Consider the following 72,089-nt stretch of genomic DNA (forward strand, 5'->3'; position numbering starts at 1 on the left):
TTGAACACCAGAGCAATTTTCACCTTTCAGTGCTCCTTCCATTCATTCGTCTATAAATTTATTATTACTTATCACAATGAAATGAACTATACCTTGTTTTTTTCGCCACCAATTAGGCTTTCTTTAGGTGGGACATTATGTTAAGAATTATTTTATTCTAAATGTGTTTTAATGGGAAAATAGGAAAAAATGTGGGAAAAAATTATTATTTTTCAGTTTTCGGCCATTATAGTTTTTAAATAATGCATGCTACTGTAATTAAAACCCATGAAATGTATTTGCCCATTTGTCCCGGTTATAAAACCGTTTAAAATATGTCCCTATCACAATGTTTGGCGCCAATATTTTATTTGAAAATAAAGGTGCATTTTTTTCAGTTTTGCGTCCATCCCTAATTACAAGCCCATAGTTTATATATATATATATATATTTTTTTTTTTTTAATTACAAAAATAAATAAATTGGGGAGTGTGGGAGGTAATGAGTTAATTTATTGTGGAAAACTAATGTATTTGTATGTGTAAAATGCTTTAGGGTGTAGTTTTACTATTTGGCCACAAGATGGCCACAGTGAGTTTGTTTACATGCGACCTGTAAGCGTCCGGAAGGACGCTTACAGGAAGCAGTACGAGGCTGGGAACATCACAATGATCGCACTGTTTCTAATAGAAGCAGCGGATCATTACGGGGGCTTAGATCAACGAACGGGAATGGATTTTCCCGTTCATTGATCTCAGGGCGAGCGGGCGGCGGCCTGCACGAGCGGCGGGAGCGCGCGCACGAGCGGCGGGAACGCGGACAGCGGCGGTAGCGCGGAAGGTACGGATTTCTCCGTCCCTTGGTTTTTTAGGGGGGAAAAAAGGGACGGAGAAATTCGTACCGTGGGGGGTAAAGTGGTTAAAGAAGGAAAATACAATATTTAATTCCCCAATAAAAGTGCCTGTGGCCATTTTTATTCCAAGAAGTTGTCTGAGGGGGTCATTTTAGGATTGGCAAATTATAATTATGTATGATGGTATTTTATGCTCCTGCCCTCCCATGATAATAAATTACTTCATGAGAGGTTACTTACAGTGAAAAGTGCATGTTTACATTTTCAGCAGATCCAGAAATTGGAGCATATGTAAGCAGATCTGAAAATAAACTGAGCCAAACTTCTAAGCCTACATGTTGGTGGGTGCAAAAATACATCCCATTGAAATATCAATAGCAAGGCTTCTAAGGTCAAAGCAATCTTTCTCCTGACACTGGGTGACTTCCTCCTGACACTCATCTGTACTGCTCTTGGGTTTAGCTCTGGAATACAAAAATCAGTTTGTCATGACATTTTCAATGTAGATAAGTAGATTGTGTATGCTATCAAATTTATATTGCCCAAGTTTTTTTTTATGCAAGGTCACTTTAAAGCAAATCCAATCTGAGTCAAAAGGAGAACAATTGTTATTTCAAAATACTTTTTCTTTGTACTTTTGTGAACTGAGCCAAAAGCTGTGATAAAGCCTCTTGTGGGCTTTCTGGGATTTTACTTGGGAAACCTTTTAATGCGGTATGTTTTGCTAATGCAATACAGTGGTACGGGGCCAGCATTAGACACAGTGGAATACGCTAAGAGTTTTGGCCCTCGCCAATGTCATGCAGGCTTATGCAAAGATGCAAAGGCATCATGAAGACTGCAGCAATACATAGCAACCATTTACAATTCATCATCTCTTAGATTTTCTTTCATAATGAAAAACCTGGTTGCTATAGGTTACGGTACTTAACTTTTTTTTTTGCTATTTTTTCCATTGCTTTATTGAATGAAACAGTTGCTGTCTCTTTCTGTCACAGACAACGCAAACAGATCTTAGAGCCTCAGATATGTCTTTGTTCTCTATCAGTTGCATACATTTCTGATGTCTTCCCAATAGTATAGATACATGCCTCCCCTTCCCTCCCCTCTGTCAGACTGAAAATGACATTTCCTTAGTGCTTGGCACCTGATAACACAGTGTTACTGTGTTTCACTTTCCCTATTCCCAAGTGCTATAAATATACTGCAGCTAACTGCTGTGTTCACAAGTAGCCCACTTCCTGAAAATAACAAACACATCCACACACACATCCGCACAAACACACATCCACACACACACACCATCCACTCATACGCCAGCACCGAGCATGACTACGCACCCGCTTTATTATTAAAACATTACTAGCTCCTGGCTCTGAATACAGCTGCCATGTCTCACTAGCTGCACCTAATATTTTTCAATGATCCTTACAAGGAAGAATTCCATGGCTGGTTATTAATATAGGTTACAGGTGAGCAAACATGGAAAGCCAGACAACAGCTTGAGACCGATGTTATCTTGAGCCTTGCAGAGCCGCCTATTCAATTGCCAAAGGTAGCCCAGAATCCCCCTGACATACTAAATGCATCTCTAATAGCTGAAAATTAGCAGCATTCATTCTGTTGCCGTGCTAATGCCTAAATCATGAAGCATTTGCTTTTTTTTCAGCGCTGGAATACTGTTTAGCTGCCCTGTTGTTCCAAGTCAGCCCATCGAGCTAAATGGTGATAGCGTTTTTACGGTGTGGTTTCATTGGCTTTATTCATGGAAGGAATCTCATTTGTGTATTTTTGTTCATTTCAGGTCCTATTAGGAAGGTAATATATTAAAGCGTGGTGTCTCCGATAAAGGGAAGGGGAGGGCGGCTGCTGTGGGATAAACTGACAAGGGGAGAGAAGTCAGATGGAGGCTCGAGTGTTCAGCTGGCTCCAAGTGCTGAATGTCAGAGAAGAGGCTGAACAAGTGAAAACACAAGATCTCTTGGCAGGCACAGAGCACCTGAGAGAGACGCACAGAAAGCCGGCGATAAGAAGGATGGGAAAATAGGCAGAAAAAAAAAGAAAGAAGAAGAAGCTGGAGGAGATACAAAACCAAGGGCAGATAAATATTTTATAAAGAATTGCTTTGAGAAAAATTCAATTTAATTTCTGCTGCAGATGGAAGTTTAATTTTTATTTGTCTTCACTCTCTCTCTTCCTCTCTCTGTCTGAGAGGTGCGGAAATTGTTAAGGCCTCTATTGTACTCAATCTTTTTAGAATGAGTGTGATTTAGGAAAGCAATACGTTAAATCTGAATATGTTTGTAATGGGGGGGGAGCAGCATAATTGATACGGTTATAAAATATAGATGTGTGACAAAGCTGAAGCTGTCATTGTGTATACTGCTGGGCTATATTTCAAGTTCTCCCCGTCACAGCTGGCTCCACTGCAATCAGGCAATGACATTTTCTCCCTTTCCACTTTATCAGTTCTAATATTCAGCCTGTCCTCACACTTATTTCCTTCCTTTCTTCCTGCATTTATTTTACATTCCAGCCTTCTACCCTGGCACAATACATTGTAATCGCAGACAGACTTGAATGATGAGATTCATTCTGTGCAATCAAGAATCTGTAGAAGCTTATTGTTTTCTTCAAGCAGTGACCTGGCTGACTTTCACCCCTTCGTTTTCCCATTACTAGGTGCCTAAAAACATGCCTGTGCACATGAGAAGGGGATTGGAGGGCTTGACAACCAATTGTTCTCTGTAAAGCATGTTTATGCACTGAACAGGCCCCTCCAGCACCACCTTTATCTCAAGAGAATAAAATCCAGCCTAAATGATTGATTATTCCCTCGAGATTGGACAGCCAAGAGGTGCCTGAGTAGGCTGGAGACCCCATAAGCATGTGATGAGAGCAGGAGCGAAACTAATGGTGTATAAGGCTCGGTTCCCACTTGCACAGAAAACAATCTGCTTGGTATGTTTTCTGCAGCGCAGCAAACAGATTCAATGTAAAATGCCTGGTATGCTTCCACTTACATTTAAAAATGGATCAGTTAACTGCGTTGCAGTAAACGAAACGCAAAGTCACAACCTCCAGTGTTTTTTTTTACAAGTGGATGCGTTTGCCATAGAAAGCTATGGTGGAAACGCATTCGCTTCTGCATGAACAATGCAGAAAAGAGGTCAAGTGCATGCAGCAAACATTAGCAAGTCTAATTAACTTCTTTACACTAAGGTACTTGGGTCTACAAACTTGGCTTTGCACGGTTGTGTTTTATTAATCAGAATTCACCCAACACAATCACACCACTGGTGTAATTACAATTCATGGGGCCCCCAGTGAAACTTTGATGGGGCCCGCCAATGTTCCCTTGCCTCCCCTTGGTGCCCTTGGGGCCCATCTCACAAGGGTCATAAAACAAGGGTGGTATCATGATCTTCACACCAATAACAGGTTTAGCAATAAAAACACTTGATCTGAAGTATAATCCCCTGTATTGGAGGGAAGTTTAGTAGATGGGGCCTCCCACAGCTCTGGGCTCCCCTGCGATCTCAGGGGCTGCTCCCCTCTAGTTATGCCCCTGATCACACCTGAGTGAGGTTGAAGTGAATCACCAATCAAGAGGGAGGGTCTACTCAATGTTAACTAGGCACTTTAATATAAATAACTGATCAACAGCATAAGAGCCAGAGACAGAAAAACAACCTTTATGCTGGGTTACAACAGGCAGTCGTATTATAAACAGTCAGCGCAAGTGGACAGTGTAGTGTCCGCTCCGATGGTGCATTGTGCTCTGGCTGTAGCCAGAGGTTGACACCTTTTCAACCATAGGCTATGTAAGAAATGCATCCGCCTGTCCTGGCAAATCACAGATCGCAATGGAGCATCATTAAAATGACAATTGCTATATTGCCCCGGAAATTGCTTGGGCTCAGTCTGGCATTTCCAGTAGGCAGATGGCCCTTTGCAGTTTTAGCTGGGAATGCCCATTTGCAGTAAAGCTGGTCAGCACTGGCACCGCAGGGGGCTGTTCATAGGCTGGTGTTGATTCAGGTACTTACAGAAAAAGCCAGCGTGTCTAAGTTTTCCGCCTTCTATAACAGAATGTTGTTGACCTTTATTTACTGAAAGTCGGAGTAAAGGGAGTCAGGGCATCATCAGCTTCACAACAAATGGAAGAAAAGACTGTTGTGTTATTCATTTTACAAGTTATTCCCTTTTCAAACATAATACTTGGAGTTTTATGTGTTTTACTGCTAAAACACATAAAGTCCAAAGTATTCAGTTTGCTAAAAGAATAACTTGTAAAATTGCATATGATCACAGTCTGTTTCTTCCATTTGTTGTGAAGCTGATGATGCTTCGACTCCCTTTACTCCGACTTCCAGTAAATAAAGGTCAGCACCACCACAGTACAAAAAAGGCAGAGACCTTACACAAGCTTTTTTCTAGGAAATATGAATAGAGATGAGCTTTTTTATTCAAATAAATCATATTTTTTTCTTTCTACGGGAAATGGAATATGTGGAGTCGGAAACCAGAAATTTACATGGGTCTAATCAAATTCCGGAGCTCCTGATTAACTAACCAACAGCTTGATTAATTAGCTGTGGGTTAATTAATTAGCAGGTCTTAAAGCTTAGTTCACACCGCAAAACACAACTGGAATCATTTTGCGATTTTACAAAGCGAGTTCAAGCTGAATTGCTAAAAAAAATGCTACATGCAGCACGTTTGCAGTTTTATCCAAATCCCAATGCTGCTGTGGGCACACCCTCATAGGATTGCCAGCAATCGGCAAGCATATTTCAATCACCATGGTGTGAACCAGCCCTTAAAGTGAACCTGAGACAACTTTGTCTCAGGGTTTATACTTGCCTGGGGTTTCCTCCAGCCCCCTTGAGGCCGCTCGGTCCCTTGCCGTCTCCTCAGGCTTCTCCTGTCCCCCACTCGATGGCCCAGTACTCTGTCTGTGGCTGCGAGCATTCTGCCCCTGTGCAGTAGTTACGTCACATGCATGATGAAGCACTTCTGGGACAGAGTTCTGGGCCATCCAGTGGGGCACAGGAGTGGCCCAGGGGGATGGCGAGGGACTAAGTGGCCTTAAGAGGGCTGGAGGAAGCCCCAGGTGAGTACAAAACCTGAGACATCTTTCCTCTCAGGTGCACTTTAATCTAATTAGCTTTGTGCAGAGTTACAGTTTATTTCTCCTTAGTTAGAAATATTAAGGTTTGGAATAAAAAACTGGGGTTAGCAATTAGTTAGGAGACTTGGGGTTGCTAGAGCTGTGGAAATTACACCCTTCCACCATTTGCAGACCTCAGATTGAGGAATGCTAAGCTGCTAAACACTTTACATTTTAGAAGCATGAAGAGGTCCTGTGCGCACATCTGGATACTGCCACAAAAAGGATTTTCTTGACCTGCTGAGATTGTTTGGGGTTTTTACTGCATTGCTTCATGCTGCCAGATATTAAACATATTCCTGAGATCCATTACATTATTTTAACATTGTCAGGATTATTGGTAGAATTCCTCAGTCCTAATTAAAATCTAAAAATTACACCCTGTGTGTGTGCGGAGGTGCGCATAGGCTTACTGCACCACCTGTGGCCCGTTCACCCGCTATTCTTTCTCATGGACCTAATCAGAGCAGTCAGCGCCCTTTGAAATGCACATCCGGTGCTGTGCATGCGCTGTATGTCCTCTTGTGAGCGCCAGGTATATCATCGCGTGGGTGCGTTTGCATACAGCACTCTAGGTTCCCCGGTGAGTGCAGTCACAAGCCGCCCAAAAGGACATACTGCCTGCGCATGTGCAGCGCAGTATGTCTGGGTCAAAGGGTGCCGACTGCTCCGGCCAGGACCATGAGAACTGGAGGAATAGCGGGGGAACCGAGGCAGATGCCAAGCCAAGGTATTTGCTGAAATGGCGGTAAGACTATGTGTACGTCCTCACACACACAGTGCGTCATTTTTGGATTTTAATTAGGACTAATGTATCTTTTAAGGTATGATACAGAACCGGATCACAACTGTTCAAAAGTCAATGTTTACAACTTAACCACTACAGGACCACCAGTAGTATTAAAACATCCAATTGGTCCCTGTTAATGGATCAATGGAAGTTTTAAAATGTATGGTGTTTAAAACGCTCGTGCACCTGCACTTGCACGCGCATCCGCACGCGCAAACTAATGTGCACTAATGTGCACTTTAAAAGGGACAACCTGGTGTTTCCTCCAGCCCCTGGCCGCCTATCTGTCCCTTGCCGCAGCTCTGGCGTCCCTGGATCCCCTCCGATGCAGATGCCGACCTGGCCAGGTACAAGCGAAGGAACAGAATTTGGGGTGTTTGAGATCTTTTTTTAAGCTTCAAACTGAATAAGAAGCAATATAATTGTTATGTTCATATACTTTGTACCAAAATAAAACACTTGTAAAAAAACAACAAGTGACAGAATTGAAAAGAGAATACATAAATAGTTACTTTAGGGCCTCAATTTTTTAAATGTGTATGCCTTGAGTGTGTATTATTCTTATTTTTGCTAATAAGGGTTTATAATCATTGGTAGTGTGCAATGAGAAAACAAAAACCACAACAGAGAAAAAATACACCTTTATTTCCAAATAATATATTGTCAATATACTTTGTACTAGGGACATAATTCAAATCTTGTGATTACCAGGACAAATAGACAGATAAAACGTGTGGATGTTATGTATGGTAGCATTGTTTATTTTAAAACTATAGGGGATGGAATTGGAGAAATGGTGTTTTTTTTCTCCTTTGTTTCCTTATTTTTGCCTTGCATAGAAGGTAAATTAATTACTGAAAACAAATATCACTCCCCAAAAAGCCTAATTTGTGGTGAAAAAAAAAGGTATAGATCATTTTGTTGGGATAAGTATTGAAAAAGTTATTGGCAAATGAAAGGGAAGAGTGTTAACAGGTGAAAATTGCTCTGGTCCATTAGGGTAAAAACCCTTGGGGGTGAAGTGGTTAAGAGAGATCCAAAATACATAGAATGCGACAACGACAAGTAGGATCCTATGGCAGGCAGCGACAAACCTGTATGTGCTGGATTTTTTTAAACCATTAAGGGTATTCAGATTAATTTTTAGATGGGGCTTCAGGTTTACAGTGTGGCTGGTATGGGGGTGTCATCAACAATCCACTCAGAAGACCAACAGTAAAAACATCACACACATATTATCTAGTACACAAAAAGGGAGATTATGTCCTTTGTTAAAGGATACACGAGGTGACATGTGACATGATATAGATAGTAGACATGTGTGTATGCACAGTGCCAAGCACACAAATAACTATGCTGTGTTCCTATTTTTCTTTCTCTCCCTGAAAAGAGTTAAACCCTCACTGATAAGGAATTACAAGCATACTCTCCTACTAGCCACTAACCCCCATTACTACCATCTCATACACAGCTTTCCTTTACCTACTGTTCTATATTGTTTGGTCAGGGCTCGCTTCACCTTTTGTCTCACAATGATGTGCAATGCGTTTACATAGCTCCCACCCCTGTGTAAAAATCTGTAGTTGATTTGTTAACTGCATCAGCGGTAATCCACCATTGTCTTGTATTAACTGTTGTATTGATTATTTTGTATTGTTATACCCTGTATGTTGTTGTACAGTGCCACACAAGATGCTGGCACTATAATCATAAAAATAAATCAATAATAATAAATACCATAAAACACTTTCTTAGCAGAAAATGGCTTCTGACAGTAGGAAAAAATAAAAAGGGTCAGCAGTTCATAGATTTTTGCTCTGGCGTACTTTAAATGAGTTATCAGCCAAAATATGCTGCCCCATGATATACTTACCTGGGGCTTCCTCCGGCCCCTTTCAGCCGACATGTTTCTCCCTCGCAGTATCTTCGATCACTGAAGTCGGCCCGGGGACCCCAATGGTGCAGAGGCTAACCTCCTCTACTGTCCCTGCATGAGCACCGTTGTCAATCAAGTCCACATTGTCCGCAGTGTACTGTGCAAGCACAATAGTTCTGCACCTGCACAGTACACTGCGGAAAACATGGACTTGATTGACAGCGGCACTTGCGCCGGCGCTGTGAGGACGAACTCGAGATCAGCCTCTGCACCGGCGGGGACCCCGGGCTGGTGACAGCGAGTGGAGATGCTGCGAGGGACCTGTCGGCTGCAAGGGGCTGGAGGAAGCCCCGGGTAAGTATATAATTGGGCAGCATATTTTGTCTGATAACTCCTTTTATGAATGGGTCATTGAACAAAGACAATGGAATAGTAAAAACTTACAAAAGTAGATTTAAATATTAAATAAAATTGTGGGATATCTAAAACGGGCATTTTTAGGAGAAGGAGGTTAGATACAATTGTCAATCTAATCAGTTTATTTTCACCTCATGTTTCCTTAACCTCCCTGGCGGTAAGCCCGAGCTGAGCTCGGGCTATGCCGCGCAGGGGGAGATCTCAGCCCCTGGTGGGGCGATTTTCATTTTGTAAATTGCTGTGCGCGCAGCCAGCACTTTGCTAGCCGCGCGCACAGCTTGATCGCCGCCGCTCTGCGGCGATCGGCCGCACGCAGCGGCTGAAGAGGGCCCCCCCCCGCCAGAGCCCTGCGCTGCCCGGATCAATGAGTTCCGGGCAGCGCTATGGGCTGGATCGTGTGTCCCTGACGTCAGGACGTCGGCTGACGTCCATGACGTCATCCCGATCGTCGCCATGGCGACAGGAGAAGCCAAACAGGGGAATGCGTTATATACGCGTTCCCCTGTTTGCTATAGATGCCGGCGACGATCGGTCTAGAGGGCCACATGCGCCCTCTAGTGGTGTTTCATGTAGCTACCACTCTGGTAGCTTTACATGAAACATTGAAAAAAAAATAAAAAAAAATTGGAATTCTGCAATTTTTGCAGAAAAAATTAACCGCCAAGGAGGTTAAAGGAAGAGGAAATAGGCTTCCATTTTGAGTTGCTGTAATCTACAGATATGTACCTTTACCACTTACCAATTCTCCTGAAAATAAAAGCAGCAGACAACAACAGCACTTATGCAAACCAAGCAATAGCCTGTCTTTGTGCTTTCCTGTAATTGTTTTTTTTTCTCATGTGTTTATCCTGGCAGCCATATTGGTCTGGCATCTCAAGCCATTAACACCCATGATTAAATGACTGCCTTTCTGGAATCCGTGGGGCTAGAATGGCAAGGTTTGGTTTTAAAGGATTCGACGGTAAGAATCCTGTTACAAAGAAGATCAATAGGGGAAGAGATAAAACACAAATAGTAGGGGGTAATGCTGTTTTATTGATTTAGCTATAAAGCCGCTGTGCTCAACAGCTATGCCTCTGAATCCTAAACTACAGATTCTTAGGACTACAGAGAGCGTGGACGTATCTGACGAAAACAACCAGGGAGGCCTTAAATTATATTGGAAGCCTGATTCAGGTCATGGGTGGGTTGTTCCTGTTTTTTCTACTATTTGATAAAAGCGATGTAGATCATAAAGCTGGCAACAATCATTATTCATTACAGATTTGAAGGCATGGATAAAAGCTCCATGCAGCCAGAAACTAGGTCATTTTTATGTTACCCGGCAGCATAAACTAGGCCTGGCAATCAATTCAGTTCTATTGCATGTCAAGTGTCTGCCTTCCTCACTACAGAATGTGATCTGATCACTAGCGCAGCCTCATTACTATGACAGTGCCATACTCTTACCGCTGATTGATTTAGCCATCATTTGCCGTCCTTTCTTTTCCCCTATATGCTAGTGTCACTAGTCAGTCATCACATTTTTGAAGAAGTTTTAATCTGCAACTATTGTTTCATGTAAAGTGTAGTCTTCGATCACATCATTCCTTGGCGCTGAGCGGAGAGAGTGCCACCTGCCTACGGCAAACTCACAGAGAGACAAGAGAAAAGGGCATTGATTTTCCTGCGCTGCACTAAAGTTTTTCCTTGTCAATTAGCTATCAGATTAATTGTGAAGTTTGGTTAAAAATTCATTAATGCATTGTAAGCATGAGAAGCATGAATGAGCAGAGACAGCAGCAGATTTCATAATGCCGAGTAGGTCACACGCAGAAAAACTTTTTAACATCCGCGGGCATGACGAAAATCCCCCAGGTTTCTGTACGGAATATCAAGTGATCACATAATATTTTTATAATGCGCATCATACTCCCATGTGTCCCTCATCCGGTCCAACAGATTGATGAGGATTAATGACATTGTTTGAATTGGAGCACATCAACCTCTGACAGCCAGGTAAAAAAATAACAATCTCATAAAAAGGAACTTAAGCAAAAAGGAGAAAAAAAATCAATACATTGCTAAGTGAGAAGTTAATCGATGAGAGATCAAGAAGTGATTGATATTTGCCATGTAAATTGTTCATGTTGTTTGATCCACAATCAGCCTGCATGTCATCATATTTGCTACTGGCAGACATGAAAAAAAACAGAAAGCACCAACTGCCATTATTGATAACCACACCTACTAACAATGCGATAGGCTAAAAGGTTCGAAGCAGGTCACCTAGTTTTTGAAAGAGGAGAAAGCACTTGAGGTGTAATGGTGTAATGAGAGAGACCTGATGATAGACTATGAGGGAGTAAAGTTATAAAACTACCTTATGAAATGTGTATGGGAGTAAGAGGGGACCAGTAGGTTTGCCCAGTATGGGGCCCAGAACTTTCTGATGGCGGCCCTGGTAAGCAGACATACAGAGAAGATAAAAGAGATCCCCAACTCACAGCATATGAAACCATGGAACAGGTGACACCTACCCCATAAGCAGAGATGTGTCAGTTGTACATATAGACATATGAAAAGAATGATAACAAGCTTCCAGGTAAATCTGATGCAAGGGTTCCTATGCTATTGGTGGAAGATTGGAAGTTTGCTGGAAAACTTCATAAAAACATTTTGACTTGATAAGAAATTCAGCTGGCAAACTATTAAAATATATATAATAAAACTCATGCGCCTGTGCATACAAATCAATGCACCATTTATTAAAACACATATAAGGTTATATTTTGCATATACAGTGTACAGCCAGTTCAGTTTCCCAGGTCTAGACCCAGACGTCAAAAAAATCTCAGGAATAGCTACCTAGACTACTCTGTCGGCTATTAACACATACATGCATGTATATATGAACCAGTAAAAAATCAATAAAAAATAGGTAAAAACTCAAAAACAGTATTCTTGTTTCATTTGCTCATATCAATCTCTATATTCGCTCCACAGCACACTTCAGAGTTAAGTATTGATCACAACTTTCCACAATATTGATTCAGCGCATATGCGTGTAGGTGTACAAGCGTAGTTGTATACAATCTTCCGCTATTGCAATAGCTCACTCACGGTTTGAAGTTAGCTTTACGCTTAATGCTTGACCAGTCTCTTCAAAGAGAGGAGGGGCAGAAAGGGTCCACAGTCCTTTAGATGTCTTCAGGTAACGGAATCGCTTGAGTCCCGGCCGGCAACTCACTGTAGGATTCCCACGTTACAGGCTTCTCACGGACTTCCGGGTCAGAGGATCTTACAACACACGGAGTCCGGGGGTGACATCACCACACTCTTAGCCAATAGCCAACGCGTTTCGGTAGGTTCCGCCTACCTTCTTCAGGGCGTGTTCCTATTGGCTGTGTATCCTCTTTATACCATGTAACTCCGCCCTCCTCTCTCCGCAATCTATCAGCTGTATCTCTAGTATACATAGTGGTTAGAATGCATAGATTTCAATGTCCGAGTTTAAACCAAGTGGAACTCCGCTATTCATAGTGTATATCCACTCCGTCTCTTTACGTGACATCTTGTCTATATAGTTCCCGCCCCTCCAATCTTTCTTAGGTTTAGGCACCATCAGGGGGTCTTAGGGTTAAGCACCACCAGGGGGGTCTTAGGGTTAAGCACCACCAGGGGGGGTCTAAGGGTTAGGGATAGGTAGCGGGAGAGGTCTGTGTGAGAGTAGGGTAATGTTTAGTTGTAGTAAAATGTTAGTAATATTTACTAATATGTGTTATACACAATATTATACAATTATAATAATTATACATATATTATTGTTTCTTAACAAATGTAATTATGTTTCAATTTCAAAACGGAAGATTATCGTATTCACAATTTGCGATTTCATAGACATTATCAAAGGTTTTCTATTTGTAAAACATTATTGTAAACGAAATACAACAGAATATTTTTTATAAAAGTTATTGCCACTTATCGTTTACCGCCCGCACCCTTTTTTACCGATGCCCTTTTTGCATGTACACACAGAAGGGATAGACAATGCTCAACCTCACTGACCCAGTAAGGTGGGATTAGTTCACCTACAACAGAAGATGATCTGTGCTGCACCTGAGCTTTCGAACTGTATATTTTGGTCGTACTTAAAACTTAGAAGCCAACTCTTCTTTGACTGACTGCAAACCCAAACCCTTATTACATACGTGCTCATGTCTGTGTGATTAGACTTAAAACTCTTTGCAAACTTAAACACAGGAATGTTTCTTCCAGAATGTGGACTAATAATACAGAATCAAAACGGGATGCAAAGAAAAATGACCTGGAGGGTTAGAAATTGTCAAATGACTCCTGCATGAAATTGGGAGGTTGTGTATTATGGAAAGACGTTTCCATGGAAAGACGTTTCCATTATATATTTCCATTATGTATAGTTGACTATAAGTCTTGAAATGTACAGTAGGTCAGACTCACTAAATCAAAGTATAGGGGTTGACTTATATATACACAAGTCACAAGCAATACTAAGCACACTGAGTAATGTGTGTGCTATTAGTGATATCCAGTGGTAAGTGATACTTGATAAAGGAAATGCATAGAAAGCACTGGTCTGAAAGTCCTGACCACAACAAAATAACAAGAAAAGTGACAGGGATTAAAATATTGGGCTGAAGGAAGGGGGTGAATAATGGCTGCACTTGGGGGCCTGGACGAGTTATTGGCTACCCTTAAGGGACTGGGGGGGGGGGGGGGTTGGGGGTAATGGATGCAATACTGTATGCAGTGCAGTCATTAACCCCTTCTGCTCCCCAAGTGCAGCTGTTAATTTCTCCTGGTACCCAAGTGTAGCCATTAACTGTGCTGGGTATACTTATACTTGAAGCAATAAAAAATCCAGCTTAAAGAGAACCCGAGGTGGGAATTACTTTTACTATTGGGGCACAGAGGCTGGTTGTGCGCACTAAGACCAGCCTCTGTTGCCCCATCGTGTGCCTCCATGTCCCCCCTGCTCGCCGCTATACCCCCCGCATTGCTGGCTGTGTCGCCAGCTCAATGTTTACCTTGCGCTGTCAGTCAGCGCCGCTCCCCCGCCTCCTCCGCATCGGCGCCACCCGCCGCGTCACTTCCCTCCTATCAGCCGGAGGGAAGGGACACGGGCGGGTGCGCCAATGCGGAGGAGGCAGGGGAGCAGCGCTGACTGACAGCGCAAGGTAAACATTGAGCTGGCGACACGCTGCGTGTCGCCAGCAATGCGGGGGGTATAGCGGCGAGCAGGGGGGACATGGAGACACACGATGGGGCAACAGAGGCTGGTCTTAGTGCGCACAACCAGCCTCTGTGCCCCAATAGTAAAAGTAATTCCCACCTCGGGTTCTCTTTAAGAGGGTCAAATATTGAATGAAGATGACTTAAATGCAAGGTCAACTTATATTCAAGGATATACAGGTACATGTATATATACTGTACTTGCTATAAATGAAGCCAATAAATCTAAAAAAAATCAGACATTTTTTTTCCAAGTAAAAAGTGTAGGCAGATGTGACTTGTATAGTAATCACACAGAGAAAGCTTAGCTCATCAGCCTTGTAGGAAATGCTCAATCTCACATAGCGGTCAGCGGAAGAACAAACTAGAAATCACAATATAGTAGAGTGCTACAACAGCACTTAACACTGGACACTCACATTAAAAAAATGCATATTTCAATCTTGTGGCTAGAGATGGCCCAAACGGTTCGCATTCGAACGCGAACACGCGAACTTCGGTGATTCGCGTTTGCAGTGAACCGCGAACTATATGCGAGTTCGACCCGCCCCCTATACTACATCATTAGGCTCAACTTTGACTCTCTACATCACAGTCAGCAGACACATGGTAGCCAATCAGGCTGCACTCCCTCCTGGAGCGCCCCCCCCCCCTTTATAAAAGGCAGGCAGCATCAGCCATTTCACTCACTCGTGTGGCTGCAGTAATTAGAGAAGGGAGAGGAACCTGCTGTAGACATAGGGAAAGCTTAGTTAGGCTCTTGTTAGGCTTGCTAGCTTGCTCCTTGCTGATACTTATTGCTAAAAAGCACCCCTCAACAGCTCTTTTGAGAGCTAATGTTGTTCTTGGGATCTATTTTTTTTTGTGTGTGTCCCACTGACACTTACATATACAGCCCTGTCAGTCAGTCGCAGCTGGCCCTTGGCCCCCTAATGTGCCACTGCCAGGCCCAGCACATTCAGTGACTACCTGTTCACGGTACCTGTGTGTGACAGCTGCACATTTGTAATACCAATCACTGCATACCTGTTCAGTGCACCTACCTTCGTGACCGCACACAGTGTTATATTATATACCAGTCACTGCATACCTGTTCACGGTGCCGGTGTGTGTGACAGCTGCACATTTGTAATACTAGGCAATACATACCTGTTCAAGGTACTTGTGTGAGTGACAGCTGCACATTTGTAATACCAGTCACTGCATACCTATTTACTGCATCTGTGTGACTGAACGCTGTTTTATATACCAGTCCGTGCATACCTGTTCACTGCACCTGTGTAACCGCACATTGTTGTACCAGCAATCACTGCAACCTTTTCACTGCACCTGTGTAACCGCACATTGTTGTACCAGCTGTCACTGCAACCTGTTCACTGCACCTGTGTAACCACAGATTGTTTTACCAGCAGTCACTGCAACTTTTTCACTGCACCTGTGTAACCGCACATTGTATTAGTCAAGTCAGTGCATACCTTTCACTTCATCCCCCCAATATGGACAAAACAAGAGGCAGAGCCAGAGGATGGCCACCTGGCAGGTCTGTTTGAGGTCGCAATGTTGTGATTTTGTGCGGCCCTCGACCAAAGTACAGTGTTAGTGTTCAGAAGAAGGCACGTGCCATCAACCCCCAATATTGTCAGGACGTAGTTGACTATTTAACACAGAACACCTCATCTTCCTCAGCTTCCGCACAGAAGTGTGACATATCTTCCTCCTCCTGCTCTGATTCTGACACCCCACTTAACACTCCATCGGCAGCCATCACCAAAGTGCCATCATCACATGGCTCAGCGGTGTGGAAATTTTTCTTGTGTGTCTGCCTCAGATGAGAGCAATGCCTTCTGTACTCTCTGCCACTGAAAATTGAGCCGTGAAAAATCCAAGACCCTCGTAGGGACAACTACCTTACGAAGGCACATGATTACAAAGCACAAACTGCAATGGGATGACCACCTGAGGAAAAGCAGCACACAAAAGCAAAGCCACACACCACAGTGGAAGATACCAGGCCGCAATTATTTCTCAAAAAAGGCGATACCCAAACTGTACTGTGATGTTGAAAGGCAAGTAGTGACATCTCTGGCACACAGCGTTGGGTCAAGGGTTCATCTGACCACGGATGTCTGGTCTGCAAAGCACGGTCAGGCCTGCCCGAAGACTAAGTCAGTCCCCACAGACAGCATCTCTGCCTGCACGCTGTGTGACTGCCTGCCCGAAGACTAAGTCGCTCCCCACACAGCATCTCTGCCTGCAGGCCGCGTGACTGCCTTCTCCGCCACCACCAACAGTGTCCAGGACTCCAGGTGGATTCCTGAATTTTTAAGGCCGCTGCTAGCAGCTGCCGCTATAATAATTTTTCTGGTGCATGTACATGCCTGCCTAATTTTTCTGGCTGCACTGTGGCTGCAACAACAAAGCAAAAGGCATGTACATGTGTCAATTCCCCTTCGTGATCATTACCTTGCCGCGGTGAAGGGGCTTGTGTATCACAATGAAGCAACGACTGGCTAAATGAGTGTGTTGGGGTTGGGGGGCACACCTGACCCAAGAAGATAAATAATAAGGTTGTTGCTTCATTGCGGACAGACCAAATTCGATCAGCTGGACACTCAGTCACTGTTGTTCTGTCATTCAGCTACCACAGCCCGACCATATGGGCTTGAAAACCGTCATCGCCTGCACTCTCGCCATGGTGCGCACCAGTCCAGCCCGGCCGTCACTACACAAACAGCTGTTTGCGGTGCGTTACACAGTGAGTTTGGTCTGTCCGTGTGAAGCAGTACACTAATTACACTACCTGATTGATGTATACACATGCATGATGTTTTAAAGCACTTTAGGCCTCTAATTTAGCATGCAATGTGATTTCTGCCCTTAAAACGCTGCTGTGCGTCAAATCCTGATTCTTCCCCAGGACTTTTACCGTGCATCCCACTCCACCATGCCCTTGAAACATCTTTTCCATCACTTTTGTGGCCATCATAAATGTTTCTAGTTTTCAAAGTTCGCCTGCCCATTGAAGTCTATTGCGGTTCGCGAAAGTTCGCGCGAACCAAGCTTTTGCGGAAGTTCGCGTTCGAGGTTCGCGGCCCTAAAATCGGAGGTTCGAGCCATCTCTACTTGTGGCTATTTTAGTATATACACAGTGTAAGCATAAAAGCTGTTGCACCAAAAAGTACAAAAACAATCTATATATATAATAGGCTAAGTGCCTCAACCTTGGAGCAAGAAGAAAAAGTTGCTCCCCGGCCCCAGGGCCGGTCCTAGACTTTTTGCCGCCCCAGCCGTGGGTGGGGGGGGCACCGAGCTTGAGGGGGTAGCAGGCAGGAAAGGGGTATTGTGCACAGCGGCTGGGGGGGGGGTCGGACCCCCCTCCCTCACCAGGGTTCCCCATCTGCACTCCCCCTCAAGCTTAACTTTAGCAGCAGTCACAGCTATTACTAAGAGGCAGTGGGCAGGGATAACTCACCTCTTCCGTGTTCCAGCATGCGTTCCACTATCGTCACTTCCTGCAATGCCGTCCACATACAATACAGTGGGCGGCATTGCAGGAAGTGACGATAGTGGAACACACGCTGGAACAAGGAAGAGGTGAGACATCCCTGCCCACTGTCTCTTAATAATAGTGGCGGCTGCTGCTAAAGTTAAGCTTGAGGGGGAGCGCAGATGGGTGACCCAGGTGAAAGGGAGGGGTCCGACCTCCCTCCCGCCACAAACTTAAGCTACAGGGGGAGCGCATATGGGGGACCCAGGTGTGGGGGGGGTCTGACCCCCTCCCCGCCGCTGTGCTCAATACCCCCTTCCTGCCCGCTACCCCCTTATGCGGCATATGCTAGTACTTTTAACTGTCAGTTGGGGAATTTCTATCCTTCATATTGCTTTTAAATGTTTCCTGCCTGGTCTCAGACACACACCCTCCTAAATTACGACATGGTAGACCAGGGTTTGAATCCTGGCTAGGGTCAGGACCTATTTAGCAAGACTCCCTAACACTGCAGAGTGGCCCATTGAGTGTGTCCTTAGTGGCTGCAGCTCTTGAGTGCTTTGAGTCCAACAGGAACAAAGCACCATCCAAATGTTAGGATTATTATTACTACAATGATGTAACTATGTCAATCCCACCCGCGCGGACCTGACAGAGAAATGCTTTGGTGCAGATGGCTGGGAGGCTCAATTTTACACTATTTTCATCGATTGAAACTGAGTTTTAGGTTTTACTGAGATTTTTCTTTTAGCCTGCTATGCCTGTAGTTCATCTTTAATTCTGCTGGGGGCAAAATATAGTTTTATGCAATGACACCTCGGCATGACAAATTAATCTTTCCAAAAAGCGTTTAAAGGAGGGAACCCTGTGCTTCCTGCCAGTTCATCACTTAATCATATGATTTATATGTTAAGGCCGTTTATGAAAACTAGAGCAATGGAAAATGATACTGTGTTACCCATAGTGACCAATTAACTGTCTTTTTTTGTGGTTGATTAGAAAAATGGAATTAAGCAGCAAATTGATTGCTTGGCGTCAGCAGCAACACTTTATATCTTGTGCTAGTTTTGGTAGATGTGCTGAGGCTATGCAATGAATCCTTGGGTTTGCCCTTGAAGATTCATGTAATTAAGATTGGTAGCGTAATGTGGTAAGATGAAATTAAAATCACTCTACTTATCGGCAGCCAGAGTATTGACCTTACATGTAGCTTGGCCTATAAATATTGCTCTCTAGCAATGTGTAAACGTGTGTGGGGGATGACCTACTCATGGCAACACACACATCTCCTATATAATTCATGCTTAGGGTCTGTAATGTTAGTGCTGGGAGTTTACATCTATGAAGATTGATGAGCTGTTGTCACAAGTGCTGAGTTGCTGATGTACAATCTTTACAGCAATCATTGCACATGGTTTACAAAGGTGGTTTATTTCTTCTTTTTTATTGGGCGACCTTTCAGCTAAACTATGCATGGCGTATCTTTCCAAGGGCGGGTGAGATCTGATCCTGCATGTTAACAACGTGGCTCTCACAGCTGTCATGAAAGAAAATAGAGTGAAACCCATTTCTTCCATGCTTGTTAATGCATATTTAAAGTGTAATTGTAGTTTTGTGATTATTGTATGTAGAAATAACGATATGCATTTGATAATAGATATATATATATATTTTTCTTTTTGATCCTGAGATATTTCCTAAAGCGTACCTGCATGACACCTGACATAATGAGATAAACATAGGTACATATAATACTAACCCTATTAAGAAATTTCCTTTTTGCTTTTCCAGTACAGCAAGAGTTAAAACAATTTGTTGTTATCCATGCAAAAGAGCATGTCAACAACTTGTCGAATTCAGTCCAGTTTCCTGAAAAGTAAGTAGAGGTCAAAACAGTTGAGAAATGGTGAGACAGAGTTCTAATAATACTTAAGTGCTGGAAAGTTCAAAGCGTCATTACTTATCTTTCTCTTTCAGTTTAACAAGACAGAGTGCATATTGTAAACATATACTGTGACCAGACCACCCCTACCTTGAGAAAATTGCATTTAAAGTTTCCCCCTTCCGACAAGAAAGCATATGAAACTATGGGGCATATTCACTCTATGCATGCAATGCACAATAACATTTGCCAAGCTTTATACCATCCATATAGCAGTTCACACAAATAGTATTATACAGTACATGAAAAAGTTGCCAGTTATACAAGCAAACTAGGTGCTGCATGTACAACACAAGTTACACAAATTACATAACACATAACCCATTTGCATAAAGCCCAAGGTTACCTTTATCACATATAAAGTTTATCACCAGTCAGTGATGGTGGCTGGAAAGTGTACTGGTTAAGGGCTCTACCTTTGACATGGTAATCCCCTAATTCTTTAAAAAGAATTTGCCACGCAAGCACTCCCTCTTCTCTTCCTTCCTCACCACGAGCACAGAAGACTGTTGTAATATGCTTGCGCCGCACTGCATCCACGCCATATTGCAACTGCCTTTTAGTACATAAGATACCCCTATATTACTTAATTTAAAGCCTAAACAATATTTAACTTTAAATAGTATTAGAAATTTTGCAGGCGGCATTAACCCTAATGTTAAAGCACCCCTGAAGTGAGAGGAATGCGAAGGATGACATATTTATTTCCTTGTAAACAATACACATTGCCTGGATGTCCTGCTGATCATCTGCTTCTAATACTCGTAAGGTGAGCATATATCTACCTACTTTGCGTCCCGATCGACCATCCGATTTAAAAAATTTTATTGAATCAGATGAAAATCGGTACCGTAAAACGTCAGCTGAAGTCAGAGCAAAAGCGGCATCAGTCAGACATGCTGGAAAGTTCTTAGTCGAAAGTGCTTGATCAGGTGCATGGCGGCAACGGTGTTCTATATTGCGACAGCCGACGAATGCAACAGACCCCCGGCTGCTGTTCCCCTGCATGTAAATGCCCCCCAGTGCCTGCGCAGTGTTAAATCTCACCTGTCCCACTGACACAACTCCTGGCATCATCTGCAAATGCACCATCACCCCCATGAGGCACCAGTGACATCACACATGTCTCACGTGATATACACACCACGTGGTGGCACTCGGGCCGACAGCGGAGGACAGGTGAGATTTTACACTGCAAGGGCACCAGGGAGGACATTTACTCTTGGGGCAACCAGGCAGAGGCGGCATTGCTACTTTGCTAGGCCAATTCCTGAATCTATGGAGAACCAGCCTGCGGAGTATTGGCAGGCAACAGATCTCTCTCTGATCAGATTCGATCAGAGAGAGACCTGTCTCCTGGTCGATCTGCCCATACACTGCTTAAAGTAAGGGCCCCTTTAGCCATAGACCCTGCACTAGCCTGCAGATTCTCTGGCTGAAGTCTGATTAGAATGGCTGCATGCCTGTTTCGGGTGCGTGATTCCATCACTACTGCAGCCAAAAAGATCAATAGGTCTGGTATTGTTTAAAAGGAAGTGAATATAGTGGCCCCAATATGCCTCTTACTTCCGGTTTTATCTAGTAAGTCTGGGTTAGTATAGTAACTGCATGTTCACAGGAATTAGAAGCCAACGATTGTGTCTAAAATTAGTGGAATTGATTTTTATGTTACTTACTAATATATATGTCTTTTAATGCTAATGTATACTATTGATTGAAGGGCATTCATCTATCTTTATCACGTTGTTGCCTGGAGTTTTTCTTTTATCCGTAGGCATCTACAATATTTCATAAAAGACCTCAGCTCTGAAATTGTAAAGAAATAAAGAATAACCATGTATACGTTACGTCTTTGTGTGGGTTTACCATGTTCATGTCCACATGTCAGCAAAGGGTGTTTTCATTTACTGGCTGAGTTAAAACTCTTGAAAGTTTTCCCAAGGATTAGTCATGGGTTTTAGACATGTAACCAGTCAAGTGTAATATGGAGTTAAAGAATCAGGATTGCTCATGATTCCTATAGCAGTGCTGTACAGCCTTTTCGCTCATGGCCATAGAAAATAACTTATATACGTTTTTATAAGCTTAATAGCTGCTTCCATAGTAAAGGAGGTCAGCAAGCACACAATCAGTATATGGACAGGATAATAATTAGTTATTTTGGATTACAAGCATCATTTTTTTTGTTACAATTAGGAGTTGTGAGCAGGGCTGGCCGTTGGTTTCTTGGTGCCCTGAGCAAAAGTAGATTTTGGTATTTGGTGCCCAATTCTATGACACCGGTGAACAAGGGGAAGAGGGGGCTTACTATGGCTGAGAGATAGGGGCTTAGTGAGGGTGCTGAGGGGTGTATGGGGGCAAAGGGTCTTACTGAGGGTGTGAGATACACAAGTGACATGAATGTTGTATGTATGTATACTGTATATGTATGTATGCATGTTTAGTGTTCACTTTCATATGTCTTTGCTTCTGGTTACTGGAGTTCTGTACCTGGGCATTATCTGAGTTCAATTCCAGATGTCCTGGATGCTATTTGGGTTCAGTGAAGAATGTTGATGCATTCCTGAATCCTGCTACAGCCAGTTTCAGCGGGTAGTCGTGGGATAATGGCGTGCATGGGATACGCATGTGTACTAAGTAAGCCATTGTTTCCCCATTCAATGAGCATGAGGTGTCCACAATCAGCTGTGTTGAATTGCGCAAAAGCGGATATCATAGATTTGTACTGTGGTCACGCTCCTACGACAGCAACCGTATATGTGCTTGCGAGTGTTATGGTTTAGGGAGTATAATTGGGTTGGGAAAACACCTGGACTCCGGGACTTTGCTGAGACTAACAGATGTGATGGATTGTGTTGCCAGGTGTTTTCCCCTACGGAGGATTGACAGAGTCCCCTCTTCCTTGGGTGATATTGCTATAACACTTGGTAAAGAAATGTTGATGCATGCTTACTGATAATTACTAACCCTTAAACTATGATTCTGCAAGCCTAGATAATTATTATAACAGGATTGTAGCTCAATAAATATTATTATTGAACCTTTCTTCATGTTTTGCTGCAATTCATTTTTCCCACTACGGTGGTGAGCAAAGTTAGAGGGTTTAAAAACCCTTCCCGTGAGGCAAAACAGGGTGCTGGGGGAAGAGAGAGGTTTTATAAGAGTGCTGAGGGGTAGATGAGGGAGGATGGCTTACTAAGGTTACTGGAGGTAGAGAGGATTTTACTCAGGCTGCTGGGAAGGGGGGGGGGGGGGGGGAGACAGAGGCTTTCTAAGGGTACTGAGGGGTAAATGATACCCACATTTTACTACAGCTAAACCTGTCTCTATTCTTACACAGAAACGTCCCTCTACTTATGGGCAAAGGGAGAAGGGAAAAAGGAAATAGTTGGCACTGCAGCTTAGGGACAGCTGTCGCTGGAAGGTCATAGGCAGGATACACACCCACTCTCTTCTCCTGCTGCTGGTGCAGGCTGCGTGCTCAGAGCTATAGATAGCAAGCATTGAAGAATTGGAGAGAAGAGAGGTCAATCGGCACTGCAGGTGCTTTATTCCAGAAGCAGGCACAGGTACAGTACAGAAAAATCACACGGATAAAAAACTTGCTGTTCACATTACAATGAGGTGATTTTTCTGTACTGTACCTGTGCCTGCTTCTGGAATAAAGCACCTGCAGTGCCGATTGACCTCTCTTCTCTCTAATTCTCCCTCTACTCATGCCTCAACTTAACCACCCCCCGCCTACACGCCTAACCTTAAAGCCCCCATGGATGCTTAACCTTAACAAGCCCCCTGCTGCAAACAAAATGCTAAATATTGTTTACAGAAAAACCCACTCAATTTAGTTTCTAGAAAAACCATAAATATGGCTGTAGCATAGCGGACGGTCCAGGCAGACACCCACATTTCCTACTATAAACACAGCGTCCAAACTTCCAGTGACCAAAAATGTCCTGCTTCCCCCATCCCCACCTCCGGGGCGCAGGAGGAGTTGGAGTAACTATCCGCACATATGTATAACCAGCCTCGGACAGGCCCACCGAACCACCGATGGTCCCATCGGTGGGCCCCGGCCGTCTCGCCTCCTGGGGGCCCCAGTGCTAAAAAGGAGGGGGGCTAAGCGCAGGAAGGGGGGACATTGTGCACAGATCGGCGGGGAGGGGCGGAAGCCTCCCCCCCCCTCCCTCACCTAGGGGCCCCCCTTCCGCGCTCCCCCCCCCTCTCCAGAATTGCAGCCAGCGGGGAAGAATCACTTAACGGCATGAGTTACGGAGATGAGATCCGTAGCTCTGCGTGCCGCTGGCTGGTCTGCTCTGGTTCCTGAACTGACTGTCCAATCACGCTCTCGCAGAAAGTACTGCGAGAGCGTGATTGGACAGTCAGTTCAGGAAGCAGAGAGCAGACCAGCCAGCGGCACGCAGAGCTACGGATCTCATCTCCGTCATGCTGGTAAGTGATTATTTGCCGCTGGCTGCAATTCTGGAGGGGGGGCCCCTAGGTGAGGGAGGGGGGTTTCTGGTCACTGCTGCCCACATTACGATTTTCTGGTCACTGCTGCCCACATTACGATTTTCAGGTGTCTGCTCCCCACATTACGATTTTCTGATGACTGCTGCCCACATTACGATTTTCTGGTGACTGCTGCCCACATTACGATTTTCAGGTGTCTGCTGCCCACATTACGATTTTCTGGTCACTGCTGCCCACATTGCGATTTTCAGGTGTCTGCTCCCCACATTACGATTTTCAGGTGTCTGCTGCCCACATTACGATTTTCTGGTCACTGCTGCCCACATTACGATTTTCTGGTCACTGCTGCCCACATTACGATTTTCAGGTGTCTGCTCCCCACATTACGATTTTCTGGTCACTGCTGCCCACATTGCGATTTTCAGGTGTCTGCTCCCCACATTACGATTTTCAGGTGTCTGCTGCCCATATTACGATTTTCTGGTCACTGCTGCCCACATTACGATTTTCAGGTGTCTGCTCCCCACATTACGATTTTCTGGTCACTGCTGCCCACATTGCGATTTTCAGGTGTCTGCTGCCCACATTACGATTTTCAGGTGTCTGCTGCCCACATTACGATTTTCAGGTGTCTGCTGCCCACATTATGATTTTCTGGTGACTGCTGCCCACATTACGATTTTCAGGTGTCTGCTGCCCACATTGTGATTTTCAGGTGTCTGCTGCCCACATTACGATTTTCAGGTGTCTGCTGCCCACATTATGATTTTCTGGTGACTGCTGCCCACATTAGTATTTTCTGGTCACTGCTGCCTACATTGTGATTTTCTGGTGTCTGCTGCCCACATTACGCTTTTCTGGTGACTGCTGCCCACATTGCGATTTTCAGGTGTCTGCTGCCCACATTACGATTTTCTGGTGTCTGCTGCCCACAGTACGATTTTCTGGTCACTGCTGCCCACATTGCGATTTTCAGGTGTCTGCTGCCCACATTACGATTTTCTGGTCACTGCTGCCCACTTTTGGGGGGGGGGTATCTGGCACCAACCTGATTGCATTTTGGGGGGTATCTGCCGCCAATCTGATTGCATTTTGTGGGGGTATCAGCCGCCAACCTGATTGCATTTTGTCGGAAAATCTGCTGCGATTTGACTACTTGATGAATTATCATGAGGCATGTAACTACTTGAATATTTTATCTAAAATGTATCTGGTCGGACCTAATCTCTGTGAATAACACCGCTACTTATGTTGTGTTTTTTTTTTTTTTTAAGTCTGCCCATGACTCATCGTGACCACGCCGATGTTCCAGTGCGTGGTGACACCCATTTACTTTCGCTGCGGCGCGCTGCGCGCGCCGCATGTGGACATATCCCTATTGGAGACTGTCCTCAGAAGTGCTCAAAATCTTTTCCCTACCATAAACTCATGCAAAATTTCTAGAGTACATGTGTATGTGAGCCCAAAATGGGGGGGGGGGGAGGGGGGTGGCGAGGAGGAGGGGATCGGGGGGGGGGGGGGGGGGGCCAGGCTGAAACTTCCTTGGTGGGCCCTTAGTGTCCCAGTCCGACCCTGTGTATAACCGTTATAAACTTGGGCTGGTTCCTAACAGAAGATGGTGGGGATTGCTGAAATCTTGATGAATTAGGAATCTGTATTTCCTCAAAGTTCCCTTTCCAATTTGTGTAGATGAAATATCATTGGTTGTAAGAAACTTATCCAGTCTATCTTTAAATTTTGATTGTGACTTTGCTGCTACCGTTGTTTTCTGGTGGTATTTCGCTGCTTCTCCACGCTAATATTAAACAGCCATTTCCCTTCCATATGCTAACATATTCCTTCCATACATAACATATGTCCCTTTGTTCTTATTGCTTTTCGGATAAAATAGGTCAAATTTCAGATCTATGTATTCTCCTTGCATATGCCGTATTGATGCATATTAATTAAAAGGTATCTACTGTAAGTTGTCTTTTTTTTTTCCAAAAGTAAATAACCTCAGTTTCTCTAACCTTTCATTACAAGTCAACTCTCTTTAATTACTTTAGTGTCCCTCCTTTGAACTGACTCCAAAACTTCTTTGTCCTTCTAGTAAAGTGCTGAGAGCTGTACTTCCGTATTCAAGATGAGGCCCGGTGACTGATTCCTGCAATGGCAATATTATGCAAAACAATTCAAATGCAGCTCTAGGTGAAGTTAAATCAGCAGCTATAACCCATAATTGGATATGATCCAAATGATCCTAGCCTAGAGTGTTAAGAAAATCTACTGTGCTATAGTGCTAGGTAGGTGGTATTCAATAACCTTATAAAACTTCAAATGTCACAACTAAAGGGTGACCTATAAAACAAAACACAATATCTCATGCAGCCTGTAAATAGTCAGTCCTTATAAATCACTAACAGAGTTCTTAAAACTTGTAAACGGAGTCTCATACACCGGACACTGACATCTAATGAAATATTGCTATAGAGTTAACTGCACAAACTGATAGTGCAGAAATTTCTAGTACATGAGAATACTCAGCATCGTCAAAATTGAAAATTCTAAAGCACCAGTTCTATCTATGGTGTCCTTTCTTCCCTCAAATATAGTACATTAGATACTGATCATACTGTAGTTGCTGCAGAAAGGGATGCAGCCATAACTTCACGTCACATTTTAAAATATATGGCTTTGTTAGTCCACTTTAAAGTGGACCTGAACTCCTGCACAGGATAGAAGAAAAACAGAGAGAAGTGCACTCTGTATGTAATTAGAGCGTTTAGCCTGTCTAATTCCCCCTCACTTGTGTCTAATCACAAGTTGTAATTTGATCTCTCCCGTGTCACCTGACACATACTGTATAAGCTCATTTGAAAGCACAGGATGTTAACAATATGTCTGCTTCCATTAAATCAGGAAGTAGAAACACTGGAGATTTATTTTATGATTTGTATCAGCTGTAACAAAGAAATGTTTTTCTTTAAAGGCTATTATGCTGTTGCATATCTTTTAGAGCAGATAGGAAGTTATGACTTCAGGTCCACTTTAAACATTGCTACTAATATGATGTTAATATAAGTCCTACTTTGAAGCTGATTTTTTTTTTTAAAGAAAGCATTCAAGTAAGGTACATTTGTTGTCCCCAGTGATATCAGAAGCCTAGTCTTTTTCATTACATGTAGTTCTGCTGGTACACAGGCTTAGGCGCTTTCCAATGTTAAAGCTGTCTTCAATCCTCAGTCTTCCTCCTGCACTTTCATGCATCTGATATCTAGTGCAAATGAACCAGTAAGAGCAGCCCCGGGGGATCCATCTGAAAATGGCGCCTGCGAATAATGGCGCACGGTGTTGCCGCTAATCCGTTTGCTGCTTATCGCTATTTAACGTTAAAGCTTTATTGTTATTTAACGTTAATGCCTTATTGTTATTTAGCGTTAACACACAGAACCCTCTCTGTACCTATCCCTAACCCCTAAACCCCCCCTGGTGGTGCCTAACCCTAAGACCCCCCTGGTGGTGCCTAACCCTAACCACCCCCCTGGTGGTGCCTAACCCTAAGACCCCCCTGGTGGTGCCTAACCCTAAGACCCCCAGTTGGTGCCTAACTCTAAGACCCCCCTTTTGATGCCTAACCCTAACCACCCCCTTGTGGTGCCTAACCCTAAGACCCCCTCTGTGGTGCCTAACCCTAAGACCCCGCTGGTGGTGCCTAAACCTAAGACCCCCCCTGGTGGTGCCTAACCCTAAGACCCCCCAGTTGGTGCCTAACCCTAAGACCCCCAGGTTGGTGCCTAACCCAAACCACCCCCCTGGTGGTGCATAACCCTAAGACCCCCCTTGTGGTGCCTAACCCTAAGACCCCCCCTGGTGGTGCCTAAACCTAAGACCCCCCTGGTGGTGCCTAACCCTAAGACCCCCCGGTTGGTGCCTAACCCTAAGACCCCCGGGTTGGTGCCTAACCCTTACCACCCCTCTGGTGGTGCATAACCCTAAGACCCCCCTTGTGGTGCCTAACCCTAACACCCCCCTGGTGGTGCCTAAACCTAAGACCCCCCTGGTGGTGCCTAACCCTAAGCACCCCCCCTGGTGGTGCCTAACCCTAAGACCCCCCCAGTGGTGCCTAACCCTAACCTTGACAGTGTTACATTAAATCCATTCACCGTTTTGCAGTTAAATAACGTCTGCTGTTTGGCATATGAACGGCACTAATGATAAATAACGTTACTGTGCACAATAATGTCTGCTGTTTGGTATATGAACGGCACTATTGATAAATAACGCTAGTGTGTGCTACTATTGATAAATAACGTTAGTGTGTGCCGTTTTTCTTCTTTTTTCCATGTGCGCCATTATTATGCAGTACTAACGATAAATAGCGATAAGCATATCTTTTTAATGCAGCGCCATTTTTATGCATAGGCACTGTGCGCCATTATTTACTGATCCCGCCCCGGGACACGCCCAGCCATCAGGTGCATTTTCTCAAGAGTGGTTGCTTCATCTGAGGCATCACTGTGGGGTTGGGACATTCAGGGCTGTGGCCAGAGCAATGTTGATATGAATAAGCCACAGGGTGATTCTATAGTGCAACTGATGCACACAAGTTGCCTGGCACAGTTTAGTTAAACGTTAAAGAATAAAACTATATGCAAACCATCTTACACAAATTGGGAGATCTCTTTTTCTGGTGATGGATTTGAACGTCTACATTTTGTGATTAATTAAACATTTTTTAGCTGTTCTAAATTCATTTATGTCCAAGTGACCTAAGATTATTATTATTTTGAATTTGTATAGTTCCTTCTTCTGCAGCGCGCACAGAGTATAGTGTCTTGCCACTTAACTGCCCCTCAGAGGGGCTCACAATCTAATCCCTATTATAGTTTATGTATGTATCGAGTGTCCATTTTTCAAGACCATTATGGATTATTTTGTGAATCAGACTATTAGGAATATGGATGAAGTGTGCAATTTTAAAAGTTATTTTTTTTTAAATGTTCATGAAAATGAATAAGACTGGTATGTATACTTATGGGAGGACTGGATATCTTGGGGCCTCCAGCATCTAATTAAGCTGCTAATTTTGAAATCGGGAGTTATGCCATAGCATAATGGAACTTTGGTGGCCACCATAGCCGCAACTCATCCAGTGCCCTAACTCTATCAATGCTAATTTTTAAAGCTGTAATTCACTATGTCATAACAGAACTTGAATGCCTACCATGGCCACTAATGTATCCCATTCCCAAATTACCGACATAGCTGCAGTTTTCTATGATGTTGCCCAAATTATCAACCCTGATCTACGCCTAAATTACCTGCTTCATCTATGTCTTATTCTATACAGCACCATGGAAGGCGATTGCTATCCATAAGTAGCTAATAACAGGCAGGACAGTCCCAGAGTTCCTACTTCAAATCTTGTCAGGACACTATCTGCATGGAGATTGTATGTTCTCCTGTGTTTGCATGGCATAAATCCAGTCTCCTCTCAAAAACATACTGCTAATTAGTTTACCCCTAACACTTGCCAGATGACCGTGGTAGAGATTAGACTGTAAGCTCCTTTGAGGCTCAATTAGTGATGTGAGTTGTTAGCTGTACTGTGTAAAGCATAAAGGAAAAGGTTAGCATTATATGAATGCATAATAATATATATATATATTTTAATTACAACTCAGACCTGGTTAATGTCCAATTGTCGGTTTCCTCCTTTTCTAGGTACTACAAAGTAGTCCTTGGTGTTGACTTAGTGATTTGATGACTAAATGATTCCCTGCTCATTCTTTGCACGAACTAAAGTAAATATTAGAACAAATTACTAGGATCAAGATAAATGCAGTACTCATCATGATCCAAATAATTAATTCCTATACCGCTTCTGCTCATTTTTCTCTGAGCTGGAATGTCTCCATTGAACGTGAGAGTGTGAGACCAACTGTGTTCTCTTTTGAGAAACTTTCTCGGTGTGCATTAAGAGCTGTGAGCCATTAAAGTCATTCCTAAAAACCAATATATCTGTCATCCAGTGCTCTCTAGCCATAGTTAGGCATGCTTAATGGATGAGGGATGCTCGGCCTCCTTCTCCATAGGGTTTCCTGAGACGTGACCTACATAAAAGAATAGGGACAAACTTAGATTATTCACGTTTATTTCACTGAAAGAACAAGTACACAGATTAACTATAAGGTTTTTTTCAGTAAATAGCCAGCAAGTACATTATATAAATTATGTTAAGTCTGTTTTTAAGTACGATGGCTTGGATACTTTAACAGCCACATGATGATTTGTGAATGTGAGATTCATAGTCATTCTGTTTTTACACGATATCTGGCCAGGTTTCCTAAGATTTATATGTGTCATGAGTGTGCAACATTTGTATTGCATGTCAAAATCAGTTCCTATAAAAAGGCAAGGTTGAGCCACAGGCAAATGCTGCTAATGATTGCCTATCATAGGGGAAGCAACAGTGATCAAGCAAAGCTTTTCCCCATGAGTATGTGTATATTTTTGGCATAAGTATGTCAGTGGATTTTAGCTGGTTGCTACGTATTGAGGTTAGTAGGGCATTGTAGTGGCTCTGTGTGATGTTTATGCTGACCCTTGTATGCTGCTGAATCTTAATGCCATCTCTAGTGTTGTTATTTGGATCCGGAGAAAAGGCACATTTTTCTGAACATTGGGTATCCCATTCAACTTGGTTGGAACTGAAAAACCCAATATGCAGGAAAAATTCAGGGAGCTTGACAAGCTATGCCATGTTGCTCTGGTTCACCAATAAGCGAGTAAGGAGTCTGTCAAGCATTTTGGTGGTGGCAAGTGTCTTATTGGATGTTTTGATCATCTGGCATATGCTCCACCCAGAACCTATGAGAAAGCAGGTACGTCACCTGACCACCCAGTCAGTGCCGAATTTCTGCCAAGGCCACATAGGCCATGGCCTAGGGCACCAGAAATTTAGCGGCGGCTCAGTGAGGGGCAGTAAAGCTGTTCTATGCAGCCATCCCTATCTATAAGGACAGTTTTAATCTTTGAACTCTCTGTCCTGTACTTGTGTCGTCCCTGCAAGACCTATAAGCTTAATCCTGCAGGTACACATCAGCTTACCTCTCATGGCGACACAATGGGTACATCATTAACAAGATGGCAAACATAACATAAAAGTTCTAAAGGAAAACATAACTTATAATCTATACGCGTATTTCTGAAATAGTTATTGTCTGTGACATCCAATGATGTTCAATCATCCAATGTAAGTAGAATTCTCATTGGGGCACACAGAGATAACAACCATACAGACGGTGTGGTTGGCCTTAGGCGGTAAAAAGTACAAATCCGGCCCTGCTCCCAGTATCCATTGTAGCTAGCTAGTCAGACAGTGTTGCTCATGCTAAGAGCATACATAATTAGGATGTTTTAAGGTAAGTTGGAAGATGTTTACTGTTGTGGGTCTGTGTAGCATAGTTTCATTGTAGTAGCAGGATAGTTAAAGCTAACTGCAGCAGGGTCTATGGGTCTATATGGGAGTGCAGCATAGGGCTGTGTCTAAGGGAGGGATCACACCTGTGTCTGTGGGAACCGCACATGATTTCCTGCAAACATTTTGCCGGCCGCATAATATGTGCATTTTCATTGAGGTTTTTTTTGTACAGAAGCCACTAACCAGTGACTTCAGTGAGAACATGCATGCGTTGTGCGAAAGAGTAGCGCATGTTGTATGTTTTTTTAATACTATGCAGAATTGCAGATGGCTTCTGAAAATGCAGCGTCCCTACAGAAATGCATTACATATGTTTTAGCAGTGCGGCAAAATACTGCAGATCTGCACTAGTGTGACCCCTGCCTTAAAAGTTTACCTGAAAGGAAAAAAGTGCCCTAGCAGTACATATTTACTTTGGGAAGCCTCTCTGGATCCAAAAGAGGCTTTCCCCAGTCATCCTTACTAAAGGGCATCAGGCACTGGGACCCCTGGAGATCTGCTTGTCACTGCTGGTCCGGAGCCTTGCACAGGCACACAATTAGCTTCCCGCTCAGGCTACGGTGCAAATAGCCGAGCCCAATTGGGTCCACTCTACTGCATATGTGCCTGCACAGTAGAGCGGACCCGATTCGCCTCAGCTTTTTCCCCCGGAGCCCAAGAGTAAAGATGACACATATTATGGTGGCTGTTTCTACGGGGGAGCCAGCGCTGCATCTGGGCTCCAGAGGAGGACAAGGGTAGCCTCATTAGGATCCAGAGACTTCTCCCTCCTTAGATAACTATCTGATTTTCCAATTAATTTAAGTCACAGGTGTTCTTTAAAGAGGAACTTTAACCCAGGATTAAACGTTATCCCAATCAATAGTCGATAGCTCTATACCCCCCTTTCCCACAATACATCTTTACCTTTCCTCTGATAGTGCATCTGGGTTATCTGTATGGCTGAAATTGTGGTGAAACCCCTCCCGCAGTGTGATGTTAGGGCCATGGTACTGACAGTTTCTGCTTGTGAACCTCTTTGTATTGTGGGAAATAATGGCAAACATTAACGCCTCCTGTGCTTATATATGTCTAGATATGCCAGCAGTAAAGTGGTTGACCTGCAGGCTCATGGTGGATCAACACGAACAAATTACATGGCAAGTATAAATTATTTATTGATCCATGTTCTATTTTTTTAACTTCTCACTTTGCAATGTCTTTGTTCTTTTAACCACTGTACAACTGAGGGGTTTTACTCCTTGACCACCAGAGCAATTTTCCCCTTTCAGCGCTCCTTCCATTCATTCGCCTATAACTTTATCATTACTTACACAATGAAATGAACTATATCTTGGGTTTTTTTTGCCACCAATTAGGCTTTCTTTAGGTGGGACATTATGCCAATAATTATTTTATTCTAAATGTGTTTTAATGGGAAAATAGGAAAAAATGTGGGAAAAAATTTATTATTTTTCAGTTTTTGGCCTTTATAGTTTTTAAATAATGCATACTACTGTAATTAAAACCCATGAAATGTATTTGTCCTTTTGTCCCGGTTATAAAACCGTTTAAATTATGTCCCTATCACAATGTTTGGCACCAATATTTTAATTGGAAATAAAGGTGCATTTTTTTCAGTTTTGCGTCCATCCCTAATTACGAGCCCATAGTTTATAAAGTAACAGTGTTATACCCTCTTGACATAAATATTTAAAAAGTTCAGTCCCTAAGGTAACTATTTATGTATTTTTTTTATTGAATTTTTTTTCTTTTATTACAAAAAAAAAAAAAAAAAATTGGGGAGTGTGGGAGGTAAGGAGTTAATTTTATGTGTAAAACTAATTTATTTGTATGTGAAAAATGCTTTAGGGTGCAGTTTTACTATTTGTCCACAAGATGGCCACAGTAACATTTTGTTTAGGCGACCTGCAAGCGTCCGGAAGGACGCTTGCAGGGAGTACAAAGAGGCTGGGAACTTTTTTTTTTTCACAATGATCGCGCTGCTTATTGGAGAAGCAGAGGATCATTGCGGGGCTTAGATCAACGAACGGGAATGGATTTCACGTTCATTGATCTCCGGGCGAGCAGCCGGCGGCGTGTTTATGAGTGGGAGTGTGCGCTAGAGCGAGCGGGAGCGCGTGCAGCGGCGGGAGCGCGGAAAGTACGCATTTCTCCGTCCTTGGTGGTGAAAGGATGGAAAAAGGGACAGAGAAATGCGTACGCGTGGGGGTAAAGTGGTTAAAGCTCTCATCATTATTAAACATAAATTACAGACTGCCAACCACAGCAGGAACGACACGCATATATTCGGGGGCAGGCTGAGCGGTGTCCTATATTTTAATTTACACTGCCCCCCAGGCAATCAAATGTTATATTTTATGCATATTGTTATTTGTATGGGTGTGCAAACCTTAATGTCCATATTCGGCTTTTCTATTAACCCCTTGGCATGAAATCTTACACAAAATTTCCGATAATCGTAATTAGCAGATTACAATCTTCACAAATGTTTCCCTTATTTTACTAGCATCTGAGGATTGTTAGAAACCTAGCTCCTTGAAAACTCTCTTCCCATAATATACTGCAACTCATTTTTTTTAAATGCCTGTGGTTCTTCACCTGACTGATTCTGAAAACCGCTCTGCTCAAGCAGCCACAGTGATCATAAGAGCCTAAGCCACTGCTGCTCTTGAGAAGTGATCGGTTAATGGTTAGCCTTACTTCTCTGCCAAGCTGTAGCCTTTCCAGGAAACAACCTGCGTTCTTTCTCAATATCAAATATTAATTTTCAAATAACTACTTCATTTACAATAATTTAATTGCATTTTCTAATCTTACAACATGCAGTCTATTATGCTCCAGAACGTCATTACAGCGCTTGTTCACTAAAGTGTGGTAGCTCATTTTGCTCATTAGGAACATCCACTTCATTGGAGGGTGTTAACGAGCAATAATGTACAGTTATTTTATTACAGCAAACATACAATTCCAGTTTGAATTCAAGTTAAATTCTGTCGTCACACTGGCTTTCATTTCAAATGCCATTAAAATATGACCAGGCTATTTTGGCAGTCGAATGGGCATTTTTCTAGGATTTACTGCAGATGGCCAGTGCTAGGGAAGGCCAGAAATGATTAGGTATGTTGATTCTGCACTGTAAACCCCTTTCCTTGTCCTTATGTAGTACTTGCTATACATCTAGCTGGTGTTAATTAAGGAAGATCAATGAGATGCAAAGAATTCAGTGTTAATGTAAGATTATGTAAATTGTGAATGCAAAATTATGCAGATTGAAAATTTAAACCTTGATCGGTCCATTTGTAAGCTGTATAAATGTTCATACAAGATTTACATTACCCTGCATGAATTCAGAATGATTTGTTATTTCATTGATGATCCCTAGTGTTAATGTCTTCTTCAGCACCACAACGATGCCATATTATTTTCCATCATTTTATGTAGAAATAAAATAAATACACAGGGATAAAGACAGCCCAATTTTAGTTTAGTTTTAAGGTATACACAGGGGTGTAGCAATAGACATAGCAGCCATAGCAGCTTCTATGGGGCCTTGCAGGGGCGTAACTAGAAATCACTAGGCCCCCCTGCAAATCTTTAGATGGGGCCCACCTACCCCCCCCCCCCCCCTCGCTTTCTGCACAGGTAAACTGAGAACCAATGTTATTCAATTGTCTAGTGCACACTTGAATGTGTTTTCCCCATTCAGATAAAAACAGACAGCTGTGAAGCAGTGTATGCATTTTTTCTATCAATTATATTAGCTTCTGTGATAAAACGTGCATGTTTTCACACATGCAGACAAACAGGGTGTGTAGAAAACTGAATAGGGACTATCTACATGAACACTGAGTAGGGGCTGTCTACAAATCTTTGTATGATTCCTTAGCAGCAGCTGAGCAGATGAGAGCAGAAAGATTTTCTCTCCATGCCCTTAGTCATCAGTCTCTCAGGACAGGGAATAGAAATTCTCCCCACACAGGCCCCCCTGTGGCTTCTGGGCCCCCTGCGACTGAATCCCTGGGGCCTTGGAGCAGAGGGGGCCCAGATGATACTTAATGTATTTGCTATTAAACTTCTTGTCTTCTACCACCCTTTCAGTTCCCATGAACTATATGCAGTGCAGATTGGTTTGGAATGTAAATTGCCAATTAACTCATATACATAGGTTAGGGGTAGGTGGCATAGCTAAAGAGTGCCACAATCTGAGGGTCCCATGAAAGTTTTGCTATGGGTCCCCTTAATCTCTAGCTACACCACTGGGTATACAGTAATGTCAGAAAGCGAAGAATCACTTACACAAACAGGCGGGAAACACAAAAAATTCTGCTAGTTGGAGGTGCCCAGAAACTATAAAATAATTGAACAACATAGGTGTTGGAATACCTTCAATAAAAACAACCTTTCAATAAAATGTTCAGAGTTTATTGTTACAAAGGAAGGCAACATGTTTCGTGGGCTGAAACACTTCTTCAGGGCAATCTAAGCCTTAAAAACAGATGATATGTGCTTGGAATGCCTTTAATTGAACAGTTGTATTGATTTGAAGGTAATCCAACACCTACTTTCTCCATTAAACAGTTTTTAATTACTTCATACTTTTCAGGCACTTACAGCTAGTAGAATTTATCATATTGTTTCCATTTCTCAAGGCTTCTAAAGTTGATATCACCTCCAAAGATGAAAAGATGCATTTAGACAAATTGAATCATGTGCAGAAACGCTGTGGTTACCTTGTAAGGGTTGCCAACATTTGGTTTCAGTCTATGGAAAAATCATGTTCCCACACAGGGCCGTTTCTGGCACTTTTGTCACCTCAGGCCAGGAAACCTGTGGCGTGCCCCCCTCCCCCCCCTTCATATGCACAGTCGCATGAGTATGTGCATGTACATACCAACACACGCACAGATCAAATGCAGATAACATGCACCCCACTGTTTAGATCCTCCTAATATCATGCTCCCCATGTATCAAATGCAGATAACGTCCTCCACAAATGCAGATAACGTCCTCCACAGATCAAATAATTCAGATTACACATTCTGCAGGTGGTGGACCCCATTCTTTGTATAACTTAAAGTGAACCTCCGGACTAAAAATCTACTGAGCAGAACTGAAAAGGCTTGGTGTTTCTCTAACGGTTTCACAGCATCAGAACTTTGTTTTTCTTACCAAAGCATCATTTTTAGCTGCATTTTTAGCGAAACTCCACCCATCAAAGAAAAAAAGCCCGGCCTTTTTTTACCTGATGCTGTGCAGAGCATGATGGGATTCCCTATGTTGTCATTCGTGTTGCCTAGCAACCGGGAGAGGTGCTCAGGACACAGGACAGTTGGAACTGTGTCTCATGCTCCCTGTCACCTCCTTTCAACCAAAAATATGGCTGCCATCATGAAATCAAACATTTGCCTGTTCTTTTAAAACAGTGTGGGCAAGAGATTATATTACCTACCTATTTTAATTAACATAACTAATGTAACTTAATGACAGTATGTTTGTTTAGGCTGGAGTTCCTCTTTAACCTACTTGCAAAATCCTTATGCTCTGCTCATAACACCCACTTTGCTACTAAACCTGTATTGTCGTATTGCTGTATATCACCCCTAAATATTGTCTGTAACCTAAACTAATAATTATAATAAATAATAAATAATAATAAATAAAATAAACCTGCTCACTCTATTTCTGTTTATATCACAATGCTTTCATGCACCAAAATAGTGCTAGAACTACCTCTGGGTTATTATACATATAACATTACTTAATTGAAGCAGAAGATCAAATAAAAAGTACATACCAGATAGACAATTAGGATTATGTGAATCCATCACATCATCTCATGTCACTCAGCGTGTGCTTGTTTATGTTTAAAGTTATTGAGACAGGACACGTGATCAGAATAGTATTATTGGCAATAATGATTGTCAACCTGAGCCATCTACCTTGGAGCTGTATAATATAAACAATGGACACTAAATGTGACCTTTAAGTAACCCTGTCATAAATGTTAACCCTTGCGCCTGCTAAAACTAACCTTTACCACTCCTGCTGTCAAATCCAAGCCTTGTACCAGGGGCAGATGTCACTGACACCTGATATACATGGAGGACAATCTATGGGGTTATGTGGTAGCTATTGCTTAAGGATATGTAAGGCAGCGTTACCCCTACATAAAGCCCTGCATAAGAAATAGGAATTCTCTTTATCAAGAATTATTCCTTGCAACTGCCAATCAGCATCAAACTCCAACTGTCATTTCCCAGCATGGGTCTTGTTTCTGGTTGGTGTCTGTAGGGAAATGATACAACTTGATACTGACAATGTGATGCACAGCATTTATATAGGTGGTGACTCGGCCTTATATTAATATAATTGTTTTTAAAAGGATTGTGTTTTTCTACAATCTAAAGGTGAAATGTCATCTCCATGAGAAGAACATTATTTATTACTTACTTTTCAATTTAACATAGACTAACGCTAATAAACTGAGAAGCTAGGCTCTTCTAAGAGCACATAATTATAGACTAATGTATATTTTAAAGTGCTGAATAGCGCTGAGCCAAATTAATTTTTCACAAACCTGAACTTCAGGAGAAACTTGCAGGTCCTATTCATGTAGAAATGTGTGATTCAGTGTACCTAATTTAGTTCTGCACAAACCACCAGATTTTTTCCAGTGGGCTGGATGGTGCATGGCACCATCAGGGCTGGTATAAGAGAGCAGACATCACAGTAACTGTGTAGCATGGTGAAATTGGTGCTGCTGTACTTGCTATAAAGAATAGGTAATGTAAGCTCAACCAACCTGCCTTCTTCCTACATCTAGTGCAGTGCACCAACCATCCGCCACTGCAGCTACTCGCTGTACCATTCTGCTTCTATTCCACATCGTGTCACATGACATGGGTGGAGAACAGGAGGCTGGAATGGAGAATGGTCGGGACCTAGCAATGATGAATGTAATCTGCTATTTACAATCACGTGAAATTTCAAGTAATGTTTCCCAATTGCGGCCATACATAATTGCGTTTTGGACAATTGATTGATTTTGTGTAATCCATTTTTAATTTTGCATAATTTCACAATATTTTGCGTAATTTTGTGCCGACTTAACGGTTAATAGCAAATTCCCCATACATGCAGTTGTCACCAAAATAGTAGAGTAGAGAGGGAACAAGTAAAAAACATATTTTTAAAAAGACCTTGTAGTTTTTGATACATATACAGTATATGATTTTGAAAATGCAAAAGAAAAATGTTTTTTAAACTCAGAAAAAGCATCAGTTTAAAAAAAAAATCCTTTGCATTTCAGAATAAATGGTCTCAAAAAGTATAAAGTCTTTTTGAAAAATATATTTTTTTATTTGTTCCTACTCTACCCTATAATAATGCATATGTAGCAATTTTGGTTACAAAAGCATATATGGGGGCTTTACTATTAACCACTAAATTCAGCACAAAATTATGTGAAAATTACCCAAAATTATGAAATTATGGTTCTTGATTTCATTTACATACGAAATTAATTGTTTTTCATGAAATTTCGCATTATATTTTCACATTGTTATTGCGAATTATGATGTGAAATTATGATTATGTGAAATTTGTGCTCATCGCTGGGACCTAGCATCAGTGGCATACCTACCACAAGGCTACAGGTGCTCACAGCACCGGGTGTAGCCATGGCTAGGGGTGCCACTGTGGTGTTCAGTCACTGTGTTCCTCCACCTGGGACCTTTTTTTCATAGTTCGGGCAACATTCGGGAAAATAGCAGCAGGCAGTGTATGGGACTGTACTACTTCCTGCACTAGATGGAACACCCCTCCCCTTCCTCTTCTGTGGGAAATGTGTTTCCTTGCTCTCTACACACAGCCTGCAGTGAGTGAATGTGCAGAGCAGCAGGGTGAGAAGAGAGAATGATTGCTGTGCTGCAGTTGGGACATTAGCAGGAAGAGGTGGCAGGATGTGTTTAGTGCTTCAGACATTGCCTGTAATTAGTAGCCATGTGCACTGGCTGCTGTAATACCAGAGTGCCCTGTACTATTGATTATTTATGCAGGGCAGCCTGCTGTTGCAGAAGCCAGTGATACAAGTGCTTACAGAAAGCAGAGGAGCAAGCTACAGGCAACATAGATTAGCTTAATTACAGGTAATTTTATCTCTTTTCCCAGACCCCCCTCCCACCCTGTTGTCTTCCTCCATGACCCTTTCCTCTTTCCAGATTTCAGAGGCTTCTTTTAACAGCATGTCCCTGCCAAACAGTGCTGGTGATGTCTGCAGTCCTGATATAAGTCCTTCCTGCCATTTCTCCTCTCCCACCAGGCTCTCTATCTTTTGCCTCTTTACCCCCCCCCCCCCCCCATGCATTCCCTTCTGTCGTGTCTCTGCCTTTTCTAACTGTCCTCAGAGGAGCTCACAATCTAACCCTACCATAGTCATAGTCTAATGTACTACCATATTATTATTATTGTATATTTATATAGCACTGACATCTTCTGCAGCACTGTATAGAGTACAGAGTTTCATAACCATCAGCTCCATCCACATCCTGATGATTTCTTTTCCCCCCAAATCCCCCCAGATTTGCAGCAACATGCTTGGCACCCAAACCCATCAAACCTCCTATAAAAAAATAATAAAAAATTGGTTGTTGGGGTTCCCTTGCACCGATATAGCCGTAATTAACATTAAGGTATATGTTGGCGCCCAAGTCAGGCACTGCACGATGCAGGACAGGTGCCAAAGCGACCTGGAATATGGTGTTTATACAGCAAGGACAGTGACAGGGAAAATTATTTAGGGATAGAACAGAGACTTGGATGCAAGGAAAGGGTTTCCCAATCTATTATCTTATTAACACTATCACTTGCTCAGTAAGGCTTTCACCTCTTGACTGTGCTATCTGGTTTTAATTTGGTGTTAAGATAACTACTGAAGATGGAGCGTAAGGGTTTTATTAAAAAAAATATATATATTGTTAAATGGAGCATGTACTGTTAAAGATAGCCAAACTAATGCACATTCTGTATACTGTGCTTCCCGCCCACCTGATCACTGATTCTCAATAGAGACAGATGGCATTGACGAAGCATCATTGTATATTCATATTATGTGGCAGTCAGGAAACACATTCCCTATTCATAATCCATCAGATCAGTGACAGAACACAATCACGGCCGTTCATTTGAATACACTGTGTCAACTGCAAACGTCGTGCATTACTTGACTGAATTAAACCTACACTGAGTAAAATTTCCCTACATTTCCTAAAACTGGAATGAAACACTTTTTAACAGGAGCACATGCCTTCTTCCTCAATGCATATGAATGCCTCCGCCTAGACGGGATTTTGACTTTAAAATCATATTCAGAGTACCACTAGCTTAAAATCAACTAATGCCTTTCACCGAAAAAGCATCTCGTCTGTGTCTTTGAAGCTGAATAATTTATACAGCAGAGTAATATTTAGCACTTTGCTGTGAGAATCCTTAAAGCAGCTTCACTTTACAGCAGCCATATCTTCCTGAACTTCTCACCAGCCCTGGAAGAAGTAGCTCTATTTTTATGGGTTTCTTAAATACACATCAGCCATTCAGCTCACCCAAGCACCGAGCTCCCTGAAGTGGATAGGCCGTTTTTTCCTCTGACCTTTTATTGACTATATCCCTTAATAATGATGTGTACTGTACCGGACTAACAATTAGTCAAGTCCGATAGTAAATCTGAGGCGGTAGTTTACGCCGCAGTGTGTGGTGTCTGACAAGACCCACTGACCACACAGAGGGATATGGGCATGCTGCCGACATGATCTCAAACAAGTCTATCGCTGCCTGGAGAGAATAATTTAAGCATCCTACGTGATTTACCTGGTGTTGGAAAGGCAATCAATATTCAAGGCTCTTGACAAGGAGTCTGTAAGGTTGACGTGATTATACAGAATATGTTGGCTGGTCTATTCTTGTTCAAACACCTGGAATTTATCATCAGAAAATCAGTATTTGTATACTTAAATCTGTGTGAGGTCTTTGTCAGCTTAACAATCAGAGAATATGCATGCACAATCAATCCTATTATGTGGTTTAAAATTAGACTGCATGGTAATTGAATGCAGAATGAAAATGTTGCCCCTCTTTTATTATCCTGTGATGCATTCATTTACTAAGATGAATTCTCCTCTGATTCTTTTGCAGTCATCTGGTACATTGTGCTGCAGGGGTATAATTATAACTCATACAGGGCTTAATAGTAAAACCTAGATGGGGTCCCCCTTCCCTAAGGTTGGTATAACCACCTGGTCCACTTGCAGATGAACTTCTGCAGTCCTTCTAGTTACCATCCTTTGGAAACTAGCCAGCCAGGATCGTGCATCTCCGGGCCTCCCATCCTGCAGGGTGTAGCACTAGGCATACACATTAACATGTTTTGCACTGTATTTACATATGTTTATCTCATCATGTTGCCTCGGGTACACTTTAAAGCGGGATTGTCACCATAAAAATCAAATTTCAACAGCAACTGGTCAGAGTGTATTAAGTGATAAAGATGCTAATCCTGCATTCCAAATTTGCAAAACTTTTTCTGCTGTTATGGTTTGCAGTTATCATGTACCTTAGGAGCAATGGCCCTTTGCCATCAGCTGGCAAAACAGTTGCATGCTGGGTCAGTCTTTTTATCCATAATTCCTCCTATCCTATAATTCCAATATATTCCTCCTCTTCCCTTTATGCCCCCTCCTTCTAATGACATAAGACAGTGCACTTCCTAGTATAGACCTCAGTGGGAGTGTCTGAAGACTCTGGGAGGAGGGCGGGTAACAAATACACAATTAGCAAGAGGAAAAAAAGAGTGAGGGAGGAAATGATGTCAGGATTAGCTTCATTCAAAGGTAACCGAGATGGAAACTGTCTAGAATAGTATTCTCTGCTTTTCGTTTATAAAATTCAACGGAATCATAACAGGGACAGTGCAATACATCTGTTATGTAAGTAGAACTAGTATGTATCTACTTATATATGTGTTTTTATTTCTAGGTTAGCATGGGTGTCACTTGTTCTTTAAGGCAAACCTGTAACACCAGAAATCACCATAAGAAAACAATTACCTGGTGCAGAATTCCTCCCTGACCTCACCAGTTCCATCTTTGCAGCTCCCTGATGCTGTTTTCAGGTTTTTTTCTTAATTTATAAAATATAATCTTTTCACACTAGATGGCCATTACCACAAAGCTACTTCTGAGGCATTGCGGCACTCATGCATCTCTCTGCTCCATTGCATCCCAGCTCGCTCTCTGCACTCTGAGCCGGATGAGCCTAACAAGCACAAAAGCGCCCACGGAGGGGACGGTAATAGGAGGAGTGAGGGCGGACATGGGTGGCAAAGGGATGGAACAGCGGGTGTTTGAATGTACTTGCAGCCAAGACTGCAGTAGCACATTCTCTGGTGAAAAGCACAGCCAGAACAACATTTACAGACACTTTCTTTTTAGGTGCTCAGACAGCTAAGCTTCCTCTCCTCACACCACACAGGTGTCTTGTAGTTCTCTAAACAAACCAAAGAGTGGTCTATTATGTCTGTTGAAATCATCACAGGCAATATAGTTGCCCTGGAGGATATGCCTATTTTTTTAACAGAAATTTAGTAATAACAATTGGGAAACTTCCTGCAGTTTACTAGGGCAGTTTCCTGCCTGTTTACTAGGGCAATTAACAGTGAGAAAGCATATGCAAATGCTAGAGTTTACAAATGCCCACATCCCAAATTGAACTCCAATCCCATTAGCCATACCAAACTACCTGGTCTCAAAGTTGACCTGAACTCTTGCACAGGGCACAAGGGAAACAGAGAGAAATGTACCCTGTGTGTTTTTAGAGAGAAGAGCCTGTCTAAATTCTCCCCATCGTCAAGTAATTACAAGTGTAATTTGATCTCTCAGCTATGTCAGCACAGAAATTTGGTAGTCCTCGGCAGACACAGTATGTTAACCCTTTGTCTGCTTCCATGAAAGCAGGAAGTAGACACGCTGGAGATTTATTACAGGAGTTCTGTAAGTTGTAACAAAGAAATGTTTTTCTTTAAAGGTTATTATACTTTTGGAATTAAGTTTTGAGTTCAGGTATGCTTTAAAGGATACACGAGGTGACATGTTAAATGATGAGATAGACATGTAAATGTACAGTGCTAAGCACACAAATAACTATGCTGTGTTCCTTTTTTTCTTTCTCTGCCTGAAAGAGTTAAAAATCAGGTATGCAAATAACAGTTTTTGTCTGGGTCGGGACTGGGTCAGACTATAGCATAACCCTCACTGAGAAAGAATTACAGCCATAAACCACTTTACTAGCAGAAAATAGCTCCTGAGAGCAGAAACAAGATAAAAAAAGGTCAATAGTTATAGATTTTAGCTCTGACATACTTAACCACTTGAGGACCCACCCTTTACCCCACCTTAAGGACCAGCGCTGTTTGATGGGATCTGTGCTTGGTGGGCACAGATCAGCGGGCACGCAGAGCGATCAGATCGCCCCCTTTTTTCCCCCCTATGGGGATGATGTGCTGGGGGGGTCTGATCGCTCCTGCTGGTGGCATGTTGCGGGGGGGGGGGCACCTCAAAGCCCCCCTCCGCGGCGACATTCCCTCCCCCTCCCTCTCCTACCTGTCCCCCCAGTGATCTGGGCTGCACAGGACGCTATCCATCCTGTGCAGCCAGTGACAGGACGTCCTCTGTCACATGGCGGCGATCCCCGGCCGCTGATTGGCCGGGGATCGCCGATCTGCCTTACGGCGCTGCGCAGCAGCAGCGCCGTACAATGTAAACAAAGCGGATTATTTCCGCTTGTGTTTACATTTAGCCTGCGAGCCGCCATCGGCGGCCCGCAGGCTATTCACGGAGCCCCCTGCCGTGAATTGACAGGAAGCAGCCGCTCGCGCGAGCGGCTGCTTCCTGATTAATCAGCCTGCAGCTGGCGACGCAGTACTGCGTCGCTGGTCCTGCAGCTGCCACTTTGCCGACGCACGGTATAAGCGTGCGGTCGGCAAGTGGTTAAATGTATGTGTTATTAAGCAGAAACAATGAAACAGTAAAAACTTGAAAAGTAGATTTAAAAATAAAATGGGATATCCCAAAAAAAAGTTATTTTTAGGAAAAGGAGGATAGATACAATCAAAAATTTGTTTTTAACCTAATATGCAACTGTAGTTAAACATGTAGTCAAAAGTGCAAATGCTTAAAGGAACACTGTCAATTAACATTTTTTTTTCAATTGAGATAGGAATAGTTTGGGAAGTGCAGTTAAGTACTGGTGTATACTTTTAAATACTTATCTATTTGTTTACGGTTATCAAATTCCTTTCACGCTTACTGGCATCTGAGGCAAAATCTGATGGGACTAGAGTTGAGCTGAAATTTTCGTAATTTCGCATTACTATAATTACGCATGCGAAATTTGCGATTACGATGCGAAATTAGCGTAGCGAAATTGCCATTAAAATCGTAATTGAAAATACCGTAAGCGTAATTTTCAACGCGAAATTTCGCGTTTCGTATCATGCCGTAATTTCGCATTAAACGCTACCGTAATTTCGCGTTAAACCGTAACGCTCCGTATAATATAAAAAAGCCGCCGACTTTAAGGGTTAATAGCAAAGCCCCCTTAAGTGCTAAGAGCCTCAAATTTGGAGAATATATTAAGGAGATCAGGAGGAATAAGAGGAAAAATTTTTTTTTCAAAAAGACCTTATAGTTTTTGAGAAAATCGATGTTAAAGTTTCAAAGGAAAAATGTAAACATTTAAAAACCCGCCGACTTTAACGGTTAATAGCAAAGCCTGCTTAAAGTTTAGGAACACCAAATTCCCAGGGTATATTAAGGGGATCAGTGGGAATAAGAGGAAAATTTTTTTTTCAAAAAGACCTTATAGTTTTTGAGAAAATCGATTTTTAAGTTTCAAGGGCGAAAATGTCTTTTAAATGTGGAAAATGTCAGTTTTTTTTGCACAGGTAACAATAGTGTATTATTTTCATAGATTCCCCCAAGTGGGAAGAGTTTTACTTACTTCGTTCTGAGTGTGGGAAATATAAAAAAAAAACGACATGGGGTCCCCCCTCCCAGACCTCTTTAACCCCTTGTCCCCCATGCAGGCTGGGATAGCCAGAATGCGGAGCACCGGCCGCGTGGGGCTCCGCACCCTGACTATACCAGCCCGCATGGTCCATGGATTGGGGGGTCTCGGAAGGGGAGGGGCAGCCAAGCTTTCCCCTCCCCCTCCGAGCCCTTGTCCAATCCAAGGACAAGGGGCTCTTCTCCACCTCCGATGGGCGGTGGAGGTGGAGGCCGCGATTTCCTGGGGGGGAGGTTCGTGGTGGAATCTGGGAGTCCCCTTTAAAAAGGGGTCCCCCAGATGCCCACCCCCCCTCCCAGGAGAAATGAGTATAGAGGTACTTGTACCCCATACCCATTTCCTTTAAGAGTTAAAGTAAATAAACACACAGACACTTAGATTTTAATTGAACAAAAAACATAACCACGAAAAAAGTCCTTTAATATTCTTAATTAACCATTAATACTTACCTGTCCCTTTAAATAAATGATCCCTCGCAATATCCTCGGAAATGTTCTATCAGTTACAATGTAACAAAGTTATTACAATGTATCAACTTTGTTACATTGTAACTACGCCGCACCCGACGCCACTCGCCGCTCAGCCGCCGCATACGCGTCCGTGCAGGACGCTAAGTCCCCGCAGCTCCCGCTGTCCACCCCGCCCACATCTGTCACCCACATGTCACCCACATGTGGGTGACATGTGGGTGACATGTGGGAGAGGCGGGGAGGGCAGCGGAGCCGGCGGGGACTTAGCGTCCTGCACGGACCCGACAGAGCTCTGAGCTATAGCTCAGAGCTCTCTAAAGCATCTTTGTATTTGGGCTCCAAGGAGCCCCATTGGTCCTAAGCAGACCAATGGGGTTCCTTCAAATCAGAAGGAACCCCATTGGTCTGCTAAGGACCAATGGGGCTCCTTGGAGCCCAAATACAAAGATGCTTAGAGAGCTCTGAGCTATAGCTCAGAGCTCTGTCGGGTCCTGCAGCGCAGACGCGGTGGCGGCGGCGGCGGTGAGTGACGTCGGGTGCGGCGTAGTTACAATGTAACAAAGTTGATACATTGTAATAACTTTGTTACATTGTAACTGATAGAACATTTCCGAGGATATTGCGAGGGATCATTTATTTAAAGGGACAGGTAAGTATTAATGGTTAATTAAGAATATTAAAGGACTTTTTTCGTGGTTATGTTTTTTGTTCAATTAAAATACTTTTTCTAAGTGTCTGTGTGTTTATTTACTTTAACTCTTAAAGGAAATGGGTATGGGGTACAAGTACCTCTATACTCATTTCTCCTGGGAGGGGGGGTGGGCATCTGGGGGACCCCTTTTTAAAGGGGACTCCCAGATTCCACCATGAACCTCCCCCCAGGAAATCGCGGCCTCCACCTCCACCGCCCATCGGAGGTGGAGAAGAGCCCCTTGTCCTTGGATTGGACAAGGGCTCGGAGGGGGAGGGGAAAGCTTGGCTGCCCCTCCCCTTCCGAGACCCCCCAATCCATGGACCATGCGGGCTGGTATAGTCAGGGTGCGGAGCCCCACGCGGCCGGTGCTCCGCATTCTGGCTATCCCAGCCTGCATGGGGGACAAGGGGTTAAAGAGGTCTGGGAGGGGGGACCCCACGTCGTTTTTTTTTTATATTTCCCACACTCAGAACGAAGTAAGTAAAACTCTTCCCACTTGGGGGAATCTATGAAAATAATACACTATTGTTACCTGTGCAAAAAAACTGACATTTTCCACATTTAAAAGACATTTTCGCCCTTGAAACTTAAAAATCGATTTTCTCAAAAACTATAAGGTCTTTTTGAAAAAAAAATTTTTTCTCTTATTCCCACTGATCCCCTTAATATACCCTGGGAATTTGGTGTTCCTAAACTTTAAGCAGGCTTTGCTATTAACCGTTAAAGTCGGCGGGTTTTTAAATGTTTACATTTTTCCTTTGAAACTTTAACATCGATTTTCTCAAAAACTATAAGGTCTTTTTGAAAAAATTTTTTTTCCTCTTATTCCTCCTGATCTCCTTAATATATTCTCCAAATTTGAGGCTCTTAACATTTAAGGGGGCTTTGCTATTAACCCTTAAAGTCGGCGGCTTTTTTATATTATACGGAGCGTTACGGTTTAACGCGAAATTACGGTAGCGTTTAATGCGAAATTACGGCATGATACGACTGTAATGCGAAAATTACGCGAAAATTACGCTTACGCGAAATTTCGCGAAATCCTTCTGCATTACGATTATGTACTTACGGCCATAATCGTAATTACACTAATTACGCGAAATTTCGCAAAATCGTAATTAGGTCATTACGCTCATCTCTAGATGGGACTACTTATTCATGAAGGGAGGGGGGATTCCCTCACACTGCATCTGTTAACCCTGTCTGTGAGAGAAAGCTCTCACTGCCTGTCTCTGACTGAGCTGTCTGCAGAGAGCAGAGGAAATGTTACTTGTTTGTAATTGTATGTAAAACCTGATACCCCTTTTCATATGCAGTCTGACATGCAAAGAACAGTGTAGTATTGAAGCAAACCTTTGCAAATGAAACATTCCAACTGAACTAAAATCTACACACAATGAATGAAAGCTTTTACCTCTGATATTTAACATGAAAAGTAGGAAAATGTTTACACAGCTACTTAGACATTATTTGTCATTGTACATTGTCATTTTAGAACACATGGTTTGAGAGTGTTCCTTTAAGCTGCAGGCCAATCTTTCTATGAAGGGTCACTGTACAAACAGGTCAGCCTGTACAGAGATAACATTCTGCGTGAATTGGTGATGATCATCTTATGTAGATAAGGTGAACAAAAAATAGTGTTTACACAGTTTTCTAATAGTCCTTGGGTGGATGGGTGGCGTACACTGGAATAGGGTGCCACAGTAATTTGGACGCTGGATGAAATAACTTATAGAATATCAGTAAAATTACGGATATTCTGCTGCTGGGCACTGGCTAATACAGCCTGTAGAACATCTGTAATTTTTATTGAAATTTTACTATCACTTAACATAACCATCTTCTTCTCACACTAACTATCCCTCTAACTACTCCAAAGACTAACCTGCCCCTTCACTGATATCTGTGCCACAATCTCCACTGCTAAATACTCCCTCTACCAATATCTGCACTGCCTATAGTCACCACCGGCGCTCAAATTATACACTGGGCACAGCTGTAACCGCAGTTAACACTGGCCTATAAGGTGCCCACTTTACAGCCCGCCACTGTTGCCTAAATGACATGTTATGTGCTGCCTGCCCTAGTTTAGTTCCCTTTCCTTCTGTGCCTCTATTTGCTTCTCTCTGGTGGCTGGATAGTGTAGTGGTTATTTAATGGCTCTAACACAGGAGACCAGGGTTCAAATCTCGGCTCTTCCTGTTTAGTAAGCCAGTACTGAACCTATTCAGTGAGGAGACCTGAGGCAAGACTCCCTAACACTGCTACTGCCTATAGAGCGGGCTCTTATGGCTGCAGCTCTGGCCTTTTGAGTCCACCATGAGAAAAGTGCAATATAAATGTTCTTTGTCTTGTATAAGTATAATTTTTTTTCATGCAGTGTATTTATTTTTATTAGGTACTTTTCCTGTTACATGCCCTATCAAGATCTATCCCTTGAGGGATTACAGCATTATCTTTACTGTATATAGGAGAGTGTTTGTGTTCTATATATTACAGCATATTGCTGTAAATCCTGTGGCCTGGCTGCATGTGGGGAGCCAATATATGTGTTCCCATGTTGTGTATGACTAATTCAGTACTATTTTTAGTATTTTGCATACTTTACTTACTTAGCTCGGCTCTAAGACTGCATGTCTTTTCTCATTTTTATATATTTTCTACTATTCACATCATCATTTTTGTCTTTTTTTAATTATGTGTCCTGGTTTAGTTTTATATTTGTGCTGTACTGTTAAAAATCCTACAGTAATTAGGTAAGCACTCACAAATGAGAGCCATATAAACAGCTAGGTCTTATTGCAATTTAATATTATTTACAAAAATATTGTACTAATGCAATCTGCAACCAGCTTGACATTTTAAAAACTGACAGGTAGAACCATACTTGCTAGCAGCCGTAGCAACAGTACTTTATGTACTGTGTTAGGAGTACTGTTGCCATTAAGCTGCCCAGAAATTCCCTCTTTGCTACAGGAGCAATTAGCTGCAATGGCTAAAGGCTCATACACACATCAGACTATAGTCTTTGGAAAATGAAAGATCACAGACCAATGTTACCCCCTTCCATGTAGTATGAGATCCATACCTACACAGTCTATTCTATGGAGCTGAACTCCCCATCAGACAGACATCTTTGCAAGATGCTGCACACAAAGATGCTGTAGACATTCAAAAGATCAGTATCTGCAAAAGATCTGTTCCTGCAAAAGATCCGTTCATGCAGAATGCATTCATAGTCTATGATATCTGCAGATCATCATACACACCTTGTTTAACTGACATTCATCTGCAGATCAGATCCACCAGGATGGATTTTCAGATCTGCAGATGATTGTCAGATATACAGATGAAGTCTGTTAAACAAGGTGTGTATGATGATCTGCAGATCTCATAGCCTATGAATGCAATTTGCAGGAACGGATCTTTGGCAGGAACAGAACTTTTGCAGATACTGATCTTTTATGTCTGTACAGCATCTGTGTGTGCAGCATCTTGCAAAGATTTTTTTCTGATGGGTAGTTCAGCTCCATAGAAAAGACTGTGAAGGTATGGCTCTCATACTACATGGAAGGGTGGTAAGATTGGTCTGTGATCTTTCATTTTCAAAAGACTATGGTCTGATGTGTGTATGTGGCCTTAGAAGCTTTACTACCCATTTTCAACATCTGCACTAATCCGCTGACTGGCAGAAATCTCTGGCACTCCTATCTATCAGTTTCTCCCATTAGCACTGCTGGATGTTGATATTCTGTCATGCATAATACAAAATAGTCAGTCTAAAAAATTGTTATCCTACAAATAATAATAATAATTGAATCTTACTAATCCTTGCAATATATAGAGCTAAACTGAGAGCCTGGTCCATAACCTGAGCCTGGCGGGCCCGCAGTGAAACTCCACCAGCAGAACCCACCCACTCAGCCCCCACCCCCAAGATCACTGTGTGTTTGGTGCATGGGGGGGGGGGGGGGGCAGGGGACAGGTTCCTTGTAATGTGCAAAGCATAGCAGCATCAGCGTCATATATTACCTTGTTCCAGTGGAGCGACATGTTCTAACTCCTCTCTTCACTGTTGCCACTGTACAGCTTGTTTACTTTCAGCTCTTGATGCATATCACATGACATGCATAGATGGGAGTCACAAGGAGGCTGTATAGCGGTTACAGTAAAGAGAGGAGTAAGGACACTTTGCATCTCCCCTTGAACATGGTAATGTACGACACTGCTGTTGCTCTGCACCTTGCACAGGACTGGGCCTTCTTAGCCCCCTCCATAACATGACTGGTTTTCTTTTCAGGGTTTTGGGAGCTATTGTTACGACCCCTGAGAGTCAAACTCTTGAAAAAAATGAAAATTCACTTTACTTTCACCCTTCCTGGAAGCTACACTTTACCTTACTCAGTTTGAATTGGCATCAGAAGAAAAAAACAAAAACAAAAGCTATATGCTAAAAACACAGTAACTTTGGCTTTGTTTCATGATGCATTATGATTTATTTACCAAGGGTCTGAGTGGGATTTGAGATCACACTTAAAGCTCATACACGCGCTCAGCACGAGTCTTTTAAATGCTCGATTAACAAACAACTTGAAGAAGTTGGACAACGTTTGTCAAGTAAAAGACGTGCAAACGACAAGGCGTTATCACTGATAAGAGATTGTAAGCTTGCAAGGGCAGGACTTTCTCCCTCTTTTGTATCTTGGAAATCATTATAAATTGTATTTATCATGTTACTTTTATCACTGTCATTACCAATTCTGCATTTTGTACTCTGTATTTTGTATCATTTTTGTATGTTGTCACTAATTATGTATCTTGTATATTGGTGTACACCATTGTCTGTATTAATATGTACCCCATGTTTGTTTCTTACTTTGTACAGCGCTACGGAATATGTTGGCGCTTTATAAATCAACAACAATAATAATAAGAGGCGACCAACGACTGATAAGATGCAGCTCAAGTCTAACTGTTGGATTGACTTGAGCTGCGTCTTATCAGTGATAACGCCTTCGTCATTTGCACGTCTTTTACTTGACAAAAGTTGTCCAACTTCTTTAAACTGTTTGATAATCATGCACTAAAAGACTGTTGTTAAGGGTGTGTATGAGCCTTAAGCATCAGTTCATCCTTAAAGGACTTCCGAGGCCAAATGTTTAAAAAAAACATAAAAAAGTTATATACCTGTGTAACTTTGTAGGACACGGAGGACGCCGTCCGTGCCCTCCGTGCCGTTCCGCCGGGTCCCCGCCGCTCATAGCCCCCCCCAGGATCTTTCCTCTACTGAGGTAAGTATCTTACTTTTGTTATACTTCACTTCAGTTGTCCTTTAAGGTCCTGGACTTAGTTCATAAAGTTTGTATGTTCCTTTTGTGTGTATGTTAGTTTTTTTGCCTGATCCCTAGAATATACTGTTGTTGTTTGCTCTAGTGTATGGTGAGGATAGGAGATTGTGAGACCCTATGAGTGTCAGTGACTAATGTGAATTGTTCAGTATACTCTGTAAAATGCTGCATAATATGAAAAATGGAAATAAATAACAGTAGAAAATAATAAATTAAGCTGCTAAAGCGTAATTATCGATAGGGCACAGCTCGTTAGAACATATCATTGATTTTATATACTTCTATATGCGAGTCCTTCTTTTTCCAGATTGCTTATTATATGGAATCTATGGAATAAACCTGCTACTTCATTACTTATAACTGCAAAGAAAACTCAATATAAAGTGATTAATTAGTAAGACCTTGTGAATAAGTAATTTTTACACGTTAGGAATAATAAAAATATCAATTTCGTATTTTCTGCCCAGTAGTGGCTTGTCTGAGATGAGCGCCTGTTGGACCACACATATCCCTGAATTACTCATTTTCTCCGTAGCGGACTTTGATTGCAGATGCCTTACAGGAGCTCTTATAAAAGTGATTTAGATTGTAATACAAGAGGTTTTTAACTTGGTACAAATCAATAGATCAAATTGACTTTGGTACTTACAGAAGTTGTCAACCAATCATAGCCTGGGATTGAAGGGGCTGCTCTTTATTAGATCTCAAAGCGACCTGTGCTAAATGTGAGCTCTCTGTATTCATATTGACTGGGTAGGGCCACTTTCATTTAAGCTGAAAGGCAATCAATTCAGTTGCCGGTTTTGTTTCGGCAAAGTTATTTAGATTTCATCCAGCTGGTTATCAGCCTCAAGGCCACCTGCTGAACTTCAGCATGGAGAATTCATTTCTCGCTCTCTCTCTTTTTATTTTGAAGGAAAGGGGGGAATATTGACTTGTGTGATAATTTCAGTTGGATGATTAAATTTGGCCTCTTAAGCCCCAAGCTGAAAATCCAATTCACATGACTGGTTCTCTTTTCAAAGGCTATCAAGCAATTCCGTGTTCTGCCACTGCTAATATTATAGATGCTTATTGCCCTTTTACTGTAATAAACTATGGAATTCCAGTTTCCATTCTCTCTGGCTCAGGGCTATTTAGCTATAATGGTCATAATATGTGTATGCTCCACTTAAATAATGGATATAGCTGTGGCATTATAAGACGGCTAACCTGTTTTGTGCCTTATCTGACATTGACGCAAGGCTGGTCTTAATTAAAACATGCTGTTACTGTGATGCCCGGATTGTGCTGGCAATCTGTATGTATAATATTAGGTCTGACACTGTGTTTTGTAGGAGGGAATGCTATACAACCTTCATACTAAAGATGCTGTCATTTATAATGAGCAAACACAAGGTTGTACATTTTTAGCTACTTAAAGCATAAACAGCCAGGCGCTGTATTTAAAAGTATGGCTTTGGGGATAACACATACATATATACAATATATGACACTAGCCGACCCGTGGCGTAGCATACGCCGCATAAGAGGGTAGAGGGCAGGAAGGGGGTATTAGGCACAGCGGCGGGGAGGGGGGTTGGACCCCCCTCAACTGGGTCCCCCATGTGTGCTCTACCTCCAGCTTAAGCTCAGCAGGAACCCCCCCTCACCTGGGTCCCCCATGTGCACTCCCCCCCTCACCTGGGTCCCCCATGTGCGCTCCCCCTCCTGCTTAACCCCCCTGGCGGTCTATTAAAAACCGCCAGGGGGGCAGCAGAGCAGTTTTTTGTTGTTGTTGTTTTTTTTAAAATCATGTAGCGAGCCCAGGGCTCGCTACATGATAACCGCTGTGCAGCGGCATCCCCCCGCCCTCTTCGATCGCCTCTGGCGATCTCCGATCAGGAAATCCCGTTCAAAGAATGGGATTTCCTGGAGGGCTTCCCCCGTCGCCATGGCGATGGGCGGCATGACGTCACCGACATCATCACGTCATTGGGAGACCCGATCTAGCCCTCAGCGCTGCCTGGCACTGATTGGCCAGGCAGCGCACAGGGTCTTGGGGGGGGGGGCGTCACGGCGCGGTGAGCGGCGGCGATCAGAGGGCACACGCAGCTAGCTGCGTGCTAGCTGCATGCTGCAAAAAAAAAATTATCGAAATCCCCCTGAGTGGCATAGCCCGTGCTCAGCATGGGCTTACCGCCATGGAGGTTAAGCACAGTAGCAGCCGCCACTATTAGTAAGAGGCAGCGGGTGGGGATGACTCACCTCTTCCGTGTTCCATCGTGTGTTCCACTGTCATCACTTCCTGCAATGCCGCACACTGTATTGGTGTAACTTGCCTTTTTAAAACAGATTGAAATCGGCAATAATTCAGCTATAAGTGAACATTTGTGGTTACCCACAATGCACTACTACTAAATATGCAAATTACCCCTTTTCCCCCTTGGTAAGCCAAGCAAGCATTCAGAGCCACTGGTGTATAGCAAGCATATAGCTTTACATTTTACACAGTCATATCAACCCAACATATAGACAGCCTGTTTCAGACTTTTGGTCCTCATCAGTACATGGCAGGGATTGATACAGCTGTATGAGATAGGGCTTGGACCAGTACAACAGAGTAACCAAGCAGCTCAGGGTGACTCAAACCACTTGGAATGTATAGGGGGATAAAAAGGACCAAAAAGACCTCCTACTATAAAAAGCAAAGCTTGGTGTGATTTGCCTTCCTAAAACAGAAGGAAATATGCAATAATTCAGCTATAAGTGGATATTTGTGGTTACCCACAATGCACTGCTACTAAATAAGCAAATAATTCCTTTTCACCCTTAGTAAGCCAAGCAAGCATCCAGAACCACTGGTATATAGCAAGCCTACAGCTTTACATTTTACACAGCCATATCAAACCCACATGTGACAGCCTGTTTCAGACTTTTGGTCCTCATCTGTACACGGCAAGGATTGATATCGCTGTGTGAGATAGGGCTTGGACCAGTACAACAGAGTAACCAAGCAGCTCAGGGTGACCCAAACCACTCGGAATGTATAGGTAGATAAAAGGGACCAAAAAGACCTTCTACTAAAAAATCAAAGCTTGGTGTAATTTGCCTTCCTAAAACAGAAGAAAATCTGCAATAATTCAGCTATAAGTGAACATTTGTGATTACCCACAATGCACCACTACTAAATATGCAAATTATTCCTTTTCACCCTTGGTAAGTCAAGCAAGCCTATAGCTTTGAAGAGCTTCAGACCTCATAGATAGCAGGGGCATGTGTGCCCCTGCTAAACCGCCGCTATCCCACGGCTTAACGGGGGTCCCTGATCCCCCAAATCCCCTCGGTGCAGCGGGGGAGCGCTTCCTGGTTGGGGCAGGGCTAACTGCCGCAGCCCTGTCCCACGCGCGTCTGTCAGCGCGTATCTCCGCCTCTCCCCCACCCTTCTCAGTCTTCCTTCACTGAGAGGGGCGGGAGAGAGGTAGCGATGTGCCGCTGATAGACACGACTGGAGGCAGGGCTGCAGCCGTTAGCCCTGCCTCCAGGAGCAACCAAATATACGACCAACGCTTGCGGGGGTGGGTTTGGGGGTGAAGGGACCCCCCGTTTAGCCGTGGGATAACGGTGTTTTAGCAGGGGCACACATGCCCCTGCTAACTATGAGCTCTGAAGCAAGATTTATTCTCACTTCAGACTCTCTTTAAGCTTTACACAGTCATACCAAGCTCACATGTGGCAGCCTATTTCAGACATTTGGTCCTCATCAGTACATAGCAGGGATTGATATGGCTGTATGAGATAGGGCTTGGACCAGTACAACAGAGTAACCAAGCAGCTCAGGGTGACCCAAACTACCAAGAATGTATAGGAGGATAAAAGAGACCCCCTACTAAAAAAAGCAAAGCTTGGTGTAATTTTCCTTCTTAAAACAGAAGCAAATCTGCCATAATTCAGCTATAAGTGAACATTTGTGGTTACACAATGCACTGCTACTGAATATTCAAATTATCCGTCTTTGCCCTTGGTTTGATATGACACTACTTCTTCTTCTTGCTTGGACCAGCCCCTTCTTCTTGCTTGGACCGGCCCTGGGGGCAGGGCGCTATTTCTTCTTCTTGCTTGGACCAGCCCCTTCTTCTCGCTTGGACCGGCCCTGGGGGCAGGGCGCTACTTCTTCTTCTTGCTTGAAGGTTGAGGCACTTACTCTATTATATATATATAGATGAGTGGGTACATGCTACACAAACACACATACAGGCACAGTCACATACACCTAACATATGAAGCAAGCTAATGCTCATGACATCTCCAATATAAAAATAGATTGTTAACTCAAGGTGTCCTATGTACTGTTTGCATATTGTGAGTGGAACTTTGATGTACATAACTTAAAGGACCATTATCTCAAAAATTGGAAAATTCTAAATACATGTAAACACATACAAATAAGAAGTAGGTTTCTTGCAGAGTAATATGAGCCACAGCGGCGATTGCTGCTCGGTGACTAAAGAGGGGGCGGAGCTCCGCCCCCCAAGCAGGAGGTACGCCCACAGCCTGCGCGCGATCTCCTGCAAAGTGCAGCTCCAGGACTTGACACCAATTGGCGTTAGGCGGTCCTGGGACTGCCGCCGCGACCACGCCCATTGGCGTGGGGTGGTCTTTAAGTAGTTAAAATTTTCTAAACATGCATGCAGAAACACGTTTCTGCCAAAAGCATTGAAGACAATGTGTAGGAGGAAACACATTTTAAAGAAAGAGTTGTTTAAAATGTTTTATCTTGCAAAAATGTATTAAAATTTTGCAAAATACATTTGTACACTTTAGTACAAAGCATTGCTAAGACATGAGAAGTATAAAGGTGCCTATACATCTAGCAATGAGACTGATCTCTCTCTGATGGAATCTGATCTGTTGCCTGCCCATACACCTGCAGACCAATAAAAACTATCCAGAATCAGCCTAACACCTCTGCCACCTGCCTGGCAGCTCCCCAAATGTAAAATTTCCTCACCGATTCCCATGCAGTGTAAATTCTCCTCTGTCCCAATGGCATGACTCCTGGCCTCATCCTCTGACACTCCACAGTTATCACAAGTGCTGCCGCGTGGGGCATGTATGACATCACACAGGCACACCTGGTGCCACGTGGGGCTAATGGCGGAGGAAGCCAGGAGTCGGGAAAGTGGGACGGCTGAGAATTTATATTGCACACAGGCACCTGGGGAGACACCCTTTCGCACCCAATTGACCACGTCGGACCGAGTATTTTCCAGCATGTCCGATCAATGCACTTGACTCCCAAAATCGATCAAATTATCGATCAAGCAGATGTGTTGCCAGGCCTTTGTTTCCTCTAACAACTTTTCTCTGAATTAAGTAGAACTGTGAGCTTAAAATAGATCAGTATAAACTGAAAAGCACTGATAAGTACAGTGTATCTGCATGCTATACATACTGTAAATAATACACTAACTGCAACAACAAATGCTTTCAGTTTCCAGTATGTCACGTTTTCTGCAGTAAAGCGAAATGCCCTTTATGTAATTCTGAGATTTACTATTAACATAAGAAAAACTTGTCTCTGGTTACTGGTATTACAAACTTTGTTTAGGTGCACTATGGTTAGGGGTGAAAATGTGGTTATTTCTGGCTCGTTGCACACATAGCAGAAACGCTAGCATTGCGTAAAACGCTAAGTTTTATGCAGCAAAGTTAGTCAATGCGACACAGAAAAAAACGCAGAGACCTGCAATTTACAGTATGCGTTTCGAGAACCCTGGTTTTGTTGCATATTATGCAGGATCGGTGCCAAAACGTACATAATGAAAGTCAATGGAAACGCAATGGATTGCGTTTTGTATGCTATTTTTGATGCGGCTTTTTTTAAAATTAAGATTTCTGAAGTATTTCCACTTCCTGTCGTCTTCCTAGTGATTTGCATACATGTAAATATAAAAACGCATATGGGTTTTACATATGCGAACCGCAAATGCATTAAAACACATGCAAACGCATGAAAAACGCATCTGCGCTGAAAAAAAACCAAAATGCAAATGCACCAAAATGCAACAAAAACACTGCAAAAACACACACCAGATTAACATAAACCATGACATAAAACGCAGACTTTTACGCTATGTCATATGTGAACCCAGCCTCACTCGTTGGGCACCTGGTTTGTTTCCTGGGGCATTCAGCTTCTTATCTTAGCAATTATCTCGATTAGGTAAATTTAATAATCATAAAAATAGTTAAGACATATAAAGCAACATACATATAAAAGAACAAATTCCATTTAAAGAACACATAAGTATTGGAACTGAAGGCAATTACTGCACAGTACAGCAGCAGCTTCACATGTAATATGTGATGGGTGGAAGCCATTCATCTAGTTACTCCTACCATCCAGCCACCCCTGATAGCTGCACACAGAATATGAGCAGATGATAGGCAGTGCATCCAATACCACTCAGCTGTCTGTCAGAACATGGTCCTAACATTTGGCTCTGATTCTGACTCTGACATCTGATTGTGATCTGAAGCACCCCACAAGAATTGGAGTATAATTTACGAGGTTCACTGAGCTTTGTAATGATGCAGCCTTTTAAGTCCTAAAATAATAAGGACCTAGCCCGACAAAAAAGGGCTTACAAAATTGCACATTGGCATCACTACATTGCTTCATTAATCAATAGAGCCTTGATTACAGAGCTAGTGGTAAAATTACGATCTCATTAGTGTATTGCTGCTTTTCAATGTGCAGTTACTAATTCTAGTGGCTGAAGTATAACCAGTTTGTCCTGCTAAGCTGCAGGGAGGAAAGTTACTTCCCTGATCTTATTAGCTGTGTTTTCTGTGAGGCTACGCAATGTGGGGCCAGATCTATGTACTGCCGGTAATATTGCCATGCGCAGGTAGTGCACGACAATATTACTGGTACTAAAAGCAGAAGAGTACCATGCACTGTGCAAGAAGCATTACATCTGTAAATCAGGTCATGCTTACTGAGCAACACGTGGTACTCTGCTGTTGTTACTACTAATATTGCTGTACGCTGCTTGCACACAGCAATAATACTGGCAGAACATGAATAAGGCCTATGGTCAGATAAATATAGATAATAAAGGGGTAATTAAACTTATGCTGGGAATACACGGTTCGTTTTTGCCTTCGTTTAAACCTTCGATTTGTTCGGTAAACGAATCGAGTGTTGAAAACGTATGTGAAAATAGTCATAATCTCATTATAGTTTCGATTAATAGACCCCAAAAACGAACGACTAGTGATCGAACATGTTTGATATTATCTCTCTTTATCCATCTAATCGAGCCATTGGTAGGCTTGATGGCTGTTCAGATCGATTATATATTCGTTTATGCTAGTCCGTCCCTGTAAAAAGGGATTTTCGTTTCGTTTCTTTGCAGCCTTCGATCATTGGAAAAACGAAACCATCAGAATCGAAAAAAAAAACGAAACCGTGGGTGGTGATATTAACCGTATGACCGATTATTTCGGGATCGAAAAGGACAAAAGGCACAATCGAAACGAAGGTTTAAACGAAGGCAAAAACGAACCGTGTATTCCCAGCATTAGAGTGTGCCTGCTTTCCCCTTTTGTTGTTTTCGTTGTCAGATTATATATGTTTAGAAACACAACAGTCATAAAGAGGTAGAGTGAAGGCCTGTGATGGGGACAAGGTTAAAAACCTTGGATTTTACACTTTAGAAGAAAAATAAAAATATGGGTATCAGGAAATTCCTAATTAGGATTAGTACTATGAATCCACATGTATACACATATTTATCTCATCATGTTATCAGAAAGGAGTTGTGGTGAGCAGGACACCTTAGAAAAAAACAGAGACAATGGGAGCCCAACAGCGCAAAACGCCAATTGGATTTTAAAAGTTGAGAGAGAAGCGTCCATCTGAAAATAGCACCTGTGAATAATGGCGCACGGTGTTGCCGCTAATCCGTTTGCCGCTTATCGCTATTTAACGTTAAAGCCTTATTGTTATTTGGCGTTAAAGCCTTATCGTTATTTAGTGTTAACACACAGAACTCTCTCTGTACCTATCCCTAACCCCTAAACCCCCCTGGTGGTGCCTAACCCTAACCACCCCCCTGGTGGTGCCTAACCCTAACCACCCCCTGGTGGTGCCTAACCCTAACCACCTCCCTGGTGGTGCCTAACCCTAACCACCCCCCTGGTGGTGCCTAACCCTAACCACCCCCTGGTGGTGCCTAACCCTAACCACCCCCCTGGTGGTGCCTAACCCTAACCACCCCCCTGGTGGTGCCTAACCCTAACCACCCCCCTGGTGGTGCCTAACCCTAACCACCCCCTGGTGGTGCCTAACCCTAACCACCCCCCTGGTGGTGTATATTGTACTGTAACTATACCTAACCCTACTCTCACACAGAACCCTCCCTGTACCTAACCCTAACAACCCCCTTGGTGGTGCCTAAACCTAAGACCCCCCCCTGGTGGTGCCTAACCCTAAGACCCCCCCCAGTGGTGCCTAACCCTAGCCTTGACAGTGTCACATTAAAACCCTTCACCGTTTTGCAGTTAAATAACGTCTGCAGTTTGGCTTATGTAGGGCGCTATTGATAAATAACGTTAGTGTGTGCCACTATTCATAAATAACATTAGTGTGTGCCACTATTGATAAATAACGTTAGTGTGTGCCGTTTTTCTTCTTTTTTCCCTGTGCGCCATTATTATGCAGTACTAATGATAAATAGCGATAAGCGTATCTTTTTAATGCGGCGTCATTTTTATGCATAGGCGCTGTGCGCCATTATTCACTGATCCCGAGAGAAAAAAATACTCACAAAGGCGAGCCACCGCAAGAGGCTACCAACCACATGAAGCAGATAGAGAATTTTGACCTGTCTCCACTCAGGTATTCCAGGTGTAGCTAGATGGCAGTTGGCTGCACTCTGAAAAGGGTAATTAGTACTAAGGGTGGCAGGACTACTGTGGTCCAACAGCCAACAATTCCCCTCTCCACCCCGGGGAGAGGGAGGTAATACTAACATAAAAAGGGTGAAGCGGAGCCCAGTAGTGTTGGGCGAACAGTGTTCGCCACTGTTCGGGTTCTGCAGAACATCACCCTGTTCGGGTGATGTTCGAGTTCGGCCGAACACCTGATGGTGTTCGGCCTTTTAAGTTCGGGTTCGCCCCGAACTACTAAATGGCCGCCGAACAGGGCCCTGTTCGGCCGAATACTGCCCCCCTATGGGGTCGCAGGCATAAGGGGGGAGTGTGACGCCGGGCGACGCCCAGTCGTCCGAGGATTCGCGGCCGAGTGTCCGATCGCAACCGTGATCGGAAAACTGACATTCTTTATTTTTAAAATAGAAGTTTTTCCTTCCTGCCTTCCCCCCCCCCCCCCCCTTTTGCCATGAGGGCTGAATGGGCCTGCGTTAGCATATGGCTAAAGCAACCTGGTTTAGCAAGAAATCCTGTTAAGGCTCCCGGAAAAGCTCTGGTGACACTAATGTGCTAATTGGGCAGAGCTGAAATACCAACAGAGTCTATTCAACAGGGGAAGCTAGCACAGCATGAGGTCTATTGACACCTACATTCCTCCCAGTCTTGACGGCACCGACTAAACTGAGTATGGAATGCATGGTGTTGATAACTTTGTCACATTTTGCAAATACCATCCATGGGAGGAATATGAAAATTACATAATTTTGTTTCCCTAATTCTGTAGAATATGGTGATACTAGACATAGCCAGGTAACCCGAGCAGGGGCTGAGATATGAATAATGGGGTCCCCGTGCGCCCCAAATATTGCAAGTTTGATGTCCTATGAACGTGTATTCTCAGCCCAATCTGAATATGAAATCGGTTTGCATGTGCGACAAAACCCCGGCGGGGTATGAAATTGGACATATTTTGTGGATGGCTGGAAGTTCCTCCCCTGAGAACTCACTGCCTGACACGCCCCTGGGCTGAGCTTGAGACTCCGCCCAGAAATGTCAGTGCTCAAAACTGATTGCATGAGGACCCCCAGCCAATTCCCCCACTTTCCATCATACCGAAAAGACTGCCACTGCTTGGGGAAATAGCAGTGGCCATCTTGCAGGCGGAGCAACGGCCATGTGGTTCGGCCATATTGCGAACTAACTGCAACAAAGGAACTTTGTCTTTTCCCGAACGGACTTTCCACAGAATCATAAGTATTCGTTCTTTTTATCCCTTTTTCTTTTATGTACTGTGTTATCACTGTCTCTCATCGTTTAATTGTTCACGATTGTCTGTATATATTAATTATTTATATTGTAACAAATAAAGGCTTTTTAAAAGGTCTTTACCTCTCAGTAAAACCTTCTATTCAGTATACACAGACGAGACCTAAACTTCCGAAGGGACGCTACTGTTTTGATAGATAGATAGGAATTGCACAGTTTTAACCGGTTGTTTGTTTCACAGGTCTATAGCCAGTTAGCAGTTTTCTCTGGGCTGATAGAAAACAGAGATGGTGGCAAATCTACCCCTGGGTTGGAGTAAAAGTGTATTTTCGTAACCTCACAGGCTCCCTACTGCGTCGTGACGCTCAAACTCCGCCAATTCTACGCAGATTGCGTCCATAGCTCTCAATCTGTGTGCTAGAATCGGATCGGACGGTTTTGCGTGTTCACGGCCAGTGGGGCTCTTGTGACAGGGAGCATGCCCCGATCGCGGGGGGGGGGGGGGTCGGAAATTCCCCCCACCCCCTCCGCTAGCGCTCCCCCCTCTGCCCGCTTCCCCATACAAAAGTTTAAGCAAAGTACCTGTAATAGTGGATGGCCTGGCAGTGGCACTGTGGAGTGAGGAGGAGGAGTCCGGAGAGTGACGCGTTGAGGGAGGCCGGGCAGCGGGCGGTTCAGCGGTAGTACCCTTGTGGTACTTCCGCCCTTTCTCTGACCTCACGCCCGCTGCCCGGCCTCCCTCAACGCGTCACTCTCCGGACTCCTCCTCCTCACTCCACAGTGCCACTGCCAGGCCATCCACTATTACAGGTACTTTGCTTAAACTTTTGTATGGGGAAGCGGGCAGAGGGGGGAGCGCTAGCGGAGGGGGTGGGGGGAATTTCCGACCCCCCCCGCGATCGGGGCATGCTCCCCCCTTATGCCTGCGACCCCATAGGGCCCCCAAAAGCGGGATGTTCGGGAAGTTCGGGGTTCGGCCCGAACATGCCGAACATCTCGGCCATGTTCGGCGAACTTTCCCGAACCCGAACATCCAGGTGTTCGCCCATCACTAGAGCCCAGGATGAGATAGAATGAAGTTAAAGCAAAAGAAAAAAAAGGAAAGGAGCAGAGATGGCTTACTTCTCAAATGACACTAAAAGGTAGGTTTTTATTAGAAGCTAATAAAACCCTACCTTGTCTTATTCCAATAGTGTGTCATTTGAGAGGTAAACCACCTCTTCTCCGTCCTTTTCTTTTTTCTTTTGCTTTTAATGCAGTAATATCTCATCCTGGGCTCCCCTTCACCCTTGTTATCTCATACGGTATTAAAAAATTTTTTTGATAGGTTGAATGTTTCACATGCATTGCATTTCTGCTGTGCATTTGCCTATCTAGGATTTATCTTTAAGGAAAGTTACTGGAGGGTATGGGAATTATTGCTATTTCTACAGTTTGACAATTATAGCAAAGGGATCTATCATTTGTGAGAAATATTCCCTGAAGGGTTGTTTATGCGTTCATTATCCAGTGCTATTAATGGAAGCAACGTTTTTCTGGTATATTATTAGTTTATCTCTGGTTATTTTACCATAAAGTGCATCTTACATATAATAGAGACCATTAACACATGTAAATTATAAAGATCAACAATAAATATAGCAAAGAGTAATGTGAAATGTAGAAATTATTGTTGTCCTTTTTTTTCTGCACAAAAGCTTTAATTCAATGCTAACATCACACAATATCATTGAAATAGATGTACTGTCTTCTACAGTGTAATGGCTAACTGAACATTTGCAGCAGAGCTTACAATGAAAGACACAGAGACACAAAGGGTTAACATAAGGATGTGTAGAAGGTTAGGGTTAGGCAACAGAAAACAGTTTTGGATTTCTGTGCCAATAATGAATAATAAAGCAGCAACACAAAAACAAAGTAGCAGAGTACAAGTAAGAACCTTGCTTACACTCTCCTTATCCATAGCTTGTGCTCAACCACACAATTCTAACCCCATACAATCCATGAGCCAAGCTGCTTTCCATGCCTGTTGATTGGACAGAACTATATACCAGTTCATTTATTGGCTCATTACTCTCCTATTCCCTCCTGTAATCAGATTTTCCATTTTAAAGTGTGCCTTATGCTAACTGATTATAGGTACAATTTTTGGCTCAAGCCTGATTCTCATTCCATAAATCGTTAGACATGGCTCCACTTTAACCCCTTTCCGACCGCTCCACACCGATTGGCGTTAACGCGGCGGCAGCCCCAGGACCACTCCAAGGCAATTGGTGTGAAGTCCTAGGGTGGGGTTTTGCAGGACATTGCGCGTGCATCTCCACTTCAATGATGGAGCTCTGCTCCGTCATCAGTCTCCCAGCGGCGATTGTCGCTGGGAGACTGTTAGAAGGCAAAACCACAGTCTATTTGCTCAGTACAGCACTGCGATCTACGGCAGCGCTGTACTGGGGACAGCCGTGTGACAAGGCTGTCCCCCTGGGCGGCTGGAAAGCAATCCGCAGTCATAGACTGAAGCATATGACAGCCGATTGCGCTGATTGGCTGGCGAGGGGAGGGAGGGAAAGATTAAAAAATAGGCATATTTATTATATACTAGCTGGTCGCCCGGCATTGCCCGGGTATGTGATTGGCTAGTGTTAGCTCTGCCCACTTTTTCTAATCCTAACACACAATTACTCAAGGATGACCTAGTTTGTGAGCTTTGCGGTCTTTGGCATCAATAATTGGCATTGATATTAAATAAATCTAATTGGCTGTGGCTCCACTTCTTTGAAAATCAATAGGTGAATTTTGATTAGCTTTTGTAGGCTCCACCCACTTTTCTGAATATTAATCCCAGTCACCCAGTGACCAACTGTGCAAAGTTTAAGAACCCTGCCATTGACATTGTAAGAAAAACAAGAGTTTGCTTTCTTAAAACAGAAAGAATTTGCAATCATTCAGGTTGGAGTGAGCTTAAAATGCCGCCCAGTGCATCACTGTTGAATATATGCAAATTAACCATTGTTACCCTTAAAAGCTAAACACACCTCCAGAACTGCTGGAATGCAATGATGTGTCATTTTGTTAATTTGTACAGAGCCATAATAATCCAACATGCATACAGACTGTTTTGGATTGTTTGATCCTCATCAGTGCATGGCATGGATTACTTTGGCTCTATGCAGTAGGGCTTGTTGTAACACCGAGAGGTACAGACTTACCAGCAAGGTCATGGTGACCCAGAACTCATTGGAGTGTGTAAGGGACTACAATGGTCCTAAAAGCCCCCTTACTAAGATGTTAAGAAAAACAAAAGTTTGCTTTCTTAAAACAGAAAGAATTTGCGATAATTCAGGTTGGAGTGAGCTTGAGATGTCTCCCAGAGCACCACTGCTGAATATATGCAAATTAACCATTGTGCCCTTAGAAGCTAAACACACCTCCAGTGTAACAGTGTAAGAATGGCTGCAGTTTACATTTTCCAGTGAAATTTGTATTTGTCTCCGCCCCCTTTTTAATTATGGGAATAAAAAGTATCCTATACTTTATTCCAGGTAATGTACTATGTGTGTGCCAAATTTCAGTTTACATTCTATCAGTGGAATTTGTATTTTTCACCACCCACTGATGTCCTGATGTTTCCTGGGTATGTATTTGGCTGCTGTTGGCTGTGGCCACTTTTTCTAACCCTAACACACAATTGTCAATAGTCAATTACCAAGTTTGTGAGAATTGTGGTCTTTGGCATGAATAATTTTCATTGAAATGAAACACATCTGATTCGCTGTTTGTGGCCCCACCCCTTTTCTAAATATTTAACCCCAGTCACCCAATGATCAACTGTACCAGGTTTGAGGCTTGTGCCATTAACAGTGCAAAAATGGCAGCAATTAAATATTTGCCTTGAAAATCAATAGGTGAATTGTGATTAGTTTTTGTAGACTCCACCCACTTTTCTGAATATTAATCCCAGTCACCGAGTGACCAACTGTGCAAAGTTTTAGAACCCTACAATTAATAGTGTAAGAATGGCTGCAGTTTACATTTTCCCAGTGAAATTTGTGTTTGTCTCCGCCCACTGATGATTTGGCATTGCCCAGGTATGTATTTGGCTGGTGTTGGCTCCACCCACTTTTTCTAACCCTAACACAAAATTACTTAATGACCAAGTTTGTGAGCTTTGCAGTCTTTGGCATCAATAATTTGCATTGAAATAAAATAAATCTGATTGGCTGTGGCTCCACCCCTTTTCTGAATTTGAACCCCAAATCACCCAATGGCCAACTGTACCAGGTACAGGTGATGAACAGTGCAAGAGGCTTGTGCCATTAACAGTGCAAGAATGGCATCAATTAAATATTCCCCTTAAAGATTAATAGGGGGATTTTGATTGGCTTTTGTAGGCTCCACCCACTTTTCTGAATATTAATCTCAGTCACCCAGTGACCAACTGTGCAAAGTTTGAGAACCTTACCATTAATAGTGTAAGAATTGTTGCAGTTTACATTTTCTCAGTGAAATTTGTATTTGTCTCCGCCTACTGATGACCCGGCATTGCCCGATTATGTATTTGGCTGGTGTTGGCTGCGCCCACTTTTCCTAACCCTAACACACAATTACTCAATTACTCAATGACCAAGTTTGTGAGCTTTGTGGTCTTTGGCATCAATAACCTGCATTAAAATGAAACAAATGGCTGTTTGGGGCTCCACCCCCTTATATAAATTTAAACCCCAGTCACGCAATGATCAACTGTACCAGGTTTGAGTCTTGTGCCATTAACAGTGCAAGAATGGCAGCAATGAAATATTCCCCTGAAAAATCAATAGGTAATTTTTGATTGTTTTTTGTAGGCTCCACCCACTTTTATGAATATTAATCCCAGTCACCCAGTAACCAACTGTGCAAAGTTTGAGAACCCTACCATTAACAGTGCAAGAATGGCTGCTGTTTACATTTTCCCAGTAAAATTTGTATTTGTCTCCGCCCACTTATGACCCTGCGTTGCCCGCTTATGTATTTGGCTGGTGTTAGCTGTGCCCATTTTCCTAACCCTAACACACAATTAATCAATTACCAAGTTTGTGAGCTTTGCGGTGTTTGGCAACAATAATTTGCATTGGAATGAAACAAATCTGATTGTCTATTTGTGGCTCCACTTCCTTTCTGAAATTGAAGCCCAGTCACCCAATGATCAACTATACCAGGTTTGAGGTTTGTGCCATTAACAGTGCAAGAATGGCAGGTTTGAGGCTTGTGCCATTATAACAGTGCAAGAATGGCAGGTTTGAGGCTTGTGCCATTATAACAGTGCAAGAATGGCAGAAATATTCCCCTTGAAAATCAACCAACTGCGCAAAGTTTGAGAACCCTACCACAGGGCCGGATTTACAGCTCAGGAGCCTATAGGCACAGAAGTTCTGGCGCCCTAAACTCCGCCCCTAAGTTTAAGCCACACCCCCAAACCATGTCCCCTTTTCATGGGAGTGTGGCTTCTTCCCTGCCATCTGAATAGCAGAGCAGTGGGGCACAAAATACCTATTGGAAGTCCAGGTGCTCTGGTCTCCTCTGCACTGCAGCCATTCAGCATGTAGCAATGTTTCTACAGAGGCTCCCAATGTAGCATTGCATGCATTCAGGACCCTGATGGAGGAACGCAGCTGCACACTAAAAGGCAGGAGTGAAGAAGAGACAGGGAGACCAAGAGTCGGTGTTGGTATTCCTGCTCTGCTATTTAGATGGAGGGAGAGAGGTGAGGTCCCTTAGTCCCCAGGCCCTTCTGCAGTCGCAGGAGTAGTGGGGACTATGGTTACGCCATTGCCTGCCTGTGGCCCACATGATACCTGCCCGTTATAATGCCCGACTGTGGCCTAGACAACAAACCACTGCCCTGCCGTTATGAAGTACAGGGTGGTGCAGGAAAGACTGGCCCAGCTGCCTGTCAGGAACGTAAGTATGCAGGCAAACATTGGCTGGACTGTCCTCATGCGCCTCTTGCTCTTGTCCCTGCTGTGTCCTCTCCAGATTTATTGAAGCCTGTATTGCCTTCACTTACACAAGTGTTAACCGTACAGCAGCAAATAAAAGTGACACAGGCTTTAATAAAGCCGGATTGGGCACACACAGCAGGGATTGAGCAAGAGGTGCACGGGGACCAGCGCCTGCCTGTAAACCTGTGCATGAGAAAAGTAGCAGAGCCGGTCTTTTGTGTGCCACCCTATATAAAGGCCACCTGTGGCCTAGACAAGATCCCCCATAAAGCCTACACACCCCTGACTTAAGCCGTTAATCAGAGATGCGTATGGCAGCACCCGGCCTCCAACCTGCAAGCAATCCGCCCAGCGGATCTACTCTCTCCCAGAGATGCTGCTCCCCCAGTCGCCACGCACGTGCCACTCAACATCCCTCCATCGCGCCCCTCCTGCATAACAACACACAGCCCAGCTCAGCTATGTTGCCCAAGAGGCTCAGGTCCTGATCTCTGAAGAGTGACGTCCATTAAAGGTGTGTGCGCACCTTAATTCCAGGACAACTCAGTCTCGACCCCCTGCCGCCCCCCGCGCACTTCTCCCAAGCAGCGCCTGGCCTAGTTAAAACCCTCCTCCCAGGCACACTGCGGCCTGGCCAATAACCATTCCATACCCAATCTCATCACCACATAAAGCATGCCTTTTTAACACTAAGGGCTCATTTCCATTAGGGTTGAATCTGTTCCAAATCTGCAGCATTTCCCCACATGCGATTCAGAGGGAAAGCTGCCTATTCGATCAATGGGCTTGCACTCAGAATCGCATGCCGATGCGATTCTGCATAGCATGCTGAAGTTTCCTGCAGCATATATCTGAATCACTATAGCCTTTGCAGGGCTAAACGATTCAGTAGTGGAGTAGGTGCCATCTACGACGGATGCTGTGCCCTAATGGAAACAGGACCCAAAACACACAGTACACACTCACAGTATACACAAAAAGTATACATACATACAAACACAGTATAATTACACACACATACACAAAGTACACATACACTACACACACACACACACACACACACACACACACACAAAGTACTCACACACATAGTACACACACATGCACAAACTGCACACACATGCCCAAAGTACTCACACACATAGTACACACACATGCCCAAAGTACTCACACACATAGTACACACACACACATACAAAGTACACACAGACAAAGTATACATACACACAGTACACACACATGCACAAACTACTCACACACATAGTACACACACACACACACACATACAAAGTACACACAACGTATACATACACACAGTACACACACATGCACAAACTACTCACACACACACAAAGAAAGTACACACAGACAAAGTATACATACACACATGCACAAACTACACACACACACACACACACACACACACACACACACACACACACACACACACACACACACACACACACACAGTACACACACACACACACACTTGCACATAGTACACACATGCACAAACTACACACACACAGTACACACACTTGCACATAGTACACACATGCACAAACTACACACACACACACACAGAGCACACACACACACACACACACACACACACACACACACACACACACAAACTATATACACACACATGCACATAGTACAAACAGACATTACACATACATCTTGTCCTCCCTCCCCCACCTGACATTTAGGCAGCAAGTTAAAAGGGGGAAAAAAAACAACTTCACCACAGCCTTGTCAGGTCGCTGCTCCACAGCAGTGTTGCCAACTCATCCCTTTAATTACTGACACATATGAATTATACAGGTTTTGTGGCTAGGTAGATGCAGTTAAGGCACTGATTATGTGCAAATAGCCCCAGAACCTGTATAACTTAGATGTGTCAGTACTTAAAGGGATGAGTTGGCAACACTGCTCCACAGCTGTGAGTGATGCTATCACACTCCCTCTTCTCTCTTCTGCTCCACCCTTTCAGGCAGGGGCGATCATCCACGGAGGCACATGTTTCCTTTCTGAAAGTTTCTGTAGCTCGGCTCACATCACTGCTGTGCTCTTGTACTCCTTTGCAGAGACCCCTGCTATGATGAAGGAGCGCTCCGGTCCATCCTCTCCCTCCCTGGCTGGCTCCTTCAGAGATAGTATACAAAAGCACTTATTTCCATCCCATCCTGCAGACAGCGACTATGATAATCGGCTTCATCCTCCTGCATTGGGGGCCCTTGCTTGATGATCTCATCAAGCGAGGACCTTAAAGACATAGCATAGAAGGACACTGCCGGTAAGGTACAGATCACAGCAGGCGCCAGCGGGCCAGGGAGTATATTCCGCTGCCTGCATACTATGATCTGAGGGAGGGGGAGGGAGAGAGGAGCAACCGGAGAGCTCCTCCACAGCAACAGATGCAGAAGGAGTGAAGCTTTTGGTGGCGGCAGCTGTAATTTTTTGTCGGCAGGGGTAGATTCATAGAGAGGAGAGCCGCCTCTCATCGGTATGGCGCCTGTAGGCACGTGCCTAGTGTGCCTTATGGTAAATCCGGCCCTGCCCTACCATTAACAGTGTAAGAAAACCAAAAGTTTGCTTTCTTAAAACCAGTGGCGTACCTAGGGCATTTGGCACCCGGTGCTGGGTATTAAAAGACCCCCCCCCTTAAAAAAATGGGCGTGGCCACAACCGACAAAAAATTGGGCGTGGTCATGACCACATGAGGGCGGAGCTAACTGTAATTTAAAGTATTAGCTAGTATAGTTGCCCCCAGTATAGCTAGTACAGTTGCCCCCAGTATAGCTGCCCCAGTGAAGCTAGTATAGTTGCCCCCAGTATAGCTAGTATAGTTGCCCCCAGTATAGATAGTACAGTTGCCCCCAGTATAGCTGCCCCAGTGAAGCTAGTATAGTTGCCCCCAGTATAGATAGTATAGTTGCCCCCAGTATAGCTAGTTTAGTTGTCCCCAGTATAGCTAGTATAGTTGCCCCCAGTATAGCTAGTACAGTTGCCCCCAGTATAGCTGCCCCAGTGAAGCTAGTATAGTTGCCCTCAGTATAGCTAGTATAGTTGCCCCCAGTATAGATAGTACAGTTGCCCCCAGTATAGCTGCCCCAGTGAAGCTAGTATAGTTGCCCCCAGTATAGATAGTATAGTTGCCCCCAGAATAGCTAGTTTAGTTGTCCCCAGTATAGCTAGTTTAGTTGTCCCCAGTATAGCTAGTATAGTTGCCCCCAGTATAGTTGCCCCCAGTATAGCTGCCCCCAGTATAGCTAGTATAGTTGCCCCCAGTATAGCTAGTATAGTTGCCCCCAGTATAGCTGGTATAGTTGCCCCAGTATAGCTAGTATAGCTGCCCCCAGTATAGCTAGTATAGCTGCCCCCAGTATAGCTAGTATAGATGCTCCCAGTATAGCTAGTTTAGTTGCCCCCAGTATAGCTAGTATAGATGCCCCCAGTATAGTTGCCCCCAGTATAGATGCTCCCAGTATAGCTAGTTTAGTTGCCCCCAGTATAGCTAGTATAGTTGCCCCCAGTATAGATGCCCCCAGTATAGTTGCCCCAGTATAGCTGCCCCCAAAATAGCTAGTT

The sequence above is a fragment of the Hyperolius riggenbachi genome, chromosome 1 (genome assembly GCF_040937935.1).
Source record: "Hyperolius riggenbachi isolate aHypRig1 chromosome 1, aHypRig1.pri, whole genome shotgun sequence".
Lineage (NCBI taxonomy): Eukaryota > Metazoa > Chordata > Amphibia > Anura > Hyperoliidae > Hyperolius > Hyperolius riggenbachi.